The following is a 72,089-nucleotide window of genomic DNA, read 5'->3' on the forward strand; positions in this document are numbered from 1 at the left end:
ATCAGACACCTACCGCTAATGAGCTTCAGTGGTATTCCTGGCTAAAGCATCTGCTACTCTGTACCTGGCTATGAGCAAACAGCAGGCTTTGGGGAGGTCATTTAGCTGTGCCCTTTGTGTAGAGGCTTCCAAACAGATTTGAGTCAAAATGTGACTGAAAAGATCCACATCATCCATTTTAGAAGAAATACACCACCGTGGAAGCTGAGCTTTACAGCCGATAGATACCTCTAATAATCCAAGGGCCTTAACTAAAAGGTTAAGTGAGGGCTTGAGTTTTTGAAAGATCTTCTGCTTTATGAGAAAGCCCAACAGTGATTTGGTGGGGTTTTTTTGTTGTTGTTTTGAACAAACATGTCAGCAACAGCAACCAAATCCCTAAACAAAAAACCCACCCCAGAACAAAATAAAGAAACAAGCTTTTCTCAGAAGTACCTCCCAACTGGCTCGAATCAGAACTGCCAATGGATTTCATTTGACTAAAGGAAAAAAATGGTTTACAGAAGGGAAACAAAGTCCTTGAAACCAATTGGAAATTAAACGCAGCTGAAAGAATAAAATCAGAAAAGGCCATTTTAAGATAATTTAGATGGGAGTAGGTTATATTAAACTTCTGCAGAGACTGACAAATTACACAAAATGTTTTGCCTTTTTTTTTCCCCCTCCAATAAGAGTCAGTGTATAATCTATTCCACTGATTTATTTTTCCATCATGTTTCACTAAACACGCAGGGGAAAAAGCAACCAAAGCAGAGAGAGAAGTATACTGATTAAATTCAGAGAAAGACTACCAGCAGCAAACTCTGTGTTCGCTACGACAGATTAACATCAGGGTGAAAGCTATTGTTTCTGCTTTCATTTTCAACTTTTACTTCAGAATTCTATAACTAAATTTGTAGCACCAGCATAGCAAGGACAGCACGCATTCTGCCCTGGTTCTTCAGCGCTTCATACCCTGTGTAATGGATTACAAGTACACAACTGCACCCTGTAAGGACCTGAAGTATATCCCAGTCACACCACACAAGAACAACTCACTATGTGAAGCACAGAGAGATGACTAATTGGCTGCTGAGTCAGCAATATCCAAGGTATAAAACATGAAACCTGCACTTGTTGGTGATTTCACAGCTAACGGGAGGCAGAGCACTTGGATGTAGCTGTTCCCCAGCTCAGGGTATCACGGGCGCATGCCCCTGCCCAGCCCTGTTTCTGTCTCCCAGCAAGCATATAGCTGCTGCCATCTCAAGAGATGTGGCAGATCAGGTCTTTAATAATTCAAAAAAAGAGAAGACACTTCATAAACTGCAGGCTCTGGAGTGGATCGTGCCGTCTGTCAGTCACATCCTGACAGATACAGAGCAATTAAATTCCCACCCACGGGAGCAGAGCAGCCCCCGTAACAAGCACTGAGTGAGCAAGAGAGGCTTTAAGCTAACACATATTCAATATTTTTTATTTAACTGAACTCAGTGCTAATGAAGGAACATTCGGAGAATGAGCTAATTTAGATGTTTATTATGGCACCGAGCAGAGCAAAAAGCCTGGGATTAATCCCAGCAATGCACAAGTTGATTTGAAAGAACAGAACAGAACCCAAACAGATGTTTTGGAAGCAGGGTAAATCTAACCCTATGCCTGCTCTCCTGAATACTCATTAGCTTTTTCTTTCTTTAGTCAAGGAAAGCGTATATAAGCTTGCTTTCCTCCCCGACCTCCTATTTGGGAGCTCTGAAAAGGGAGTGGTCTCTCACCTGGAGAGAAAGCAGATCTGTGTGTTTAACTGTAAAACCTGACTGCTCTAAAATCCCTTGTACTTCCCCCACAAACCCCATTATGCTTTACCACCTATGCTGACACCCTAACTCACTAGGCAGCACCCATGATGTCTTGGGGATTCTAGCTGCTGGAAGCAAAGATCCAATTTGGGTTTTTTCATATAAATTCTGCATTCTTTATCTAAATATCTCTATAACCTACACTCCTAAAACTCCCCCCTTCTTCCAGAGTTCATCATTCTCACTCATGAATCGGTGATTACATTTTCCCTACTTTAAACTCTCCCTGTTCTCAGCGAGCACGGCCTCTTGCTTCCCCTACCAGTACCCTAAGGCAAAGCGGTTCATGCCCCATGACAACACCGCATACCAGAAGGAGCTTTTGGGTTGTTTTACATAGCCCAATGTGAAACACAAGGCTCTGTTAGTTTTACAGGAGGACATAAGCATTTACAAACTGTGGGCTCAAATAGTAAAATTCTCTACAACAGACTGAACCCACTCAGCAATGCTTATCAGGAAGCCCCTCTCCTTCCCATGTTGTACATGGCACATCAGTAGAGGAGGGCCAAGCTTGAGGTGAGAAATGGGCATCCCCAGCTGCTGTTCTGCATTTCAGGTTCAGACTTTCTGTTTACAGGAGATACCGCTGAAGCCTGAACTGAACAGAGGAGGTGTCCCATTTCCCTCTTCCATTACAGATTTGGCTTTGGCAGGCAATAGTAACCTCTAACGCTGGGTCAGTGGCCAATCTGACGCTGAAACTGAGAGAAAAGCTGTTCATCCCTCCTTCAGAAAGCTCTCTGTAACCTGCCAGTATGTGGTAGAACAGTGTGGGGACTCACCCAAACTCACCCTCAGTGAGAGGTTCTCTGTGAGGGGAGCCTCCTGTGTGAACAGCAGTAAGTGGAAAGCACCCTTTCACTTAACTCACACATAAACTGTGCGGCGTGTCTCCTCCTGTGGCTGAATAAACGCCTCACATACACGGCCTCGGTTAATCCCGTTGTCAGCCTACTACAGCAATACTAAAGAACAGCTTTCTGTGGCTTCCAGAAGAATGTTTTCATTATCTTCAGCTTGTACCTTTGAATTCCTTTTAGGCAGTTACTAAAAGATTGCAGCCAACTTCAGATTAGGTCCAAGCTTCCAAATCACTGCAAGTGATGTTGCAGCAGCTCCAGCGCTAGCAGCCCGTGACTATCTGCCTTCCTCCTCTGCACAACATTTCTTAGTCTTACAGGTAGAGGTGTCAAAGAATGGTATGTGCTTTGTGAAATGCATGTCCTGCTGTACAGCTAGCAAAGCTGTTTGAAAAACTGACATGGGCCACTAGCTCTTTTCTCACCGAAATGAGTTTGCTTGGATGTTTTTAAATAACTGTAAGGAAAAAAACCCTACCAAAACCCAAACCCAGACAAAAACCAGAAAATATGTCCCAGGCAAGGGGCATGCGGTAAGATTCCCTACCTGGGGGTACCTCTATGCTGGGCCCTGGCTCCCTCCCACTCCCTCTGTGCTCTGTGTATGGGCTCCATGCTGCTGTGCTTCACTCCCTCCACTCCCTGCAGCAGAATGAGATGCCCAACACACAATTATGCTCAAGTCAGACTTAACCCTTGTTTCTGTGGCTAATACAGATCACAAAACATATTTAATTATTGCAAACTAATGAGCTGTTTTCTTTGCTATGTCCAAATGTAGCAAAGGTCAATCCAAAGAGAAGACTGAAGACACGAGGAAGAGGGATGGGGGCAAAACAAGGCAAGAATAACAAAATTATACCTAGAGTAGTTCTTTGGGGAAAAAAAATAAAATAAAATAAAAAACCCTACAAGCTTATTTTAAAGTTTGCAAGCTAATACGTCCATAAAGTTAAATTAAACATGGGACTTGAACTAAAAACACACTTATTTGAGATTCATCTGCCAAATAATTAAAACCCAAGTACTCCCCCTCAAGGATAGAATATCCCAGAGTAAGTGGGTTATATAAACAGTTTCCTGCAAAACAAAACAAGTGTAACATATTCAGCAAAACTCCGGAAGAGATGCTGTAGGAGCTACATTCACAGGTTCCTGAATCTTCCCAAGGGGCTCCAGGATAGGGGTTAGGAAGCAAAAGCAGAATGATATATCATCCTAATGACTGCTGAAATCATATTACTATAGCACTAGGGAAACATCCTAGCTTACAGAGCTGAAACAGAGGCGCTGCTCACATTCTTGAATCACACACGAGCTTCGCAGATGTAGTTACCGCTAAATAAAATAACACTTTGCTGAAATAGTATTTGAGAGGAAAAGTTGAAGGAAAGGTCCAGAACAGAATAACTGAGAAAGGAATTTTGATATTACATGCATTGTTGAAAGCACGGAGCATAGGAGAATGTCAAAATCTCAAGGCAATGGAAGAGGCATGCCAACCCACTTTTTTTTTTTTTACTGTAGGCTGAAAGAACTGGGGCTCTTCAGCCTTGAGAAAAGAAGACTGAGAGGGGATCTGATCAATATTTATAAATATCTCAAGTGTGGGACACAAGGGGAAATAGCCTCTTTTCTATGGTTTGTGGAGACAGGATAAGTTGGAGCACAGGAAGTTGTGCACCAATATGCAGAACTTTCTCACAGTGAAGGTGACAGAGCCCTGGGACAGGCTGCCGAGGGTGGTGCGGAGTCTCCTTCTCTGGAGATATTCAAGTCCCATCTGGATGCCTCCTTGTGCGACCTGTCCTAGGGAACCTGCTTTGGCAGGGGGGTTGGACCTGATGATCTCTTGAGGTCCCTTCCAACCCCTAGTATTCTGTGATTAGCTCATCACACGCCCTCATGCAGACCTCACAACTACCACATGTACGTTTCGGTTCATTCTCAACATACCATCAATGGGTTACCCATAAAGGTGGACAAAGCTGCAACCAGGAACAGAAGGTACCCTGTATGCTCTTCTCCAGTGAGGCTGCTACCCTGATAGTGCCATTGAAGGACTGTAAGTCTGATAGAACTAATTATCTGTATCAGTACGCTGCTAATAAGACACCTGCTTTGAAAGACTGTCACTTGACTCTAGAACAGCACTGTTCATGGGGTTCAAGCCTGCCTACACATAGCTACGCATATAATAATAGATTTAATTGGTAGAACAGGCACATGTTGCTACCAGAAAGGCTTCAAAGTGGCAATCTTTCATAACAGGTATGTTTACTACGACTTAAAAACAGGCTTTCAGCATCAAAACTTTCAAGTCACAGTGTAACGAGCACAATCCTGAATTTTAAATGAAGTCTGGTAACGAGGCTACAAATTCTGATGACGGTCCTTGTTAGAGCTGCATATACATCCACCTGCTGAGATGCCTGGCAGTCTCTGTCAGTGTGGTTTTAGCCTGCCGGTATCTACATGCCCTTCCAGGGCTGCTTTTCAGGTGCCACGGCAAGCTTCAGGGGCTGCCTTCTGGCTACAAACTTTTCTGAAAGGGAAGTGATGGGGCAAGGACGGAATGGCACCAAACCAACAAAGCACCCCTCACTTAGGCTACTGGAAAGCTCATTCACTGGCCCTAAGCAGGGAAAAGTCCTTCTGATGGAGCTACAGCATCCCACCCTCTCAACAATTGCTTTTCTTTTTTGTGCCTCTACCATCTTTCCAGACAGCTTCATTCTCAAGCAGGCCCAGTGATGAGGTGTCAGCACTTCCCTGAAGCCATTTACATAGATAGCAGTTCTCACTATGAAGAAATTTCAATCTAAATTTTGTACCTGGCTTAATTTCATCCCGTTCCATTGATTGCCAGTACTTACCTCTATTCTGCTCAATCCTTGGAACACATTGATTCTTCCATTGGTCCCAATTTGTGTCAGACTCCATCCCATTTGCCAAACATCTTTGTCTTAATGGCATCTACAGTCCAATCCTCTGAATTACAAGGATTTATCAGTAGAAGAGTTTGTTCTCTGCTTAGTAATGATGTTCCCAGACTAGCCAGAATGGCTCCTGTGGCTGTTATGGGACACTGTAGCTGCCATCTGCTTGCTAGTGCCTGTAGCCGTAAGTAGCAATAGGGAAAATAAGCATGTTTGTACTTACACCTTTCTTGTAGGTGTTATGCAGTTTATTTGGTCTCCAGACACAGTGAGTGTTATGCACAGATGCATCACTCATTTACTGCTGCCACTTGATGTACAGATTGTGAAAATAATCCTGGAAAACTGATAGGCTGAGTGACCTGGAGCTGTTCAGCCTTGAGAGAAGAAGACTGAGAGGGGCCAATGGTTATGAATATCTCAAGTGTGGGACACGGGGAAATGGCCAGCCCCTTTTCAGTGGTCTGTGGGGACGGGACAAGGGGCAATGGCCTCAAGTTGGAGCACAGGAAGTTCCACACCAATATGGGGAAGAACTTTTTCCCAGTGAGGGTGACAGAGCCCTGGGACAGGCTGCCCAGGGGGGTGTGGAGTCTCCTCCTCTGGACATATTCAAGCCCTATCTGGACACCTCCCCTTGTGACCTATCCTAGAGACCCTGCTTTGGCAGGGGGGTTGGACTCTATGATCTCTGGAGGTCCCTTCCAGCCCCTACAACTCTGTGATTCTGCGAAAACAGTTCATGAAGCCAGCCAGTCCATTCCCCAGCTTCAGGGCATGACCAGCTGAAATTTCTCATTTCAGATGTATTCCAACATATTCTTAAAGCAAACTCCAGTCATGTAGAGCCCACAACCTTCCCCTGTCAATCACAGGTGACACAGTCTGTTGTCCATCGCACCTAACTGGGAGGACTCTCATGGCCTAACTAAAGGCAGAGCTGGTTTTCTGTTAAAAACAGAGTGAAATTTGCAGCCTATGACATGCAATTCCTAAGATGCATTATAGAAGAAGAGTTACAGAAAGCAATCTGTTCAATGGGCTTGTTTTAAGCCACAGCACTATGTTCCTTTCAAAGGCTGGCACCGGGAAGCAGAAAAAGTTGCTCTTTGCCCAGTCCTGGCTGATCTGTAGAGCCTCCAGAAGGAACTGAGGTTACACATCGGCTTTGGCAGCATCTGGGCAAGCACTGGAGGGAAAAGGTTTTAAGGACCAGCGTAGCATGGGCTGGGAAAGAGACTGGAATGCAGCCAGCAGCACAAGCAGAGCCTGGGAAACAAGAAAGCACATGCAGAGTAGGGGGTCCAAAGGAACACAGCGGAGCCAAAATGGGCCCTGTGGGGTTTGTCAGTAAAAATGGCTCCAACCGAATGCTGAAGGACTCAGGGTGTTCAGACATCAGGAAAACAGCATGACAACTCCTGCATTCTTCTGTTTCACCTGCCATAAAACTTTGTTCAAAAGGCAAAGAGTTCTAGTTTATATGCAAATATAAAGCCATCTAAAAGCCTCTTCTCAGCTCGCTCTCAGGATGGAAAAGCAAATCTACCCCAAAGGCTCGGGATGTCCTCACACATGCAGCCCTAGAACACAGCCCTGCACACAATCTCTGTGCCCAGCAACCAGAAGCAATTATCACCATACAGCAGGATGTGGCAGGTGAGAAAAGCTGTTTTCACTGCAGCATCCTGTAATTCACGAGGCTGCACTTCCACTTGAGAAGCAGACACACCTCCATTCCCTCCACTGGGTGTTCCACACAGATCCTCAGAGCCTTATGCTCCCTCTTCCAAAGGCTGAAGGAAAACTTCCAGCATTTTCCTTGTGTTCCCAAAATGGGCTGCAGCCCAGGATTTGAGTCAAAAGCCACTGCAGATAGTTACATAGGATATCATCTTCCAGTCCAGCTCTTATGTTCATCATACACAGAGCTAGTCTGAAGCTTATGTAATACATTCTGAATACCCCTGTGCAGAGCTAACCAGAGGACTCTGCCCTGCTGAGACTGCACCTGGAACACTGGGTTCCAGTTCAGGGTCTCTCAGGTCAAGAAGGACATAGAACTCCTTGAAAGAGTCCAGCGCAGGGACAACAAGGTGATGAAGGGAGTGGAGCACCTTCCTTATGAGGAGAGGCTGGGGGAGCTGGGCCTCTTCAGCTTGGAGGAGACTGAGGGGTGACCGTACTAATGTTTATAAGATATATAAAGGGTGAGAGTCAGGAGGATGGAGCCAGGCTCTTCTCAGTGATGGCCAGTGATAGGACAAGGGGCAAAGGTGCAAGCTGGAGCAGAGGAAGTTCCATGTGAATGTCAGGAGGAACTTTGTCACTGTGAGGGTGACGGAGCACTGGGACAGAGGGCAGTCCTTCCTTCTCTGGAGACATTCAAACCTCTCCTGGATGTGTTCCTGTGTGATTTAGTCTGGGTGATCCTGCTCTGGCAGGGGGTTGGGCTAGATAATCTTTTGTGCTTCCTACCAACTCTTAACATTCTGTGATTCTGTGACTAAAGGCCATTTAATCGCCAGCCACCACCTGCCCTGATCTCTACTCTGCTAGAGGAACAGCAAGACAGCACATTAAAGGATTTGTAGATCATGACAAAGTAACTGACAAGCCCCACACTGGCCCTACCAGGTAATTTCAGGCTAGTTTAAACCTTCACAGGCAAAGAAGAGAGAGTGATGCACAACATAAAGCCATGAAGGGATCTGCATTCTTGTTCTGGTTGCTCCCGGGCATGGAAACCTTTAAGATGACATCTTCATTACCATTACTGCTATGCAAGCTAAATGAAAATCATCAAAGATAGATGAATGTACCTGTCTTGTAGCCATGCCTTAGTATGGTGTCACTGGGTATAGCTTTAATGTCACATTTTAATTTCAAGTGGGAGAGCAATTGCACCTCTTACCAAGACATATTGGAGTTTAGATATGAAGTCAGACCCATAAATATATTTTGAGTGTCTGCATGTCATGTGGAGCTTGAATTTTTTAATATTTCCAAAGAGAGCAATACAACTCCAGTAGAGAGAAACTTCTTGCATTTCATCAAGTGTTAGACAAAGGCAGAGGTGTTTTGGATTACAAGTCCTTTGTCTTCAGTCTTATCAAATGCTGCATTCTATCTGCTCTGCAACAAAGCTCTGTTCTGAAGTACCCGTAAGAAGAGGAAAGACTGAGTGACATGGGGCTGTTCAGCCACGAGGAAAAGAAGACTGAGAGGGGTCAATGGTTATGAATATCTGAAGTGTGGGACACAGGGGGAAATGGCCAGCCCCTTTTCAGTGGTCTGTGGGGACAGAACAAGGGGCAATGGCCTCAAGTTGGAGCACAGGAAGTTTCATACCAACATGCGGAAGAACTTTTTCCCAGTGAGGGTGACAGAGCCCTGGGACAGGCTGCCCAGGGGGGTGTGGAGTCTCCTCCTCTGGACATATTCAAGCCCCGTCTGGACGTCTCCCTGTGTGACCTGTCCTAGGGAACCTGCTTTGACAGGGGGGTTGGACTCTATGATCTCTGGAGGTCCCTTCCAACCTCTGCAGTTCTGTGAATCTGTCCCCAGGTGCACAGAAGCCAGAGTCCTGTGCTGACAGACTATTAGGGAAATGTAAAACTACACTCTCAAAATATGTAACTCAGTAGGGAGTGATTGCTTTTATGTCCTTTAAAACAAAACCCAACCCCGTTTTATAAAGCCTTAATTTAGAACACTTTTAGAGTTCTTCTTTATAATACTGATTAAAGTGCATGTAATTAGCCCTTCAATTTCCAATCCCAGAACCAGGTTATTAAAAGCCAGCTTTGTGAATCCCTATTTGAGTTTTCCTCAGCTTTATGCTGTTTGTCTTAAAGTTCAGCAAATTCTTAGTAAACAACATGACAGCAACCAAATCCTTCCTTGTGGGCTAGCAATTCATACACCACAAGGAGAGACTTCATGGTTCTTAAATCTTAGTGCCATCAGAAAACTTAGAAACTGGGTTTTTTTGGGAGGGAGATTGATTTATTTTTGTCTTTAAACCAGTGCAAAACTGAAACACTGCTTTTTACCAAAGCAGTTTTGCTACATTATGCATCCTGGCAGATAATTAGAGCCAGAGGGGTAAGGCAAAAGCGTTGTTTACTATGCAAAATGTCTGCAACTTAAATCATACCCAGGAGAACAGCAATCTGCACAACGGTTAGGATTTTTGTCGTTGCTCTGACAGATGTTTTGGGGAAAACAGTTCAAAATATCTTGGAAAGGTGTTGAAGCAATAAAGCTGATGTGTATTTTTCCCACCTTATAATTGTTTCTTGAAGGAATAGGAATTTATATACCTGTTTGGCCTCTAATGCCACACCTTGCTGCCAGCGCCTTTAAAGAGTAATGGGTACCCTGAATATTCTCACCTTCAGACTTTCCACTAGGTTGATCTCTCAAGAACCCAAGTTCCATCCTAGTTTGCTAAATTTTATCCCTGGAATGTTTTCAATCAATCAATCAATCTCATCTTCACCACATTAGTGCCATTGGGAAAGGGATCTCAGCCAGGATATGATCTCCCAAAAAGATTGATTTATGAACATGTCTTGCTTTATGCAAGGATTGAAACAAAATTTAGGATTGTGGTGTTAAAAAAAAACCCTTCTCCAACCCTCTTAACCTGATGTTTCTCAAATCTTCAAATTAAATTGCTTTCTTAGTCCACTTCCTGAGAAGTTTAGTATACTCTTTTTCAAACTTTTTCAACTCAAGGTTGACTTGGTCATCTTGAAATTGATGAAGCCTGGCTGGTTTTAGATAATTCCAAGCATATCCAAACTCTTAAGGGTCAGAGATTCCCCAGAGACCTACAAAAAGCCAGCAATGAGAATGTAAAGTGCTAGAGAGGAGGATAGAGGGAGAAAAAATATAAAAGGGAGAACTGAATAGGACAAGGGGCAACAGGTGCAAGCTGGAACAGAGAAAGTTCCATGTGAATTTAAGGAGGAACTTTTTCACTGTGAGTGTGACGGAGCACTGGGACAGACTGCCCAGAGAGGTTGTGGAGTCTCCGTCTCTGGAGACATTCAAACCCTGCCTGGATGTGTTCCTGTGTGATTTAGTCTGGGTGATCCTGCTCTGGCACGGGGGGTGGACTAGATGATCTTTCGAGGTCCCTTCCACCTCCTAACGTTCCGTGATTCTGTGACAGTTCTCCTTCACAATAGGTCATTTCATCACTATCTGCCTGCACTACTTTCTCTAAGGTAGAGAGCATTATAGAACTGCTAGGCCTCTGTCGTACAATATAATAAATAATTTCTTGGTTATGAGTGCTTTCCTTCAAAGCTTTACTTGTTCTTGCTACCTTCAAATTCCCCCATTTCTCTACAACAGCCGCATTTCCCCACCCACTCAATCCCTGCAAGATTAAACAGAGATCATGCAGGCCAACACTGGAATAGTTTTGCAGCCAGGGTCTCCAAGGGCAAGGGGTTCGTTCATCTAGACAGGGCTAAAAGGGCATTGTGCCAGACCCCAGAGATTAACACGTGGCTAAACTCAGTCTTCTGAAGCCCACTCGCTCACTGAACACAGCATGCTAGTAGCACTTACCCTTTCACAAACCAGCAGTTCCGACCTACAGAACAGTGCAAATTCCAGGGGCTAATTATCAACAGTAGCATCATTCTCCTTTCCTTCCGTAGTGCTGGCAAACTGGTGGTCTTTGAGTATTCAATCACAGCATTCTAAGTCCCAGGAAATACCCTGTTTAACCAACAAAAAACAACTCCGCACATACAAATGTTCCAGCTACTAAGTAGTTCAGTACAGTCTCATTTTAAACCATATGAAAAAACAGAGGCCTGCCACGGATCTCAGAGTCTCTTCTCTTCATGTTAGAAAGGCACAGGATACTGCAAGAATGTAAAACAGCCAGAGGCTGTTGATGTCACAGTACTGCCACACCAGCTGGAATGACATTTTCAGCGAGCTAGCAAGTGTAACAGAATGCACCCTGCAGAAAATTGCTTTACTTCAACAAACAAGTTTCAGATCATCTTTCCTTCAAATTATGTGCCAGAATATAAATGCCAGGGAAACAAACAAAAAAAAAAAAAAACCCATGAGCATAAGCTTTTGCTGATTAACAACCAAGGAAACCCATACAATCAGTGGCAGGACCTTAATAAATGTTATTTTTCCACAAATTAAGACAGCTTCTACAGAAAACCTGGACAAGGGAGAGGAACAGAAGGGAAAGTTTGCACTTTTTACAGCAGATGTAAGGAAACAGAAAAAAAAAACCCTCACAAGCAGCTGCATTTTGCCTCTAGAGAAGGGAGTGATAAGACATAAGGAACTGTGCAAGCACCAAGGCCAGTGAAGGGGGGGGCGGAGACACCCCAGGTGCTGGAGAGAAAGATGCCCCTGCAGCCCATGGAAAAGGCTCAGACCCCACCTGCAGCCTGAGGAGAGGCCCCACACTGGAGCAGGTGGAGACATACAGAAGATGCTGTGACCCACGTTGGAGCAAGCCCCTGCCAGCACTTGCAGCCGGTGGAGAGAGACAGAGACACAGAGGTGAGTGAGGGAAAGAGTCACACCAGAGCAGGTTTGCTGGGGGGAGGCTGCTCACTGCACTATGAAGTGTCAGGTGTTCGCGTGACCAATTGCATTAAATCCCAATGATTCCCCAAGACCTCCTCTGTCCTCATCCTTTTATGCCCGTTCTATGCCAACCAGCCAACTGCAAAATAAATTGCCTACCTAACGTGAACCACCGTAACAGCTGCCCTTACACACAGCCCAAAAAAGCAGGAATTTATCTGGAATTTAACTTTGGATTATTCATTCCAACTCAGGCAGGAACTGCCAACCAACAGCATCGCCAACAAAAAGAGAACTGCGCATTGCATAACACCTACGGGAAAGAAAACCAGCGAGCAGCTATTTTGCAGCTACCCTATGAACTTGCTCAGCACAGGTTTAAAAGGACAGCTCAAGATATATTCTTTTAAAAAAAGAAACAAACAAAATCCCAACTCCCCCCTTCTCCAAATCCTGTTGGTAATCAGGTGTTTTGCAATTTCTCATTAGGGAACGGCGCCTGTCATTTCGAGCCATATGTTGGTTACTTCCCTTTATAGCTGCACCACGCAGATGAGCGCCCTGTCTTATGGATCTGCATCATTTGCGTTCAGTTTCATTACAGGAATCTGCATGGATTTGTGAGAAGTTATTTAATGAAACTCAAGTGGAGAAAATAAAATTAAACTGGCTGCCATTGTTCGCAATCTGCTTCGGATAAACACCACGCAGCGAGTCGTTGCGCTCTGTTCATGAGCAATGCTTGGCCTGTAGCCACTCAGGCAACACGAAGCAATGGAAACAACTGACTGACATTTCTGCATTTGACATCTTTGTTCACACAAAGGAAAACAAAAACCCAGTCAGACACTTTGATGTAGGGGTAAAAAAATAATATAGCTTTCCCCCTTCTTACAGTAAAAGCGTTTTCAGAACATACATTAAATTGTCACCACTATACTTCTCCCCACCATCTCCTACTGTGCCTTTATTACAATATTACTCATACCTTTATGTGGCATTCATAAAATTGTGAGAGCTAAGAAAGTCAAAGCAAAAAGTATGAAATACTTTTTCTTCCTCTAAGTAGTCGCAAACTCATATAGACAATCCTGATTTAGGTACCCATGCAGCAGCAGGGAGCAGACTGCAGAAAAGGGGTGGATTGAATGCTTTTTCTTTAGTGTTTTTTTCCTGTTTCACAATCCAAAGTGTTACACTTTTGCCAGAATTCATGCCAATTCCAAAAGCGTGGAGTCAAAAATGCCTTAAAAGACAACTCAAAGCTATCATTTAAAGTGACTTACATAAGGACTATTGCATCATAACCCAACACGAGGGGGCCAAGATGAGAGCAATACAGTAGGCAAACACAAGCACAAGACAGAATCATAGAATCGTTTAGGTTGGAAAAGACCTTTGAAGTCTAACTGTAAACCTAATACTGCCCGTTGCACCACTAAACCATGTCCCTAAGCACCACACCTATATCGGTTTTTAACACCTCCAAGGATGGTGATTTCTAAGTGATACCTTACAGACCTCATCCCTGTTTTACAGCTTCGTTTCCTTCTTATATTGTATGGATTTCTTTTTCCTTAATGAAATCTGCTTACTCATTTTTTAAAGCAAAACAGTTTTATTGCTTTGCTTTTCACTAGAAAAGGGCCTTTTTTCATGGTATTTGCTCACAGCCAGTGAAATGTTTTTACATTTTTATGTGTAATAGAGTAATAAAGAACCCAAAGTTAGTTTGCTCTCCTGCTCTTCAATTGTTTCTGCAAGTTTTACACAAGCACAAGCTGCAGCAAACTCACAGCAATAGCAGTTAAGCTCTGGAACAGCCTGTTCAGCAAAGCTGTAGGATATTCTTGGAGCTACCCAAAACTCAGCTGAGTAAGTCCCTGAACAACCTGTTCTAAATTTAAAGCCAGTCCTAGGTTGAACTATGCACCCTTCAAAGCTCCATTTCAACGTAAATCTAACGTGAGATCAAAGAACAGGCAAATACTGTAAGGTTTTATGCCTACAAGTCTTTGTAGATGCATACCCAGTAGTAGTTTTCAGGTTAGCCCTGGGAAAACGAGGCATAAACCATGCAATGCAATGTCATTCGTTAGCTTACTGTTCCTTGTCACCTTCTCACAAACTTCCAATGACTTTTGAAACAACTGAACCAATTTCAGATAGATTTGCTAGAGGTCTCGAAGTGAATCTCAAAGTTAATCTACAGATCAGATGGACATAGAAGGGGACATCTGGAAACTCCGCAGAGCAGAGATTTGCTGAGATCCAGCTGAAGAGAGATATGAAAAAAACAATGAATGAACTGCTGCATGAAGACAGAGCTGTGAGTAAGTAGGCAGAGCAAGAGGTTCTGTTTGAAATGGGAAGGTAACATGCCATCTCCTTGCCAATGTGCAGACAACAGCTGCAGCCACTACAAACCCCAGAGGCAGCTGACCGCATGCCAATCTGTGCCTTGAAATGTCACTGTGTGGAGCAGCAAAGCTGTGGCTCTGCCATGAAACCTTTCACAACATTCCCATCTCCCTGCCCAAGGGCTTCATCCTGCGTGAAGAAAACCACCTAAGAGGACTGGCAGAGCAGGGTGGCACCCAGGCAGGAGATAAGAGAACAGAGTGGACCTGAGAGGTGTCAAAGGAGACCAAGAGGAAAAAGTGGGCAGGAGAATGTGGATTTAGCCCATGCATAGGTGCTGTTTTGCCTCCTCACGTGTCAACCTCCTTAATGTCTTCCTATGTCTTGGGAAAGGCCTAATATTTTATAAAGGAGGAAAAAGCTTCAGAAGGAGTCTTGCTCAGCAGAATAAGAAAAAAAAAAGCGCTGCTATATACATACAATCTTCCAGCAGGACAAGTCCCTTGCCATTATCAGGAGAGTGACATCAGCACAAACAGTATGCTAGGGCTAGCATGAGGCTTTTGCTGATTTTTCTGTGTGGTCCATGTTGCAGGCAGAAATAGTATTTTAAAGGGGTCCCCAATCCAAATCACTGAAAAAATAATTGAAAAGCAGATCAGAAACAGGTCATATTAGGGAAAGAAGGAACACAGGCAAGAGACATTTACTGTCCCTTTCCTTTTAATGCTCCAAGAAATCCAAAGTGCTTCTGATGTGCCTGATAAGCAATATTTCACAGAATATACTGTCAAAATTCAAAAGCTCTAGAACACTGTTAGCCCCAGCTTGCCTGCAAGAAGCCATTTTCTGCTTCTACATACAGCTTTTCACCATAAACAAGTCAGTCTGGTCTCACTGCTGTTGAGAAGAAAGATGCTTTTGGGTTCAGACTTTACAAATACATTTGCACAGAGAAGCAGTTGACTAAAAGTTTTCCTCCTGCTGTGCAAAATTTTAAAGGTCATATAAATACGAAATCTTCTTTAAAACGGGGGATTTGTCTGGTTTGCATGAAGCTGTGACTTGGGTCCCTGCTTGGAAGAGAGGGTTCCAAGTTACGTGCTTCAATCTTTCCTCTGAAAGTCACCAGGCTCCAGCACAAATTCAGGGGCCAAAGACTCAACACTACAAATTTAAATGGACTCTTCTCTGGGATTCCCTACCACTAGTTAGCCAGTTCCTGCTGAGCGTGCTGTCAGCTGAAGATCACGTACTGACCATCCCCACACATAGATGCACAGGAGTCTTGCAGATTTGAATACCATCCTCATCATTTGGGTTTCCTTGTGTACTTAGCTCAAACTCATCAGATCCATTCAGTGAATCAATAGATTTCCCTGTTTAATGCAGGAACTCATCCTTCATGCATAGCAACGGCACAGCGACAAACCTCTCTGTCAAGTAAGACTTCAGATGTACCCAGATGTGTTGTTACGGTGACTACTCCGCACCGCACAATGTCACTGAGGTACCCTGCAAGGAGCAGAGCTCTTGAGTGCCAATTAACTCCAAATCAGCCTGCCTTCAAGTGACAAGACATGACTCAAGCAATTTCACATGCATTTTCTCTTAGCTTCCCCATTTAATTATTCCATTTTCAGGCTGGATTCTTAAGTTTCAGTCCTGTGAATCATCTGGCATTCAGTAACTCCGCTAAAGATCATGAAGTCATTCTGCATTTATGCCATTACTGCAAGCAGGTTTTTACTGTGCCGAATCATTGCTTCAAGTGCTCTCTCACAGAGGTCGTGAGCTGACTCTTCACTAAATGATAATAATTAATTAACTCTGCATAAGCTTCCTATAAAATCAGGCCAAGAAATCTAAGAATCGTCTGTTCAGATACACCAAGTGACTAATTCACCAGTCAAATTCTGGCTTGAGTACTTTGAGACAGCAATGAACGTTTCTCAGCCTTTTGGTTTTATTTTCATGAGACTTTCATCTGCTTCATCTAAACTCTGGAAAAAAAAAAAAACCAACATCCTCCCTGTCCCCCAATTTTTTTTTAAAGAAACATAAGACAGAGTAACAAATTGCAAGGAAAAAATAATAATTTCCCAAAGCTTTGTGTACAGGAGAAATTAAATAGCCCAAGGGTACCATGTTCTGCCCCTTCTTTTTTCTCTACATTATTAAAGACAATTTCAGCCCCTGATTTCCAAGGGCTTTCCTAATCTATGCTGTATTAATTTGTGTGAACTAATAATAAAATCTAATTTAATCTTGTTTATTATCCATTACACCAGCATGCTAGCTTTTAATCTTGTTTGCTTTTATATAACAACCCAGAAAATGCAATACCTCCTAACATTTTTTTAACACTTTTCACTGAAACAGAGCCACATTTCCTTAATCTCCACTGAAGCCTCCCTTGCATTTTTCTCTGTACTTATTTAGTGAGCTGAGTTCCACTGAGCAACTAAATATCTGTCACCCAGTAAATTATTGCTTTTCCAAAGTTCCAGAAGGTTGTAAGCTAAAGCATATGAGTCTTTGCTGGTACCATCATACCACCTCATTTATTTCACTGGAACTCACAGAGATTACTAGAGGGGAAAACACATTAAAATTGACCAAACAAAAAAGGCAATTTTGATTCCTTCTTCAACCACATTTTTTCAGACCACTACGTAAATGAAAGCATGATAATCTTTTTCTACCATCTGCCCAGAAAAGTTTTCACCTCCCCTCTCAAAATAAAGCAGCTGTCTTGTGCAGTGCTGGCACTGGAAATATGTTTTGAGAGTGAGAGTACCTTAAAGTAATATGGGATTGTCGCAGTCCTTCCTGGCTTGCTTCCTCCCTCTGCTTTTGGAAGACTGAGTTCTTCCTTTAAAGTTTCCTCCTCCCAGCTACTCCATCACCTGTCGAAGGTGAAGCCGCCACCTTTCTTGCTTAGTTCCCTCTGCTACATAAACCGAGTGAGAGATGGGTGCGTGCATCCTTCTCACAAAGGTCAGATTTACCAGCACCAGGTCCTGACGGTGCGTACTCCGCTCCTTGCAGCCGTTTTGGGACATGCTACAGGGTATCATTCTGTGCTTGTACCTCATTTTTGCAGCTTCAGGATATAGCTGTCAGGCTGATTAACCTGGAGACACCTGACAACAGGGCAGTCACACTCCCTCCGATGATACTCTTCAAAACATGGCTGCCAACTTGATACAAAAGTTAGCATGTTCCAGGTCTCCTCTTTCATTGTTTTCGTGACTCCCTATCTCATTTCCTTCCCTTTCTTCTCTGCAGGTCCTGGAAACAGTCATATATTTGAAGAAGAACATGGTGTTAAGAGCCTAAAAATCTCTTTAAAATATAAATTGCTACTGCCTATTAGAAGTCATAAAGAAGAAATTTAATTCAGCCATCAGCCAAGGAAAGGCCTTATTGATTATCTACATTTATCTTTTCAAGAAAAGCCACTTTTGCATTTCATGTGATTATTTAAATATGAATTAGCCTGAGGGACCCCAATCATAGTGAAGCCATGAGGAACTGCAGCTGCTGCAGGCTAAATTTCTGCTCTCAGTTACTGTGAGGAAGTCACTGTTATAGACAGGCATCAAAATACTGGAGATCATTTTGTCTGGCTGATCAGTGCTCTAATCCCAATAACTGCATGAAGCAAAAAGTACTGTCCCTGAATTTGCAATAAGTGAAGAAGAACACAGGGTGCAATTTTGGGCAAAGAGGAAGGTCCCAAGTAACTCTACAGCCTAGAAAATTGTCAGAGACGAGGTGGCTCTCTATGTGGGAAGGACAAGGCTGGTGAGTTCACTGCAGTGACAAGCCCGCAACGCTGAAGGAGGAAGCCAAGAGGTAGCCCCACTGCAGGCCTGACGAGGGGCACTGGTGGGGCTGGTAGCCCCAAAGCACCCTCACCCACTGCAGCCAGGGGTGCCATGGAGCCCCAAAGTAGCAGGCACTGAGGCCCAGCTCCTCCAGCCCAAAGGGAGTGGAAGAAAAGCACCAGGTAGATTTAATTTTATAACAAAGCTGCTGCCCAAATGGTAACGGTATCTAAGGCAAGAGTAATTCTAAGCCTGCAAGAAGAGCTTACTGCAATGGCCCCTTCAAGCAGGTTAGAGTCCAAGGTCTCCGTAATCTCCATGCCCTCGAAAGGCTGCATCACCTTGTTTGATGTGGCCTAGCGCAGCCCACACCTGAGAACGTACCTGCACAACACAGTATCTGTACAGCCCATATGGCGCTCTTAGGATCTGACTTCTAGCTATCAACATGCTACCCAAAGCAGTAAGGTACTCTGGTGAGTTCTGAAGCCTGAATAACTTCAGCTCCATGACCCCTTCTTGCAGCACCTCCCTGTCTGTCTTCACGCCTTCAGAGGTCACCACCAATATCAAAACCAACAACTTTTATCCTCTGTGGGCAGCAATATCCACTGCAGCAGTGCAGGTCCCTGCCAGAGGCCAATAAAGGAAGCTCTCCTCTGGCTCTGAGCTATTTCACCACATTCAGAACATAGTGACTTCTACCAATCGGGAATTTTCTAAGGAAACTCTGTCCTGATGCCAGTGCCCATTTTCAATACACACACACCCACACACCCCCACTGCTGGAAAAACCACAACAAAAGATAAACTTTTATAGAATTTGCTGTTGGGGGGGATTTAAGTGTTTATTCACCACTTAGCTAAGATTGCTCTCCAGTTGTACACAGCACAGATCCATAAAGCGGAGTATCCACTGAGTTTTATCAAGTTCTATAAGTGTATTACACAGAAGGAACTAAATTACATATGATAAAGCCAGATGAACCGATATCAAATTGAGTCAACCACTGAATAAGGCTTCATGTATAGAAAGTATCAGTTCAGTATATTTCCCAGCTCCATAGCTTTTCTCTCATCTCTGCATAACAGCATCACCATTAAAATGATGGGTATGATGACAAAGCTTTACATCTTCCATGCTTCCAGAGATCCCATGTGATGTACAACCATTAGCAAGTGACACAAAATATTGCCACCCCAATTAACATTTCTGTAGCGTTCTGAGCATTTGGGGATCTAACAACCGCGATGCTGGAAAGGGGGAAGCCATTGCTGACTTGCCCTGTTAAACTTGGACAAGATACTTTGGCCTTTGCTTCTATCGTTGCAACCACAAAAAGAACAAAATTCAATTTTCCTCTGCAAAAGGCTGTCTCATGGGTCACTCAGGGGGGTAAAGAAACATCGAAGCATCTTTGTTGCAAATTCCGTTTGGGTTTCAGCAGGAGAACTGGCTTCAGCTATGACAGGAATGGTGCCTTTCTAGGCACATCCCAGAGAAGACATTAAGCACTGAAACAGCTTCATTGTAGATTTTTCAGCGTTTACCTTTTTTTCTGTACTCACCTTAGAATGACTGACATTTTCTGAATTTGACTATCTGTAACCTAAAGGTTGTCTTCACCTTGTGAAGTTGGCAGTGCAACTTTAAAGCAATTACAACTACAGATATTTAACTAAAGTTCTGTTAATTATACACAAAGGTGTGAATAAACTGATCTTTGTCTTTGTTCCTCCTTTAAAGCACACCTGGCCAAACAATCGTTTCTTCTTAGGAAACACAATCAATGCCCAACCCCAGCTAGCAACAGAGAAAGCACAGATTTGGGGAAAAGGATGAAGCTGCAGGTAGCCTCTCCTTCAGAAGGAAATGCAGAAGATTGTCCTTTCATCTCACACATACATCAGTTTACTGCAGGATAATGGCAGAGATTAGCAGTGGATTTGCCACCAATAAACTCAGGAGTGTATCAGCACAGGATCAGGCTGCTATTCAAGCATGCAATTATTACCCTCTCAAGCCTACCGAGATCCCAGTCACTCCATTAATTCTTAACATCATTGCCTGCTTGGATGTAGGAGTCAAAAGTTAGCCTGAGGTTTAGACATGATCATCCCTCATTCTTCTAATTCTAAAATTCTAAAAGTCAGAATTTTTACACAAAACATCCTCCAGACTTTTAGCACCAACCCCCTTGTCCAGTCTTTTTAGCTTCTGAAACAGCAAGATCATCGGACAGCCAGAGAACCCTGGCCAGAGCAAAGAAAAACCCCACGGATTGCACCTATACTGCTCAGGCTACCTACGGGCTCTTACTGCAAAAGGCTGCACTTGGTTTTGTCCTGTAAGTACTGAGCCACAACATTACAGATTCATGAAGTTGTAAGGGTTGGAAGGGACCTCCAGAGATCACCAGGTCCAACCCCCCAGGTCACAGAGGGAGGTGTCCAGACACCTGGGCTTGAATATCTCCAGAGAAGGAGACTCCACACCCCCCCGGGGCAGCCTGTCCCAGGGCTCTGTCACCCTCACTGGGAAAAAGTTCTTCTGTATATATCACATTAGTTATGTCCTGAACGATTGACAATTTGAAATGGGTGTTACTTGTCCCTGTTCCCCGCCCTGAGTTTCTATAACATACCCTCCAATAGTGTAACTTTTACTAGAAAAAGGTGAGAAAAAAAGTGAGCTCCCTCAGTCTGGTACCAAAAGCAATTGTTTCAGGCTAGCCATGGTGTTCTGCAAGGTTTTCATTATCTGAGGATCAAGCGGGAATGAAAAGCAATCAAAAACTGCTCAAGTGCCATAAACTCTCGATTTGTTCCCATCACCCTATTCTCAAGGAACTTGCCCACATCGCAGCTTTTAGTGGTTGTGACTTGACACAATTTAACCCTTAGCAGGTCTCTCTCCCTGCAACCACTTTGCCACACTGCAGGAATCAAACACAGGATTCTGTGTTTACAGAATCAAAAAGCATCTCTCCTCATCCACCCCAGCTTCTGTGCTGGCCAGCAACAAATGATCACATCACATCAGAGCAAAGAGACATCAGAGAAGTAATGTCACCCAATCAGTGTTTCCCAAGGTAACTTCAGGGTAGCAGAACATCCTGAACATCCAGATTGCTCTGATACAAAGCCAAAGTCAAACCAAACCTCTGGAATTTAGAGGGGGATAATCATTTGCAGCACATTGCTCTGCTTATTCAACTTCTCACTAAAAATGGACCAAGTATTGCAACTGACACTCCAGGAACTTTTCACAGAATTGTAGGCGTTGGAAGGGACCTCCAGGGATCATTTTGGGTGAAAGAGGTGCACAGTTAAGCAAGCGGAAAGTCCTTTTATGAACAAAGGCTAATTTTCATTGCAGACAAGGTTTACTTGGGCTTTGTTGTTATCAGAGGAACAAAGCCCAAAAGAACTTCCAAACAGCTAATTAGCAAACCACGTATTTTTAAGCTTGGCTCTTCGAGTGCTACTGTAAAAGGCAGCTACACCTGTACTCAGGGAGCATAGAGCTTACAGCTCTCATGAGAAAAAGCTTCTAGGCCTTTTCAAATGGAATAAATGTAACAATTACAGCCCAGGGAGTCTCTCTCTGTACAGGCTGTCAGTCAATTCGAGTTGCACTCAACCTTGGAGTCCTCAGAGCCTCTGTACCAGAGGGCTCCGAACAAAGTTCAAACATTTTAACCCAGTGTCTTTCATGGATGTTGCAGCTTAACTACTCTTTCCAACAAGGGACTCTCTGACAGGGTGTCTTAAAGCTTAAATCACAATTGACTGTTCCAATGTTGTTCTTGTGTGCTTAAATCCACAAAGACCACAAGTTGGACAGTCTAAGTGCACATTTTGTGAACGTTTCTGAAGCGCTGCAATCAACATGCACAAAGATACTTCAAGGTATCTGATCCAAGCCCATGCACTCCCCTCCCTGGCCAGGCAGTGCCAAGTAGCCACTCAGCCAGTCAATCTCTTCCTGCCTCTTCCTTGCTGGGACTGCCAGGCAGCTATTAGCCAGAGTCTGTGGGGAACTGCCCTTTGAAAAGATTGGTTTCATAGAATCATAGAATCACAGAATGGTCTGGGTTGGAAGGGACCCCAAGGATCACAGAGTTCCAACCCCCCTGCCACAGGCAGGGCCACCAACCTCCAAGCCTGGATCTACACAAGGTTGCCCAGGGCCCCATCCAACCTGGCCTTGAACACCCCCAGGGATAGGGCATCCACCACCTCTCTGGGCAGCCTGTTCCAGCACCTCACCACTCTGAAGAACTTTCCTCCTTTAGCTTCAATCCATCCCCCCTTGTCCTGCCATTGTCTACCCTTCTAAAAAGCTGATTCCCCTCCTGTTTCTCTGCTCCCTTCAGGCACTGGAAGGTTGCAGTGAGGTCCTCCTGCAGCCTTCTCCTCTCTAGGCTGAAGAAGCCCAGCTCCCTCAGCTTCTCTTGGTAGGGGAGGTGCTCCAGCCTTCTAATCACTCTCATAGCCTCCTCTGAACCTTTTCCCATGGGCAGCTCTAAGCAGAATTTCATCCACTGGTTTATCCCCCAGTGCATTTGTTACAGGCCAGCCCATCAGATGCTGGGCAGGCTCAGTGTCCTGCACTGCAGCTGTGGGCAGCCTGAAATGCTGCTAAACAAGAGAGAGACAGACTAGTTTCTGCCAGTGTCAGATCTTTACTGTCCATCCATAGCTGACATCACTCCAGACAAGCCCAAGCCCTGGATGAGAGTGCAGCGGGGTGGGATACCTCTCTTCATATGTTGCTTCCAAGACTAGAAACTGGCAGAAGTCTGCTTAAAGCAAAACTTCAGAACAGAGGTGTTTCCTCCTGTATCCAGAAAGCAAGTAACAGAGAAGGCATTGCTTCTTTCAGTATAGTTGGGAAAAAACTGGTAGTGAAACAACAATCGGTGCCTTTTGTGAACAGTATGAAAACCGCAACGCTGCACTCAGTGCTGCCAGGGAGCCGGGGGAAAGATGGGTGAGGGGTTAAGAGCGCGTGGCAAAACACTGTAGAGATTGACACATGCACATCACCACCACCACCTTCACACTGCAAAGGATGCACCCCTGGGTTTTTGTTGTCCCTCTTCACACCACATAAGAGGCAGGCCCCTCGAGTAGTCAGTGTTATTTCACGGGTATCAGAATTCAGCCTGACAAATCATTGCAAAAACTTGATGGAACAGTCTCATTCATCTACACACACATATACCAACATGCAAACTAATAAAATAGGAGGGGAGAGAAAGAGATGCATGTTCAAAGCTTTCATTCACTGATTATTTACTTTTCACCAAATAGGTTTAGATGAATCTTCAATTAAAATAGGCTGAGAAACACTGCCCTGTTTTCTCCCTTCCTGAAGGCAGGGCCAGCCACATCCACACCACTCCTGATAGATGCCTTCACCGAATCACTTTGGCTTATCTAGACATTCATCAAGGTCAGTCCCAAGAGGCCATTAATTAACCACCTCCTGACAAATGCAGCCCTTTGTGTAGAGAAAGTTTTACAGGAATATTTTGCTCTTTTTACACTTGACTTTGCATGCAGCCACGGGGAAGATAAACTGCTAGTCAAAGAGCTAAGGAGGGGGAAAAATAAAACCTGGCACCTGGGTCAGAGGATAGGCTATTTAATCCAGTAACTGGTTGCCCCCAGTGACAGTCATGAAAGAGCATCAGAAAAAGAACAAGTACAGGGCTTCCTGCTACCTTCCAGAAAAAGCAGCTGGGAACAGCGTGAGCTACACACTGTATCTGGTTCAGAACATACCAATGGACCTATCTGCACAAACTTGTCTTTTTATAAGCATTGTTTATAGCCATGGTCTCCATAGTACCATGTAACAGCAAGTTCTGTAATTTAATCATGTTGTGTATTTTTTTCCCTTCATTTTCTTTCTAAACTTACTACCTGGCAATGCTGCTGGTGGCCGCTGGCTCCTCTAGTAAAAGAATGGTAAATAACGACTCCTCCTCTTCTCCTGGCCATTTATCAGTTTGTAGTCTTCTCTCATCCCTCCTCCCCAACAGTAATTTTTCTTCTCAACAGCAGTTCCTGCATGCTTTTGGTCTCTAAGCAGCATATGGAGCTTATAGGCCATGAAAACACCAAGGCTCCACCTGCAAATGGACTGCAGCAAACTGTGACAAGCTATCTTTTGTTTAAATGCAGTGTTATCTCGAACCACATATGCTGGAGAGTTGCTTGAATTCTACTCTGCAACATAAAGAGCCTAGTAAGATAGGTCAGAGACAGACTCCAAATAAATACAGAAAAAGATACATCAGCATTAAGTGATGGTGACACAGTGGGTTCTGAGCCAAGGCAAAACATTATGTAAACAGATTAAATAATTAAGCAATAATACTGACTGGCTTTTGTTTCCTCTAGCCAGAAGATGTCTTTCATGGATGTCTGTGTATTTTTACTCACTGTAAATGGCATTACAAGGTGGCTGCTATATTTTAACCTCAAGGTTAACAGATGTTTTATGCCCAGCTGTATGGTGAATCAGTGCATATGCTCTTCAGGAAACGGCAGTTTAGGATTACCTGCAGATAACAGGATCCATAAAATGCTTTAAAATCTTGGCATAAAGCAGGAGGGGAAAAAAGGGGGTGGGTGGGTGGGGAAAAAAAAAAGTCTAATTCTTCACAAATCACATTAACTATGTCTATATCATTGTCTAAGGAAAATTTTGTCCATGTCTAGTAAGGTACAACCCTAGAGACACTGTTTGAAGTCTGCATAGAATGCGAGCAGCGCTATTGAGAGGGCTAGCACAATAAAAGCGTAAGTGGTGATTAAACACTAGCTGACTGAGCTTATTTGTGAGCAGCAGTGGATGACAACACTGTAAAGTCAGTTCTACTTCTAAGCTGCTTTTGCTGAAACACACTAAAAATTTACACGTAGCTTTTTTAGTATGCATATTCACTTTGTGGTGCCAGCATAGTCAGGATCTATAAACTCATAATTTTCTGGTTTTTGAAAATAAACAAAATGCCAGTAGAGCAAGCACAGGTAAAAGGGTAGAGTTCTTAATAAAGCTTCAGAGGCATCCACAGAGTAACTTCACTGATTTACTATTTCCGCACATAAAGACAAAGCAGTCAGTGTGAAATAACATAAGATGGGAAGAATACTTGGCAACTAATATGGAACAAGACTTCTAATGACATTTTCACTAGACTTCAGAGACACTATTGTGCCTTTTAGACCTCATTACATGCAGCCTGTAGCCTGTTATTTCTGCAGGAGCCTTTGAGAACAGGAAGGCTAAGAGGAAAAGTACATTTACTGCAAGGCATGTAACCATCTACCAAGCTGGCTTTTTTTCTTCCTTCAGGTTACCTTACTGTCATGACACGTCATACATGTGTGTAACAGAATGACCAATACCTGGCCCTCTTGTTCTACAATACAGCTACCTATTGAAATTAAGGCTAGAAGTAGCCAAAAAGGTAAAACAATTAGGGAATGAAATTCTATTAGCACATGCTCTAGATCCAGGATGATTTAGGAGTCCATTTCCCATAGATATCAATGGAAGATAAGTGCTAAATACTGTTGTTGTGGGCCTTAGCTGGAACTTTGGCATATCCAGAATATTACAGTATTTAACTCCTTGAATCTAGATCTTCACTAAGAAACTGCAGAATAACCTGAGGAGATGTTCTCCTTCCCTGCATCCAAAACTCTCCAGAAGTTATGCTCAGGCACAGATCAGCAGCTCTGATCTAACACATTAGGACCTAAATCTGACAGAAAGGAAAATAATCTAAAAAATTCAGGCATAAAATTACTCAGACAATAAAAGCCTGTACAAAAAAATGGCCAAAGCTTGCTTGCAGTAGTAGGCTAGACTAGTCCATATCTTAGAGCACCATCCTTTTTCCCGTTCTGATAGCTTGTCATCACATTGTACAATTGCTATCTGTATTGCAACAACTGGTTGAAATGTAAAAAAAAGGCAAAGCTTTATCTTTCCACTCATTTCTGCTCCCTAAGAGTAATAAGTTTTCCCTGCTAAGTACAGAGTTACTTTCCAAAATACCTGTCAATGTCTCTCAACTTCTCTGGACAGTGCAGGGCAGTTACACCGGTGCTGGAGAGATATGAAAGAATGCCAAAAGCTTACTAAAACATTGTAGTAATTTAGGGACTGGAGTTAGAAATACCTGTATATAAAATAACATCACACAGCAAAACCTGTTCCACTAAACTCACAAGTTGTAAATGCATGAGTTGAACAAAAATGTCTTTTCTAACTTCCCATAACCGTGGCTGGGGAGGAGCAGTGGATACTGGGTATGTTTGGAGGGTAAGCCTTCAACATGAAGAAAGATATCATGTGCATAAACCCAGCTTCTATTTCTAATAAAGCATGGGGAATAATGAACAATACACATCAGCATTCTCTCATTTTATAAAGAAAAAAACCCACTAAAGGATTCTGAAAGTACAACAAAAATTAATTTGTCTCAACCATTCTTTAGGTTGAGGAGACCAAAGAAAGTAATCTGGAAAAACTACAAATCCAAATGTCAAGCAAGTAAAAGAGAAGACGACAATCTTGAGCTACACCATCGTCCGCACGAGCTTTCTTGGAACAACAGCACCATCCACTGTCCACACGGCGAATCACAGAATCACAAGGTTTAAGATCGTCGAGTCCAACCGTCTCCGTCCTATGCTAAACCATATCCTTAAGTACCTCATCCACCTGTCTTTTAAACACATCCATGGTCAGTGACTCAACGCTCCTTCCCCCGCCCCCCCCCCCCCCCCCCCCCCCGGCAGCCTGTTCCAGGCCCTGACAACTCTTTCAGTGAAGAACTTTTTCCTAACATCTAATCTGACCCTGCCCTGGTACAGCTTTGTGTCATTTCCCCTTGACCTATCTCCTGTCACCTGGCTGAAGAAACCATCACCCACCTCCCTACACCCTCCTGTCAGGTTAGTGTAGGCAGTGATAAGGTGTCCCCTGCAGTGTCCTCTTCTCCAGGCTAAACACCCCCAGGTTCCTCAGCCACTCCTCGTATGATCTGCCCTCCAGCCCCCTCAACAGCCTGGTTGCCTTCTCTGGACTCGCTCGAGGACCTCAATGTCCTTCTTTTGGTGAGGAGCCCAGAACTCGACACAGCACTCGAGGTGCAGCCTCACCAATGCTGAGTACAGGGGCACAGTCACCTCCCCAGACCTGCTGGCCACACTATTTTTGATACAAGCCAGGATGCCATTGGCTTTCCTGGCTGCACTGCTGGCTCATTCAGTTGGCAGTCACCCAACACCCCCAGGTCATTCTCAGCTTGACAGCTCTCCAGCCAGTCTTCCCCAAGCCTGCAGTGCTGCACAGGGTTGTTATGTTCCAATGGACATATGGCACAGGCAGCATTCAGGGAACACGCAGCTCCTGTCCCTGAGAAAAACCTGATGTGGTTTATCTGCCTTTTGAAGGAGGTAAGTGCATTGCCAGGCTGTGAGGGTATTCCCACTGGATAGACAGGGAGGAGGCTAGGGGTGCCCTCCTTCAGGTGCCCGGAACAGCTGAGAGGGGAACGCCTGCAGGTGCTGCACCCCAGCAAGAACATCTTAATCATTAATGCTTAGGATTCAACTTGGGCCTCACATTTTAAAAATTAAGTAGTGAATTGAAAACCGCGCAGAGAGAACAAGTCTGCCCACACAGCAGCCCTCACGCAGCACCACCAGACCTGTCCCCATACGCATGCCACTTCAGCAGGCACTGGCTCAGTCCTCACCATCTATCTCCTACTAGCACAGAGATGGGCTGCAGATCACTATGCACAGGTAGTGGTTGGAAGGCTCACAGCACCCCTAACAGCAAGGTGATCACCAGCCCACAGACCCCTTTTCCTGATGCTTCAACCTTTCTGTAGATGCTTGGAGGAACAAGGAGAAAAGTAACCATATCAATAGAAAAAAAATGTAACCATATAAATAGAAGTTTTACTGAGTCAAAGAGATAAAGTCTTTCATTTACAAGCCAGAAATGCAATGTGTGTAGTAATGAACTACAGATAACTTGACAGGTATGTTACCTCCAACATGGTTTTTAGTCACATTCCACACAACTCTTGCAGGCTCTGGATTCTTTTCAACATCATCATCGTAACATACTCCTTTACATGGGTTTTTTTTTCCCCCCTTTAAAACTTGAAAGACACAGAAAGGATTCATTTCCAAGAGGAAAGTCACTATTTCTGATGAAAGTAATCCAGAGCAGCTGCATGTTTTGCACCAGCCACTTCAGCTCTCCTTGAATGTCGAATGGAAGAAGAGTCTGACTGTTGTAGGCACTGGAGCAGGGATTTTACATGAGGAGTAATTCATTTCTTTAAAGAACAGACAAATATACCTGTGGTCACTGCAACAAAATGGAGGGAGAAACTAACTGAGCTCTGAAAAGGTTGCATTTCTAATGCACTTCATTATACTTCTGACAAGACAGAAATTCTCCTCAAAGCTGTTGTCTTTATTAACAGTTTCAGCAGAGAAACCAGCATCTGAATTAGTTAAGGACTGATCTAATCTCATTTCTCTATACTCAGTCACTCTCTAACAAGCCTGAAATGAAGAAGTTTGTACCTTGTCTCTGGTCCAGCAGCTCCAACCTCCCCAGCCCATTCTTCTTTCAGTGGGTCAGGAGAAGACACCACCAGCGTAGAACACTAGCAAGCTGCAATTCCTAAAGGATGCCAAAAACACCTACACAGACTACAAAGGCTTCAGCATAATGACTCACCAATACACTGGACATGCTTTGCTGACCTGTGACTTTAAGATACATTGCACACTAAACGGAAAAGGAGAAAAATTAGGTTATTATATCACTTAGACTTTCCACTCGCAGCACTGCCTTATTCATAAATTACTGCCTTCAAGACAGATTTGAGTCAATAAATGCCTACAGCAATTACAGTTGTCAGAGTAGCAATGGGATAAAGAAATAATACCAATAGTGTGACATTGGGTAATACAGTAATATGCATCCACAAAATCCTGTTTATTTCTTAAAATTAACTATGCTTCAGCACAAGCCTCACCCCACACAGCCATCTTCATAGCTTCTCACTGGCACTTATTTTGTGCATGATTTTACCTTGATAAATACTAACTCAGTAAAAATAATTAAAACAAAACAAGCAAGAAAAACCACTAAAACTTTGTCATCACAAGGTACTTCCAGGCAGTGGCCATGCTAAGCTTGCAGTGTATGTAGCTGGCCAAGTTATTCAAGGATGTCTAACAGCTCATTAACACTCCTTGCTAACACATCCTGTAAAGGCTTGACAAAAAATAAAACTGAAAATTAACCCCAGGAAAGGAGAGGAACACAAAATCTGAACACATATTATAGTGGTTTTTTCTTCTGCCAAACACCTAAAAATCTAAATAAAAATATTACTGCCTGAAAACGATTACCGTTATATCATGTTCTTTAGAAAGCATCTGAATCCTATTGCAAAACATGATACTGTACCACTCTGACAAGCTGGTGAACAGAATAGAGACACAAGGTTTGTAGCTGGTACAGCAGCAAACCATACAAACAGCTTAGATACACCTAGACTGACTAAGTAAGTCTTTATGCATAAACGGTTTAATTTTTAAGTAGTTTCTCTGCATCTGGATTCTGCCTCAGTCTCCCTTCACAGGCAGATAAAAGTGGAAGAGGCTACATCATGATTAAGGCACAGGCATGAGATTCATGCAATCTGATTTCAAGCCCTACCTTTGACTTAATAATCAACCTAAATTCCTTCATTTGGGTCTGTCCCTGTAGAAAGCAATTTGAAGAATCTCTGCAAATATTGTGAGGCTCTTGTAATGCCAGTGCAATTTGTGTCAGCAGACACTGACCCGGAGCAATCCAGCTTGAGCCCATCACCATTTAGAGCAGTTTAAAGCATGGTGGAGCTCCAAACCACAGCCTTCCATACATACAGCAATGACACAAAGTATTCAGTAAACTGTCCAGGAAAAGGAGAGAAAAGCATTTAGCTGGTGAAAAGAAACGCAACGCACAACACAGCTGAGCTGGTTTTAAGTCTACATGTCTTCTACTTGGACAACCAGAAGCAGGGAAAGAAAGAGTACATGAGCTGGAAAGAGTGGTTGTGTGTAAAAATGGAAAAAAATCAGGTTTTGGAGTGGATTAGACTTCAGTTAACATATTTACTTAGAAAAAGAGCCTTCGTATTTTACATTGGAAATCAAGTAATTATTAGCAAGAGATCATGACAGATCAATTCAGAATTACAATAAAAAATTTTAACTTTACATTTCTTTTATATGAAAGTTTTAAAGCTCTTAATCTGTGAAGAATCAGTTTCAGCGGGACTATTAAAATGTGCAGTTTCTACAGCTGATGTATGCAACTAAGCAATACGCTAAATTTAGAACCATGGTGTTTAAACCTTAATGCATGAAGCAGAAGGCTCTTTATTCTCCTTCACACACATCAATTTAATTTTCAGACCTAGTCATAAATGAACTAAAACAGTGAATTTAAGGCAGCCTCTATAATAGACTGATACTTCTCTCACGCTGTGTTTTGCTCCTTGCTGACCTGATGAGATTGCTGCTGCAACCACCCTCTCTTCACCCAAGATCACTGTCTTCCTACCTCTTCTTTACTTGTTTCCATCCCAAATGTCTTCAATTGGTTCTACAAGTGCAGCATATCTGCTCTACTTTGGCACCGTGAAAAGAGCTCCTTCCTTTCTCCAGCTTTGGAGGAGAAAAAGACAAAGCAGCACGAAATGAGATGACAATGCCCAGCAAGTACCAATGACTTGCTATTTCAGCTATACTGAACAGCAGGATCACCACAACACCTATATACTAGACATCAAGACATACAGCTGCAGTAGGAAAAATACACCAACAGTTTAAAACACTGGAATCATATGAATGGGAAAAACTGATCTTTGTCCATTAAAAACCACGTACAACTGTGCTGAGAGGGAAAACGATTTATTGGTCCTTTAGATTTCCAATGATTGCTTGTATTATGTTCAGCAAATTCATTCAAATATTACATACAAAGGATATCTTCATTTGCAGTGTTAGAGCTAGCTTAACGTTCAGTGGAAATGTAAGGAATAAAAGCCAAAAACAAGCAGGATGACTTTCAGAATATTAGTGAAATACATGATTATTTTGTTTTTCCTATTTCAGCACAACGCTTGCAAAGAACTGGGTTCTGTGTTCAGTACCCATCTTCCATGAAGGCAGTTCTCTTATACTCACAGAAGGCACTTGAAATTCCTGGAAGTTGGGGTGTCAGGAAGAGGAGGGATCAGCTATCACTTGGATAACAATACGCTCATTTTTAATAAGTGCAATACTAGTATAAATTCCAACAGCCACAAAGCAGTAAGATACAAAAATTTAGCTGGACATGCTAACTAAAGGGCTGCAAAGCTGGGATACAACAAATCTTCCGTGTCACTGTCACCATTAGTCATCATCTCCACCACAAAGGAGCAGGAGTGCTTTCCTGTAGTCCCCAGACGTATCTTTCTGTTAATATAACAGACCAGTCACCATGAGTCACAACCACAGAAATATGAAGAAAAGCTGCAGCCAAGGACAACTCCAACAGATTAGACATTTTTCCCACCCACAGGAAATCCACTTGGATGACTCTCCACTCAGGAATGACGCAAGGAAATTCTGTGTCTCTTATGTTAGAGCTCTATTTACAGAGAAACTTTCAGAAACACAAAGAGCTTCCAAAAGCTTTTCTAGAACTGAGTTACCCACTGCATATTAGAAAGCATTCATCTGCAAGCAAGAAAGTCCAAGCAAAGGAGAAGCCTGAATCAGCACCAAAAGCAAAGCACACCTCCCATCACTTACACCCCAGCCCTGCTCCCTGTAATCAAGCAGCTCTACTCCTAATTCTGCAGAGATTAGTATGGGCCTGACTCTGACTGTGTCAAAAGCAACTCCACCCATCCTACTTAAGAGCTCAGAACACTAGGAATGATAACAGAAGAAAGTAAAAAGCAGTATTAAAATACTGAAATTAAAAAAATTACTAGGGGAAAAAAAAGTAGCACTTGGCTTCATCTCTTCAGCAACAGCTGGCTCTGTGTTTCTTGCTGGCTCTAGGTTTCTTGCTGGCTCTTTCCTATCCACCCAGATGAGATTATGATTCAGACTAATTCCACAGTGAAATGCTTTCCACTTTGAAACACTGCAAAAGGTTCCACACCACAATCCAAGACTGAAACTTCAACCTCGTGACATTTGGGACTCCTAACTCCAGTATTATTTCTCTGAAGCCAGCACCCTCTCTGAAGCACTGAAAACCAGAAGGAGCCCAGCCCAGAAAGAGGAAATAAAGCCCTAGCTAAAAAAGGTGTACAAGTAATTGCCATTTCAGAAACCCATGTCTGCTGTCCTAGTGAAGAGCCGAAAGAAGCCTTTAGCTTTCCATAGGAAGTGTCCCCCACTTCAGTGATGCTACATGGTGCTTCACAAAACTGCAGACCAGCCACTGCTGCTCCAAGGGCAGTGTTGTCCAACTTCACTCACATCTGCCCCCTCCCATAACAATAAACAGCAGAAACAATGACATCTCAATCACCCCCATTTTCCCTGACAACGGAGCAGTAGTTTTACCTGAATCATTTGATACAACGACTTTGCAAAATTCTTTCTCAATTCTTTTCTAATATCCAGCAGATCAATTTCACTTCTTGAAACCATGACTCTGATCAGGGTATCATCATCAGTGCCAGCCCCCTAAAGAGAAAAGTTTAAATAATATTAAAATAGGAGTTTGTTCTGGACAGATGTTGTAGCAAAACAACCAATACAACCAACCAGAGTACAACATGAAAGCACCAAGTGCAACAAGTGATGTCTCAAAACACCCCATCACTACATTTATACTCCAGAACGGAGGATATTTGGGACAGCATCACAAGACATTCACACTGCCATGTGGAGAATAGAGGACTGAGGATACAAGGTGATCTGATCCCTGGATTTCTGTGAAGTGACATTTGGTCAGACCTCTTATGCCACGTTCCATCTCACAGGCTCGTATCGTGAATACCCATATCAATTTAAAATAACCCAGTCCCACAGTTACACAGCAGGACATCTCACCACCACGATCAGAATCTCATGCAAATCACCCTTTCAGTGTGGTCTGAGACTGCCAAAGTGTGTACATAAATCCTACCACTGACCAATAGAAAGCATGTAACGTCATACAGCGAGGCACAGGCAGAGCAACTCCTTCCACAAGTTATTCAGCTGTTTAGTGTGAAAGCAGCTTCATAAACCTTCTCCAACCCCACAAACATGCTCCACTCTTTATTGCTTTCAACATTTGAAGTCCCTGCGCTGGCAAGCTGTGCCAGGCTGACACCCTGACCCCTCCTGCTCAGACAAGTCAGACTCCACGCAAGCTGAAGCAATACAAATGTTCACATGCTGACCTGCTAATGCACCTCAAGGAAGGACTTGGCAGAGCCCCCACGATCATCTTCAGCCTAATGTCCATGGTCACTCAATCCTTCGACTGGGTGTAATATTCTTGGATTACACCTAAAAATGCCCTAAAGCTGCTCAAAAGTTATGCCGTGAGTCCGGTGGGTTCCAAGTAGGATTTGACGTTAGGATCTGGTAATTCTCTGCCCCATCTAACAATGAAAGCAAATTCTGCACACTGTAGAACTTTGCCATGCCAAACTGATTAATTACAAGTACAAACTCTTCTGCCAGAGTAATAAATTATGAACTTTCTTACCTGAAATGCTTAATGATTTTTATTATTTAAAAAAATTAATTGGGAATCGCACCAGCAGATGTTAAGCAGGCCCCTCCGAATAGAAAAGTCAAAGATTCTAAAATCTACAGGAAAAGGTTTTCTATTGCAGACTTCAGAAAATAAAAATTAATAAATGGCTAAAAATATTCCTCCTACTACAGAATACTTGTAGTATATTTTGAACTTTATTTTACACCCGTGTCTATAAACGTGGTAAAGCAGCTTTTAAAGATTAGGCTATCACTGAACCTCTCTTCACTAATTCTCATGGTGACACCTCATCAACACAACCATCTGGTGCGAAACTTACTTCAGCACTTTTCAGCAAGAGGAAGGGAGGAATTCTTCAGTGAAGCCAATAACTTTCCTGAAAACAATAGGCTACCTACCTTGGTTTTAATTAATATTAGCCACTGTGAGTTAAAAATACAGTGTTCCCTACTTATCTCTTCCCATCCAAGGGGAGGCGATGCCAACAGTAACACAGCTGTGCCACTGATGGGACTCCTCCCCAGAATCTTTTGTAGCTTTTTAAGCCTCTGTCCTCTTTCTCTGACAAGTTTCTCTGCCTTCTCAAAAAGGGATGGATAGTCAGCAAAATGTGTTTCAGAGTTAACTACACCTTCAGGCTATAAACACTCCTCTCCAAAACAAAGAGAGCTAAAGCTGCACAATCTGCAATTCAGTTTTTGGTCATCTTTACTTCCTCAATACAACCAACGCCTAAAGACACTGCAGTCTGTATTTAGCTGAAGGTGCCCAGTGGATCCAGTCATCTATTTTCCAACATAACAAGGCCAAGTCCAAAAACAACTGATGAGACCAATGTTTCCCATAAAAGATTTACAGTCTGACAAACTTACAGTGAACTCAAAGTAAAGTTTACAAATCATTTGTATCCTCACCCAGATCTGCATTCCCCAAACCTTTTGCAGATGCTTAGTGACAGAGTATCCCATTGGTATTTGCAGTGAAAGAGGAAATGAAGAACAAGTGAAAGGGAAAGGAATTGTTGCTGGGGGAGATGGAAAGTGGCACATGGAAAACATGTACATACCTTCATGGAATAATACAGTGTCTCAGCAAAATAGGCAGGCACGCTTCGGATGCATTTCACTGCAAACAGGCAAAGGATTAAATTACTGTTTGTTATTCAATACAGAACAAGCTTTCACTGTCAAGACAAGGTGTGTGTTACTGGATCACTCTCTCCAGTGGGGACAATCAAGTATATAAAGCTGCAAGCTAATCTGTTCCTCTGCTTCAACTGTTTGGGTTCCACAAGTTAGAATACACCATGTAGAGACCTAGTCAAATTCTACTGCCAGTTATAGATCTACTGTGACGTTTTCCTAAATGAGATACCAGGAATACAAACATGGATGTTTGGCTCACTTTGACAGAGGTGCACATGAAAAAACAGAATGCAGTTCACCTCTGCGGCTCTCTGCTCCACCACACCCTCTCCTCCACCTTCTACTAAAGGAAGAATAAAGGCCTGTTCTCTAAACACAGAAATAGATTCCAGGTGATTGACTTTAAAAAAGAACCATGTTTTCATGACACTTCCTATAACGATTACGTTTAAGGAGACTTGGGAGTAAAATAAGGGCAGCTCTACATCCAGTAAGACTTAATTACCAACTGCCAAAAGCAGCTTCTCCAAATCACCAGAGGTTTCACGGTCAATGGTCTCTTCAATTTGAAAGCCAGAAATAGTCATGTACTTGTCAAACACTGCAAAAGAGAAAGCATGCTTAGTCATGTGTCTAGCCACATTTCTCCCAGTATCTCCCCATCAACACTTCAAATGTGATCATTCATTCAGTCTTCCCTCTCTCCAATTTTAAATACTCATTTCCTACCAGATTGCTTCTATGCAACGCATTCCTGTACCTGTACCTCCTACACTAGGACGTGCTGGGAGTCAACCAGCTGGAAAACAGCTTCGCAGACAGGACTTGGAGGGGTCCTAGTGGACACCAAGTTATCGAGTCCTTGGAGATGCACAAGAGCCATCTGGACATGGCCCTGGGCACCCTGCTCTATGTAGCCCTGCTCAAGCAGGGTTGGATGAGATCATCTCCAGAGGTTCCATCCAACCTCAACCATTCTGTGAGCATATCCAGTGAAAGGGAGAGGAAGGAAAGGGAAAGAAGGGAATTTTTTAGGAAATAAGTGTTTTTCCCAGGGTGCAGCTATCATCTAGCCTGAATCTACCATCTTGTCTACACTGGGCTACTACATCGTATTAACTTCACCCAAACAAACTGACCTTTCGGCTGTCTACTCAAGACTGTATTGATGAACAGTCTATGAAATCTTGTTACTATTATGCTAAGTAAGCATTGGGTGCATCAAAACTTTAGGATTATTTTAATGCAAATAACAGTAAAAAATTAAACTAAAACCACACATCAAATTATCTTTGAAAACCCAAATAAATTCACAGATTGGAAAAGGAAAAAGAAAAAGACAGACTGGTGAACTAAAGCAAAGCTTACTGATCAATATTTCAAATGGCCTAAATAGCCTGGTAAAAAGACTTATGAATGGGTAAGGAGCAGGGGAAAAAAAATGTCTCTTTATTAACAGCTAGTAAAGTATGAACCTATAAAAGGGTTGATTTTTTTCAGGGCTGATCTCCATCAGATTATGATGACTCACAATCGACTGTCGGCATCATTTCTACTGCCATGACCTCTCTTTCAAAAGGGAAAAGGAGGAAAAAAAGCATCCAGAAAGCAACACCCCAGCTGTGTCTCAGATATATTGCACCATTCCTTCAAGTAGAACACCACTGCTAAGGGCAAACTGAATTACAGGAAGCAGAACTGAATGTATTAAGTAGAGGGAAAAGACAGTTAAAGATTTCTGGGCTTGACAACTGCAGCACCAGAAAACCTTTCTACCATTCCTACCACCACTCATGTAACACTGAGACATTAGGAAGAAGACTTTAAGCACATGAACCACTCCACCTACCCCTCCTTAAATGGGAAACACTTCGGGTTCCCAAGATGGTGATGAACTTTTCTTCATCTGTTCCCCATTTCAGCTCCCCAGCTCTAAACAAAACCTGTTGTAAATTCAAGACATCAAAACAACAGCATTTGTTATGTGTCCACCCTGTTGTAAAGCTCTATTTGTCTCACTCTAAGGAGCATTAAATTTACTAACAAGTTAGAGCTGGAGGGAAAAAAAAAATGTCAAGCACTGACTTGACTTTAGAAAGAAATAAGTGATAAATTCTGCAATCAACCATGAAAACATTTACATGAGTAATACTGCTATAGGCCCTAAAATTGAATGTGAGCACAGTCCCTTTCACAAGCCTGAAGTTTTCTGAAACTTGGATAATACAGGATATAAAATCCATTCCCAATGCTGCTTTTTTCATTGTAGGATCGGCTTTACTTTATTTTGGTTTTCCTTCCCCTTTCTTAAATCAGACTAGCAAAGCTTTATTACACAATGACTCACACTCATGAGAGCGCCATGCTAACTCGCCTAGGAGGAAGTTTTCCAAGGAGTGGAAGACGGATTTAGAAGCTCTCAGAAGCAGGATTTGTGGGCTGTTACATTCTTAGCCATACGAAATCAGATCGGTAACAGATTTTAATCGTTCTAGCACATTTACCTCTCTTCAGGCAAGTCTCTTTGCAATGCAGAAAAGGACCAGGCAATTAGCAGGATTTAATAAAGCACTTCTAAAAGTTGGAATAGGCAATGGAAGGGCGAAAGTAAGAGGAAAAAAGAAACAAGTTCTTTTTCCCAACACTCAGGAGCTTTTTTCCAAATTGTGTGCTAACCACCACATAATCATAGAACGGTCTGGGTTGGAAGGGATCCCAAGGATCATAATGTTCCAACCCCCCTGCCACAGGCAGGGCCACCAAACTCCAGGCCTGGATAAACACAAGGTTGCCCAGGGCCCCATCCAACCTCACCTTGAAACCCCCCCCAGGGACAGGGCATCCACCACCTCTCTGAGCAGCCTGTTCCAGCGCCTCACCACTCTCTCTGTAAAGAACTTCCCCCTAATATCTGATCTAAACCTTCCTTCCTTTAGTTTTGATCCATTCTCCCTTGTCTTGCCAATGTGTACCCTTTTAAAAATTGATTCCCCTCCTGTTTCTCTGCTCCCTTTGAGGACTGGAAGGCTGCAATGAGATCTCCCCGCAGCCGCCTCCTCTCCAGGCTGAACAAGCCCAGCTCTTTCAGCCTCTCTTGGTAGGGAAAGTGCTCCAGCCCTCTAATCACCTTCGTGGCTCCTCTGAACCCTCTCCAACAGTTAAAGGAGAAAGTTTTGAACGTACATAGATAAGGAGAAAAGTTTGAACATACAGTAACATAGGGTGATTTTTCCTCTCCTCAGTGAGCAGAGGACAGGCAAAGAGGTTAGTACCTATATTCGGGCAATCTGGTATTTAAGAGAAATCCTGACAAATAAATCTGCCACATAACAATGCTGTTGGCCACCTGTCATGGCCATACTGTGAAACAGAACAGGATGTTACAAACTTCCTATTTATGTCTGTCCCATAATCCTGTTCTAAATATGTTTGTGACTGCTGCACGGTCTTTTAGTATTAATGGCATAGAGTGCAAAAGGGTTGGGTAAAAAAAAAAGCTATTAATGCATTGCAAGAACTGACTGCCAACTGAACATGAGCCAGCAGCGTGCCTGGGCGGCCAGCAAGGCCAATGGCATCCTGGCTTGTGTCAGAAACAGCGTGGCCAGCAGGTCCAGGGCAGTGACCATGCCCCTGTACTCGGCATTGGTGAGGCCACACCTCGAGTGCTGTGTCCGGTTCTGGGCTCCTCACCATAAGAAGGACATTGAGGTCCTTGAGAAAGTCCAGAGAAGGGCAACCAGGCTGGGGAAGGGGCTGGAGGGCAAACTTTATAAGGAGGAGCGGTTGAGGGAGCTGGGGGTTCTAAGCCTGAAAAAGAGAAGGCTGAGGGGAGACCTTATCACCACCTACAACTACATGAAGGGAAGTTGTAGAGAGGTGGGTGATAAGTCTCTTCACCCAGGTAACAGGAGACAGGACAAGGGGAAACGGCACAAAGCTGCACTAGGGCAGGGTCAGATCAGATGTTAGGAAAAAGTTCTCCACTGAAAGAGTTGTCAGGGTCTGAAAAGGCTGCCCAGGGAGGGGGTTGAGTCACCATCCCTGGATGTGTTTTAAAAAAGGGTAGATGAGGTACTTAGGGATATGGTTTAGCATAGGATAGGAACGGTTGGACTCCATCTTAAAGGTCTTTTCCAACCCTATGATTCTGTGATATTTAGTTCAAGTAACAGATGCTGAGCTCCTCAAATGAATAGCAGCACTCTCGGTCTGGTAGCAAACGTGAAGGCTGAATACCGCGTTCAGGAATGCACTTCTTTAGAGATACTGCATGTTATGCACGGCACTTTCATGAGCTCTTTTACCTGCCTCTCTGCTCTGCAACACCTGAAGTGTGCTTCAATTGCATACCTTTTTTTTTTTGAAGTGATAGTCACAAAATCTCTTCCAATAAGATAAACTGCCTGAAAAAGAAAGTCTCTGAAAAGTTCCCTGCATATTCATACTATGGTGTAACATAAATGCCCATTCCCCCACCGCTCTGAGTTAATGTTTAGCAATCATAGGCCTCAAAATTAAAAAAACCACCACGGAGCAAAAACATTGCTTTCTAATGTATTAAATCCTTCTCAAAATATCATATCAATCAAGAGAAACATTAGGAAGCCAGAAATAGTCTTACAATACATTTGCACAATCATGTAACTTCAATGCTGACCATCTGTACCTAGCAATAACTACTAGAAAATTCTCTGAATCTGTTCCAGCTGTGTTAGATGCTGAACACAAACGTATCAATAAAGAGAACGCTTCTCTGTTTGCGTCCCACCTCAAGCCAAATGTCCATTAAAAACCCCACAGCGAGCATTTAGAAAGCCAAGACTTCTCCTATATCTAGCTACAGAGGCTCCTAAATTTACACACTCATTTAAACTCAATTAAAGAGGTCAAAAAGAGTCTGCCTACCTACAAAGGCCTGTGGTTCATTGGTTTTCTTAATTATGGAAGCCCAGCTAAAGGCAAGACTGACACAATTTCAAGAAACAATCAATAGAATTTAAATCAGTTCATCATTTAAACATTTGCCTTGCTACTTTTCAAGCTCAAATTTCCAAGGAATTAATTTTAATAGCAGGAGAACAATGCTTTCTGAATTTACATAACAAAGAATAGGCCTAAGCCAGTAAAATCTGGTTTGCTTCTCTGTCTCTCCATCTTGCCTCACTATCATCAGGAGAATGTTTTATTGATGTGGTATTCAGCTTTTCCTCCTGGAACAATCCATATATTTTCTTTCAGCTCAACTGAAAATTTAGGAGATGAAAACATCTAGTGCAGAGTCATTTGAAATAACTGAGAAGAAACATGCATTAAATGAGTTCTGTAATTAAACTGTTGAAACATCGACAAGATGATCCAGCAAGAGACTGCACCAAGGACACCAATTAACTGCTGGTTTTCCTTTTCCTGTCTAGAGCACAGGTTTAGGCTCCATCAGAAGAGGGGTGCCCAGCAGGGACAGGCAGGTGATTGTCCCTCTCTACTCTGCCCTCGTGAGGTCCCAGCTGGAGTACTGTGTCCAGGTCTAGGGTCTCCAGTACAAGAAAGATCTGGAACTGTTGGAGAGGGTTCAGAGGAGGCTATGATGATGATTAGAGGGCTGGAGCACCTTCCCTACCAAGAGAGGCTGGGGGAGCTGGTCTTATTCAGCCTGGAGAAGAGAAGGCTGAAGGGGAGGACCTCATCGCAGCCTTCCAGTCCCTGAAGGGAGCAGAGAAACAGGAGGGGAATCAACTTTTTAAAAGGGTAGGTAATGGCAGGACAAGGGGGAATGGATTAAAACTAAAGAAAGGAAGGTTTAGATCAGATATTAGGGGGAAGTTTTTTACAGAGAGTGTGGTGAGGTGCTGGAACAGGCTGCCCAGAGAGGTGGTGGATGCCCCATCCCTGGAGGTGTTCAAGGCCAGGTTGGATGGGGCCCTGGGCAACCTTGTGTTTATCCAGGCCTGGAGGTTGGTGGCCCTGCCTATGGCAGGGGGGTTGGAACTTTGTGATCCTTGGGGTCCCTTCCAACCCAGACCATTCTATGATTCTATGATTCAGCGCTCAGCGATGACATCCTGGACAACACTTGCAGAGGGCAATACGTGCGTCCCTTAAAGGCAATTCTTAGGCTGTCATCTGGTTTCAGTAAAGCAGAATATTGGGTACATTTTCTCTCTTTAGTATTTTATCCTCTATGGAAGCATCAGTCCTTAAAGGCCATTAACATTTCACCGTGGCATGCATATGACATGTTATATGTAAGGACTGAATTCAGAGTGATGTTCAAGTCAGGAATGAACCGTTAACGTCCCTGAGTTCTCCAGCAGCGGCTGTCACAGCACCAAATTCTCAGCAAACATGTTTCTTCTAGTGATTTAATCGCTGTTCCGTTCACACACATCGTTAAATAATAAGCAAAAGGAGACATGCTTTACCCTGAAACATGGAAGTGCCAAAGCTCTTGATCCCAACATTTCAGGCTGAGACTTTTGTCCAGAATGTATAAAAGCACAGGAAAATGTATTGAGAAACACAGAACCTTAACAATTTCTCTCTCACATCCGAATTCTAGCTGTATATTCTCTTAGCAAGGTAACTTATAGAAATACCCCAAAACCCCAAGACATTCACCCACCTGAGCATCCTGCTCCACAAGACCCTCATCAACTCTGCCATCAGGATCTCTATTTGCCTAAAGAGAGTTTTAAAAAGTTGTTAAACTGTAGAATCAAAAGTTGAATCAAAACACAACTTTTCTGTTACATTGAGCCTGCAAGAAGTCAAACCCTAGTTTTTCTCCAAAATCCCCTTATTTTTCTTCGCCCTCCCACTTGTATGTATCATCATGAAATAAGTGTTCTGTTTTCCTACTACCTTCAAAACCCCACATAGCAGCCATCCTGCTATACCCATGACTATCACAGAAGTTTTTCAATTAGTGATGTGGAAAATGGCCCATAACAGACCTCCAGATTGACCCTGCAAGTCACGAGAAGCAACTCAGTTTCAGAACTGATCCTGATTATCACTAGGTCTATCTAGAATCCCAGCTTGGTAAGCAGAAGGTGACAAGTGTATATCAGACAGGAAGAGAGATGTGAAAAACACCCGTGAGTGCCCGCACCCAGAGACACTGACCTGCAGAAGGACCACTAGCAGTCTCTGAAAATAGCCTGATGTTTCTCCTGTAATCTTATCCTCCAAGTTGGCCTCATACTCTGCAAAAGAGCAATACCCATTCACCACCTTACAGATTTCCTCACTACTTTGAGAAAGCATGAAAAAGCAAAGAGTTAATTGGACTCACAGCTTGTAGAATCATTTATCAGAAACAGCTTTAAAAAGTAAGAAATACTTAGCTTTCACTTATAACTATTTAAAAAGAGAGGTAAAAAGCACCTAGCATCAGGAACAGATTACTCAAAAGTATTTTGAAAGACAAGGTGATGTGCAGAGATCCAGCTCTTTAAGGAGCTAAGAGCATACAGATCTGGAGTTATGCTAAAATACGTCAGTGTCACAACTCTCCAACTGTGAGCCCAGAAAATTCTTGTGGTAATAAATTTTGCCCTTGGAGACTAAGTTTTGCTTGAACTTTAAGATATGAGAATTTCTTGCATGGCAGGAATCTCCATGGAAGTAGAAGAAATCTGTTGAATTAGACACTGCCTTAAAAAACCCCACAACCCAGCACTCAGGGTAAGAAGCACATCCTCCTGTAGACAACCATAAAGCTGCACCTGCTTTAATGCAAATGCATTTGAACAGAGCAGTGAGCAAGAGGCAAAAGATCACTTCCATTTCTTTATGTCATACTAGTTTTCTTCCGTCCAATCCCCTTTAAGTCACAGGGATGGAAACTGGATGAAAGAATGGGTGAAAGAAATGCATCTGAATCAATTCTAAGCATAAATCACAAAGCACCATAACCTGCAGTCATAGCCCTCATATAAAAGCTATTTTAGTTTACAATCAAAACTCTAGTTTCCTTCAAAACCAAGTTTTGCAACACAGTAGAATGAAATCCCACTTATTGGACACATTCAGCAGTTTACAGATCGACCTTATTGAAAGATGAGCCAAAAAATTCATATTAAGAGAACTGAACAGAGACCCTAGAACTTTATTTTATGCAGAACTTTACCTTGCATATAAACCTGCTTAATGTTCTGCACTTCTGCAGGTGTTCTGGAGGCAAGAATTTCCGTCAGCACTTTCTCATTGGTTCCTGCTCCCTGCAGGGGTGCAAGTACAAATCAGTTGATGGAATAACAATAAGAAAACAAGAATTCCCTTCATAAGCATCAGCTTATACGCTTGGACCAAATAAAGAAACATTCATTTCTTCTTTCTTGTATATTGTGGGGGGTTTGGAAAGAATTTCTTCCAGTTCCAGCATGATTGTTTTTAAAACCAACCCAACACTCACCAAAGGCTCACTGCTGCAGGATTCAGATGAGCCCTTCCATGCCCAAGCACACCCAGATATACCCCAGTTGTTCTTCACTATTAGTCAGTAGCATCAAGGTAAGTGTAACAGTTTCCACCTTCACTCTAGTTCGCATACTTTCATCAAGTAGTAGACAGATAAACACAGAGCCACCCAGCAATGATCTTTACCCTTGTGTGAACTGTGCTGTGTTAAACCCATTCTCCCTTTCACTGCAAATAAACACGTTTTACAAGAGAATTGCTAGCCCAGATAATTTAAACTGCTGCACCGTGATTACAGCGAGCACAACAGACGCTCTTCACTTCACAAGGGTAAAATTTACAGAAAGCCAAGCCACTGTCTTGTTTCTGCAAGCCTGAGTCTTTCTCCATAAGAATAAGCAATTCCTCTTTACACTTCCAAAGGAGTCATTTCACAAAAGCAACACTGAAATACAATACTATGTAATTTTGCTTCAGCATGTCATTGACATGCTTTCCCGTAAGGAAACCACAAATACTAACTGCATACAGAGATATCCAAAGTACCAACCTGCCAGCTTACCCACAATAATCTTCAAAACATTGATTGTTTCAAGAGCAGGCAGTAACATTAGTTATATTAGTTCTAATTCAGCAGAGGCACAACACTTTTAGCGGAGTTGTTACGTTGCACCGAAGTCTCTGCTATCACACTGTTACTGTTGTTATCCCCCTTAGCGGAACCACAGCTCGTATCACCATCTTTTCCTGTGCTGACACATCCTCTGAAATTCTGTTATCTCGTGTTTAGTATCAGTTTTTGTAAGTGACAATAAGAAAAGCACTCTTGTTTCGCTATCTCTATTTTGTCTCCCACACGTCTGTTCTGTCATTTCCCTGTCAGTCATTGACTCCTGAGTCAACAAGAGGAGCACAGGAAGACATTTTTGTCCTTTTAGCCAACAAGACCTTTATCAGTTTCTCTGTCAGGTGCCATCTCTCCTTCCACCACTGCATAAAAAGACATTACAGAAAACATGCAGGATTAAAGTTTCTGTTGTCTGAGATACTATTTGCTGGGTCATGGGTTCACTAGATTGCACAGTTGACTAAAGACTACACATTAACCAGTTGGTCATCACGGATCTTGGGAGCTTACATGTCAGTGTCGCCCCACCAAGCACTACCTGACAATAGTCAAGTTCAATGTCCTATACTTTAATCAATGGGTTCTGTGAATAATCCATGGACACCAAATTCCTGAAATTCCACAGGCTGTTGGTATCAGACAGGTATGACAATTAAAAAAAAATGTCCTGAAGGAAGAAAACACACTACAATATCTACACAGGGATGGTGAACTGCTTGTTTACCTGGCCTTCCCAGAAAGGCACCAAATGCTTCCAGCTACAGAGAAGTGTTAGACACGTAACTCTGACGGGGCTAACAATAGTGTCCTCAGTAATAGTGGAGACAGCTTTCAGAACACATTCAATAGCACAGATAATACCCACTCATGATTTTGGTGGACACCAGTCTACATAAGTACACTAGCCCATCAATTTTGGGGTTGCGCTGTAATCCATCAGGGGCAAAACACTCTCTAGCTTAAGCAACAGTATAGAAGAGACATACAAATATCATCACACTTGAATAAAATGCCTTGAACTAATTTGCAGCCCGTGCATCCAGCTGTCTAGCTGTAAAACTGAGGCTGCTCGCAGCAGAAAAAAATCTTGTGCCCACTGGACTTCAGCAGCAAAATGAATATAAAAGCAACATACACATCTAGTCATTGTATTTAAATCAAAAGGAACAAGTCTTATGCCATGTAGATTTTAATCTGCATCTATAGTGACACTGTGCTCTGAAGATTACAAGCTTCTCAGGAAAATAATTTCACATCAAATATTATACAGACCAGATTTGTAAAGTACCTAGCTCTAAAGTGAGTTAATAGAACAAGATTCCAGGCAAAACCACAGCAGATGTTAGCATAACATTGCTAATTCTACTAGTATCCTCCTTACCAACCAGAAGTTCATTCCTTAAAAACAACAAAAGAGAAACAAATATTTCATGTAATGTATTTATTCCCCTCCCTCACTCCGCTTACCTTGATGGCATGCTTCAGTGCATGAGCGTCAAAAATGTATGTTGGTCTCATCAAAGATACCATCAAGGTTTCAAATTTGCCAGTGAGTTCTGATTTCAGGTCATCTACAAGATCCTAATGCAGAACAAACAGCACTGTAATGAGCAAGGACCAAGTCACTTTAAATGGATGCATGTGTGTCTGCAAGCTAGAAGATTCTGGAGACACGTCATAAAGCGCACAGGACAGGGTTTTTTTTGTTTCAATTGACAGCAGAACTGACTCAGACAAATAAGGCAGAGGAAAATGACACAAGGGCATTTGGAAATCCTAAACATAATTGTGGTATTTTATTTTTCAGTATAGAAATCCTTCAAGCCCCAGTCGTTCACTGCATTTTGCTGGTTGAAACAAAGGTTACCCAGCCTGCACGTTAAAGGATCCAACAATGCTGGAAGAAAGAAACGAGCTGTCCTTGCTTTGAACTCACTGACAGCTTTTTCTACCAATCTATTTGGTTTTGTTCTCTCTGATGGTATTAGGCTGCTTTGGGGTGGGTTTTTTTTTGTCACATTTTCTAGCTCTAAAAAAATTCTTTTCCCGCTATCACAAATATTTTGATGCAAGGATTGCAGTGTAACTCCTTCCATACCAAGAGCAAGGTCAGTACTAGACGCATACTAGCAGGAAACTATAGGAGCTCTCACACAAAATCCCATTTAAAGACATATTGAGGCAAAGTACAAAAAAGAAAATAACTTATTTGTTCTAACCTAGCCAGCAATTAAGGGAACGTCAGGAGAGACAGAGGGAGGGACAGGAGCAAAACTAGATTTTCTTCGAAGGAACTTTTTACAGGGAGTGTAATGAATGTGTCTCACAGTTTTAAGTAATCATAGGCCACATTTAACTCAATTCTAGAGGCTTTTTCTTCTCACCCTGCCAAATAAGGTTTTAAAGGCAGATGCAATTTCTTGACGCTGAGCATTGTTTCTGCTGGTGAGGATCTTCAGAACAGTCTCTTCATCAGTCCCTGAAGTTGGAAAGAACAGAGTTACAAACACACTCTAAAAAAACAAACAGCAGTGGCACAAATTCAAAAGGCAATGAAAGGTGCTTTGAAAATAACAGTCTACTGATGAATAGCAGAAGCATTTAAATAACAAATGTCACCATACCGCAGGCTGAGCAGCCAGGTTTGGTGTTCTACTACTATGTCTGGAGGACTTATTTGTTGTTTCTTCTCCATCAGTGCTCTGTTCCAGAATCTGCTCCCAGCACCCCAGGCATCAGCTATAACATTTAATCACCCTCTGTATTCTGCAGAGGAGCCTTGTCTTTGGGCTCACCAAGGGATTTATGTTAGAATAAACAACCTGACTCCCAGCAAAACTCAGTCCAGTAATCCCAAACACCCCAGAGCTGTTATCTATTTTATATATGATAGCTGGCAAGGCAGCCCAAACAGCATCTTAGCAGACCAACTAAAGTTGTCAGTAGGGCAAGGCACTTCACATTTTCCTTCTTTCCTTCCTTCTGCTTCCTGCAGGCAGCTTCAAACAAAGTAGCAAATTAGGATTTGTTCTCACAGGGAAGTTTTGGGGCACAAAGCTACAGCATAAGTTTACAGACCACTTCTTCACCTACATTCGTGCTACGTGTTTGTATTTGTTTATCTCAGTAACTGTAACACGTTCACCCACCTTCCAGACCGAGGGGGACTGTTGTACATTTTCCAGGCACAGAACTTCTACTGTAGTGTCCTAACTCTCCTTAGCTGCCTACCATACATTCATAGTCCAGCATACTGTGTAGTGTAAGCCTGTGCAGAGAAGCCTGGGGAGCATCAGTTTTTAATGGGGAATGTGCAAAACCACCTAACTTTTCTTTTTCTCTTACACTAACCTAAACATCCTTGAGAGCAGCAGGATCAAACTAGGTCACACCCAGACTCCTGCAGTCCTGGGGTTGTCATTCCATGGCATGTAGGCACATGCCTTACCCTTAACTGCTAATATTGAAAAAAAATTAATTCAGAAAGGATGTTTTCAAACGAGACAGTGCCCTTTCCTTTTTGTAAAATAAATTGTTCTTACCCATTCCCTTCATGGCCTTACGAAGAGCTTCTGCATCAGCTCTGGCATCAAAAGGAGAGAAGGCTGTCACAGTGCCTCTTGTGTACTAGAGGTGGGAGAGAAAGGGAAAACAAATATGAAACACAAGACAGCACCTTTCAGTTCTCCATACATGAGCTCAGACTAAGTTTGAATCCACAATCCAAAAGACAATAGCACTTTTCCTGCAGTTGTCTGACTAAATAGCACTCTGGGTATTTAAACACAGCTCACTCAGAAGATACTACCACTGCTTTACTCAGCAGTACCCCAGCTAAGTCCAGGTGTATTTGCATAAGGGTAGTTTGCAGGATGGGTGTTTACACCACTGGTTACTAAGGAATTTTATTAAGGGAAGTTACTATGAAATTATCACTTGTTGAAGTATTTTAAGAAATTAATTGTACAAATCATGTAGGCTAGAAAAACTGCACAAGATCCAAAACATGCTTAGAAATAAGAAAATCTCAACCAGTGCTCAACCAGTACCACGCTGATTTTTTTCCATCACATTGCAATCGAGACCTACTAAACTCTGCAATGGCTTTCAATTTTTTCAGCATGTTTCCTTGGCATAAACAAGTTTTTACTCAAGTGATTCAGCTATATTTCTCATAGTAGTTTACAGCTAAAAGGAAATAACAGTTTAAACATAAGGATAAAAGATCAGCCCATCCGAACACAAAAATCACTGTACTAGGTTTCCATGGAACATAGCTCTTCAGAGACTTTCCCTCTGGGTCAAACACAAAAGGGTATTTATCACCCTTATAGAAAACTCTTGCCTTCATTTCAACATGACAGTTCAAGAACCTCTATGTACACAGCACAGTAGTTAACTTATAAACTAGAAGAATCAAGCAGGGGCCAAAAGGGGAAACAGTTGGAGTTTGGGAACAGGGAGTTTTTACTAGAAGCCGAAGGAGGGAAATCTCTTGTAAGCATTACTATACAAAAGTAGTAATGATCACAGGCAGGGCATTTTTCCACTCAAGAAAGATCATGAAAGGTAGCGCCAAGACACCTACTGAGACTGGCACCAGCTTATTTCACAGGCAGCACAGCCATCTGGCCCCTGTGATACAGCCTTTCCCTCTAAGTTAGCAATTTCAGCCACACAGTGCCTGGAGTTCAAGCCAATGTACCCATCCCAGTCAGGTCAGCCAGAGGAGCACAGTGAGAAAAGAGCAGGCAAACACTAACCAGGAACTGCCCTGAAGCACTGTTGGCTCTCAGGCCACCTGTTAATGCCACCAGAGACTCCCTACCCCTTCCTCCCATTGCAAAATCAGTAATGAGCTGGGTTTACCTCCACTATAATTCAGCAAATTGGAACATGAAGTATCATGGTGTTTGATAGCAACAACAAACTTCTTTCTGGCAGATGCCTTCCAATATACAGAATACTTCAGAGGAACAGCAATTCCCCTGAAGCATTCTGCTTTGCTCATTACAAGCAAGTTTTCAGGCAGCAATTCAAATTTATGCACAGTGGTATGTACTTACTGTTCTCTTCCTAGCTAATTCCAAAGCCTATTATGAAAAAGAAAAGCCTCGATGACTTGAGACTCAATTTTATAAATTGATTTTAATTTGGTGAAACAGATAAAGATGGAAAAGCCTCTGCATTCCTCCCCCTCCCTTATTACCACACCAGCCAGTATGGTCTTACTGAAAAGTGTATTTCCTGCCGGTTTGTTTCATGTCACACTGTTTGTTTTCATATCACAGAACTACCTCAGTTCTACTTTGGAAATGCCCAATGGTCAACACGTCTCAGAGGAAACAGTTATTGATCTTTAAGTTAAAGTTTTCCTTTGCTTATCTTGCTATAAGCAAGTGGAATTCCCCTTCACAATTCCTAAGTCTTGTGATAACAGCCCAGCATTCCTCTGTGGCTACTTTAGACAGCATATGTGCAAACAGCAAACGCTAGATTAAATCTGTCTCTGCATCATCCCTCTCACTTTTGTTAATTAGGAAGAATCCTTCCATAACCATCTTTTCCCAAGCACAGTGTGGAAAGCCTCAACATACACTAAGCTTGAAATTCTGCTGCAGCCTGAAAGAGTTTTCTTGATGCCTGGGCACTACTCGCATTCCAGGCACTCCCTTCTGACAGACAGCCTTTACTGGATTTTGGCTAACTGCCTTTGACTACCCCAGCCTGCAAACCAGAAACATTGCTGCAGCTCTGCCATCCAGTCTAATAAAAACCCACGTCGCCTGGGTACCACAGACACAGCAGCTGTAACAGCAGCATCTCCAGCTACAACTGCTGCCCTTAGTGCTGGATGCTGGTGCCAACAGGGCACCAACACAGCAGGGGTGTGAGTGTAAGACAAGCTGGGATACAGCTTTGTGCGCCTGAGGCCAAACTACAGCCCCACTTCCTTCAGAAGCCACACATGGGCAGATGTGATGCTGACAAGAGTTGGCCCATCGCTGGGAAAGTGTTGGGCCATCCCTAACTTTGAGGTCAGAAACCTACTAACATAGCTTTTTAGGAGACTGTAGTGAGGCCTGGCAATCAGGGGACAGCAGGAAACGCTCCAGCACACCATCTCTAACAATGACAAACGCATCTAAAACACCCCGCTGTCCAGGAACACACTTCTTAGTTATTCCATCCCAATTTCTCCTCTGCAGAATCAACAGACAATGGCAAAAAACTCTGCAGTCATGACAAAGCCAGTCCCTGGAGGGAAGAGCTGTTTCCTCCTCCCAAAAATGGCAATTTTGGCCAGAGAGAGGGCAAGCACCTCTTCTAACCCACCATCACCGCCTGAATCACTTGAGTCAACTTTCACTCACAGAGAATCTGAAATAGGACCTATGAACCAGACATTTCTAACCAAGTAAGAGATCGACACAGAAGAGTTTCTGACAAAACCCAGACAACCCAGCTACAGCTTCAACATCAGGTAGAGTTTAAACTTTATAGAAAAAACCCTGCTTTGTGCAGATGGATCACAGCACCTTACACTGTCCTGACCTAATATGAAAAACAGTGACCTGAAAGACAACTATTTACCATTTATTTACAAACTTGCAACTTTTTATAGAGTAATTTTTAGTAGCTCTAAGAATGTTCCCTTTCATTTACACAAACAAATACACAATAAACCTCACAGGCTAGATTTATTTTTGTTAATAAGTTTTCCACCCAGTAGAACCCACAGCTCATCAATGGAAAGGAGAACACAAATAGTATTTGATATAAAATCCTTTTGTAATCTAGAGTGATCCCTTACTAAACAGCAACACCCAAGACTGGGCAATAAAATACAAAGAGAAAGACAACACCCAAGACCTCAGCAGGAAAAAATATCACAAGATTATAACACCTAAAACCTATCCACCTTCTTCTCTTCCTTCATTCCCCCAGACACTGTTGTAAAACAATCATGTGCAGCGCAATTTGAGATTACACACTGCTTCCATTTTGTCTAGACACCTACCATTGAGGTCAATGAAGCCCACAGATAAACAAAATTAGCATGAGTAGCAAAGAAAAAAAGGGGGAAAAATACTTCAGAGCAAGAGATTATCTTGCTTTAGAATTTATGCCCTTCCAAATGAAGAAATTCACAATCTCCATTATTGTTGTTTATTCCGCTCTAGAAGTTTGCAGGAGGGAAAGAAAATTCAGTCTCATCAGGCAAGATGTTTCTAACTACCACCTTCGAGCTACATTAACTTCTCCCAAGAAAGGACTTCAGCTTTGCAATTTAATGTCATGTGGCCACATATCCTGGCAACAGCATTATCTGTAACATAAACAACAGCCACTTAAGGAGGTTCCTTTTACATTTTCCCACTGAGCACAAAAAAATTCCCACCCACAAGATCCCATGTTTAGCCACTGTTAAAGACAAAGCATTTGTTACCAGCAAACAAAAGACCATGCTTGAACTGATTCAGACTTCTTCCTGGCTACCCCTGCTCTCTACCCACTCAGGCAAGTTCCTACCAGTCAGATTTCCCACAGATGTTGAGCTACCCCCTGCCATGATGCTGCTCTTCAACAGAAGTAGGGTCTCATCAATTTGCCACTGGAAAGCCCAGTGTCTCATGCAGAAAAGGTGGCATGTGACTTTTTTTTTAAGCAGCCATCTATTTACAGGATGACACAGGAAAAGCATGGAGTGGTAAGAACCAAAAGGGAGAATGCTTTCTAGGGTACAGGTAGGCAAAAAGAGAAGGCATGCTATTTTCAGAAGACAGAAGAAAGCCCTGACGGTCATGTGCTAGAATAAATCAAAGGCTGCCTTAAGATTTCTTATACAAGAACAAACATCCTACAGATAAAGCATGAACACAGTGTTGGGTGATAAATCAAAAGCCCTTATGGCCATGGAAGGCCCCACTAAGATCCCAGCTCAAGCTGTCCTTCAAAAGTAGCCTCATGTAAGAAGTATGGAATTATTTCATTATATCCCTACCAAAATTTCCAAGTCAGTAGGATATAAATCACATTGTGAGTGGGTGAATAGTCTCACAGAACCAATAAAAGTGCATAACTACAAAGCACCCAAGTTTAATAATGCTTCAGATCGTCCATTGAAATGGAAGGGGTAAGCTCTGGTCAGCAGACTATACTCACATTTGCCCCACTAAATTTAAACTCTTAACAAGAAACAGAATTACACAACATCTGTGTTGAACTCTGAGTCAGTACATCACAAAGACAGCAAAGACAGGGAGAAGAGAAAGTGTATTAAAAAACAGAGGAGGTGGGAGAGAAGGAGAAGAGCAAACAACAGTAATACAAGAAAGAATTTGCAGGGACCTTTGCAAAAACAGTCAAAGACCTCACTCTCATGAGTAACCTCAACAAACTCAAAGAGCTGTTTAGGACTTAATTCTGAAAAAGTGTTTTGAATGTGAGACATAATCCTCTGAAGCACCACTGGAGTTGGTGATACTATTCCTGTGCTCCAAGTCACACGTGCACATTTGCAGAAGAGGAACTCCGGATACAGCTCACAGCAGCCGCGCCTTCACCAGCAGCAAGCGATCCTTTCCTGGCAGTTTACAAATGGCTACACACAATGCTCCCAACTTCATGGTCAGGGAAGAGCTTGGAAGTAGGAGACCAAAAGGGACCAGTCCACAACATGCAAGCAGAAAATATTCTTGTTGCTTTCTTTCCAGATTTCTGAATTGACAAACATGGGGCAACGTTTCCAAGTCCATCAAGCAGATCATACCACATGCATCTACTCATTAACAAAGACCACTACACATACAGAGTCTGTGGGAGAACACACCTTGTTAGGACAGCAGTGTTCCTCCAAAGCAAGCAGGTAAACACAAGCATGGAGAGACCAGTCTACACAGCATATTATGACATGCTGTAGCTTTCCCACAAAATGAATGAACCTTTTTGTCCTGCACATGGAACACACAAAGTCCCTTGGGTCTTAAAAAAAACACAAACCCAAAACCCAACCCAAACCACAACTGCCTATAATTAGCAGAACAAATACCTCTGTGCCCAAGACTCCAAAGATAACTCACATTGCTGAAGAATAAAAACATTGGTTGAAGTATCTAGACTGAATTGGACTTCAATACACTGTGCCGTACAGCCTTTCTGAACTCTGAACCTTTAGTTGTACATATAAGTAACCAACCACTATCAATGGACAGTCAACATTTCATGACCAATAGCCATTTTTATTTCTTACCATTGCTTCAGGCACAGCAAAATTTAGAACAGACACCTGCCATGAGTGATAGAGCTTCTTCTTTTTTTATTATTATTTTTATAAAAAGAATCAAATGCTGCAAAGCTTTAACACTTCCAGTCTTTCACAGCTACATGATCACACAGGCAAATACTACTACTCCAGTGGAAAGCAGCCCTCTGAATGTGGAAATTGAAAGACAAGGCCTACCCAGTACAAGACCTCATCATTCCAACAGCTTCAACCTACTTCCAACCACCACAGTTAGTAACCTAGACTCAAGTGTTACCTCAAGCAATAGAAAAATTTACTATGTGAAGACAAGAGTAACTGGCTTGCACTAGTGAAGAATGAAACATTTTTTTTTACAAAGATCAACAATTAATGTTTGTGTGCCTGTGGACAAGAGAATTGCCAGTTTCCATCCTTTTACTAAGAAGTAGTTATCCTCAAGACTACGAGCAATGCTACGTGTACATTAATAAAACGCTGTCCAAGTAGTTCTGCCTGGTCAGATCCCTCACACCGGCATGCAGAGTGGTCCCTGTCTTCCTAAGATGCATCCTACAAACCAGACTTGATGTTTAAAGAAAGAAAAATGCCATCATTTTCCCCTCAAATAAAAACAAAACAAAAAAAACCCCACAGCAACAAAAAACCACCCAAAGCTTTTAAGTACTTAGTATTCCACTATTACAATTAAGTGAAAAAGTGTTACTTTACTTTCCAGAGCATATCAGTTTGATGCAGCTATAAAACCTAACACCAGAATCCATTACATTTTTCAAGCCTTCATCCAGGCTCAAACATAACAGCAGGCAACACACGAGGGCCGCAAAGGAAAAATAAAAACCAAAGCACAGTGCAATACCGCAAGGCTTCCAGAAAAGTTAAGCTAGCTGAGAGAAAGCTGGGGACTGCAGAGTACTGAGCCTGAGCCCCCACTGCGCACAGCCACAGCCGTATTTTTTTCCTCCTTCCTCCTCCAGTGGAAGGAGCCTCCACCCAGGCACAATATAAACACACAGTACAGAAAACTTGGCCAAATTAGTGGAAACTGACAGGGAAAAAACCCAAACTTGTGGCTGACGTTTGCCTCACATGATTAGCTGCCTTACCCGTCCCCCTCCCCTCCGCGCTTCCCCAGACTTGGGGATGGGATAGCTTAAGGAAGACTGAAAATACATCAGCGATGAGTAAAAGTACGGAGAGACATTTAACGACGAAGGATGTCCCGGGACGGGACAGGCAGAGGCGAGCCCGTCGAGGGACGCCGGTTGGCCGTCAGCCCGTCCCGACGGCCCTGTGCGAGCCGTCTCCCGCCTCACCTTCGCCATCTCTGGAATCCGCCGGGCCGAGTCCGAGTCTGCAAAGAGAGATGCGACAGTGAGCGCCCAGCCTGCCCCATCACCCTCGCCTTATTCGCCGCTCCTCGCCTCCCCTCCCGGCGCCCTTCGCTGCGGGGCAGCGCCCTCACCGCAAGTCGGTCCGCCGAGCAGCCACCGCCCAGAGCTACCGAGAGCACTGAGTAAGGCAGGAAGGAGAAACGGGGCCCCGCCGCTGCTTGCCTCACCCAGGGGCCGGGCCAGGCCCCACCCCGGACTGGCGGAGAGCCACGGCCGCCTCCCCCGGGCGGCCTGGAGGCGGTTTCACCCCGCCAGGCCCCGGGTCTTCGAGGCGCACTTCATCCCCCCAGCCTCCGCGGCTGGGCCGGAAAAGGGGCACGCTGCGGGCCGGAGCGCCTCCGGGACCCTACGAGCAGAAGAAAAAGCTCGGAAGGAGCAGAGAAACCCTTCCCCTTGAGCCGCTGCACCATCCCCTTCAGACGTGTGCTTTTTCCTCCACCTCTGTCATGCCAACGGGTACGGTTACTGCTTTGTTTCTTAGTAAGCCTTTAGAAAGGATAAATACGTCTGCAGATAGGGAGCCTGCGACAGGCACCCCAGCCCCCTCCTGATGGAAGCGGTAAAAAAAAAAGAAGTCAGGTTCCATTAATCTGGAGAGGCTCACAGCCCATCACTAAAGGGACATCCGTGCTGAATCTTAAAGTAGGTGTTTTAGGAGCTGACCTTCCCTATCAAGATAAGCACAGCATTGGAACCAAACGTAAGGGCTGTAGTTCCAGACTATCAGTAAGCATTTGGGCTGGTGACACGCTTTAGTTCTCAGCAGGGCCATTTCAGTGACCCAGGTACAGAGAAGATATATCCAGTTCAGAGCAGCAAGGACACAGTCTGCATGGCTATTCAGCAAGAAGACTTGCTCCCTCACCCGTACAAATACAATCCAGCTGCACGTTAGATGAAAGGAAAAAAAGACTGCAACACAAATGGAATTCAGTGTCTTTGCCAGAACAAGACATGACCCTAATCTCTCCGCATGAACATTTTAATGTGTAACAGTCACTCCTGCCTTAAAGTCAGTCATGTTTGCCTCAGAACGCAGATCGTGATGTAAATTTAAATATTTTGTCCACCATTTGTTGCTGCCCCAGAAGTGCACATGCAATTCAGGAATACCATGAGACCCACCAAGCTGGCTTCCTTTGCAGGACTGAGGAGCAAATGGTTTGCTAACGCAGACTGATTTACTTATTAAAGCCTAATCAATCTAATCCATTGAAATGGCATTCCATACATGCTCAAAGGTGCATGAAGGGAATAGTGAGCTGCTCGTAAATGTGCACATGGAAACACACATATGGATTAGCCATAGAATAATGATCATGAAGGTATTGTGGGTTATGAAATGGTTTAAACAAAGAGCAGCTGATGCTCACATGGGTTGATTGCAGTTTTAGCACAACCTTGCTTACAGATACCCACCTCTTCTTGCAAAAGTCTTTTTCTCCTTACGCATTATATCCAGGGCAGATACAAGCCATGCTGTGACTATGTTTCAGGCTTTGCCACCCTAGAAAGTGCACACAGGAGCACACAAAGAAATGAAGTGGGAGCTAAATCCACCCCCTCTTCAACACACTCCAAAATTCTGTTGATCTCATTGAGGCACATAAACACAGCAGTAACTGCTCACAGACCGCCAAATGGCATGGGTGTGAGCACAGCCAAACAGGATTCAAATCTTGCTAGTGACTCAGATGTGTGATAAGGAAAAGTTATTGGGTAACATGAAAGTTAAAGGATCAATCAGTATAATGGGAATGATTAATAAGTTGTCCAGAAACTACTAATGCTGTAGTCCTTTGAAAGATACTGCTAGAATCTCTCTACTATAGCAAATGGCCCACACAAAGATCAGTACGTTACCGTTACTGATACAAATGTACCTATTAAACTTCCCAAATAAAACAAACCCTTGAATAATTTGGAAGAAAAAAAAAAAAAGGTGTATATTTGTCTAAAATTATTTAGCAGTTAGCATCTGACCACCTGCACTGCCTCCAAGACCGCACTCCTCCCTCTCCTCCCCTCCTCACCCCACCAGCAAGGACCTCCTGGCTCCCAGCCTGCAAGACACACTTGGAATTCTTGGCTTCCTATGATGCCAAGTGTAGCTTAAGCTTGCAGAAACTCTGTCATGTTCCCTGAATAACAATGTTGCAAGTGTGCCCTATATAATAACAACACATTAAGAGGCCAGGAGGAAAACCTTGTTTTCTCCCATCTTCTCATACCTTCTCATTTATGATGATGGATTTTTCTGGATTATATGATTTTTGTTTCCTACACTTTATTTAGCATTCTTTGTAATTTTCAACAACTAAATTCAAGGAAATTATGAAACAGATGTCTTAAATTCCATTTTTCCTTTTAAACTTTGACTCCGAATCCACAGCCTTCAACACAAATTAATGTGAGCTTTTTGCTCTGCAGTACATGTCTCTATGCACACTCTGTGTCTCATTTCTAGTGGAGACAGCTACCTTCTTTCCAGGCGTTTGAAGTGGTTCCCCCTTCTACCTTTGACCAGCTGTTATTCTTATCTATGTGTACAGTCATCTATTACCTCAGCCAAATATGAGGTAATATTCAGTCAATTGAAGGTATCCTCTGGATTTCTAGGCAGTGAAAGACAGGGAAAAGAATCCTGGATGCAAGAATGCACAGTATTTCCCTGATCTGAAGGGGATCTGAAATACATGATCAATATGAACTGCAACAGTAAGAAAATGTTAACCAGAGGAGATGAGAATGATCATCTTTGCCAACAGATGGAAGTTAGGATGAAAAATGTACTCGAGTCAATCTAAAATGTCATCAATATTTGTTTAAGCAAACAAATATTTGCATAACTTCATGGAGCAAGGAGGCCTGGGGGGAAACGTTAGAGTAACACCTTGTGAAAGATCTGCCAGTCCGTTTGGCAAGAGCAGATGTTTGGAGAAAATAAAAATAAAAAAATCTTACAGTCATTAGAGAATTTCAGTCTTTGCATTGACTTGATTGCAAAGGGAAGAGGCAAAAATACCTATACCAGCAAATCCAGAATGAACCTGAACAAGCCAACATATGACTGGAGGGAAACACATACTGCACTGACTGCAATTCAAGTGAGGTCACAAATGGCGATTTGTAAGCATTAGCTGCGGGGCCTTTACGCTCACCAGGGCTAAGTATTTAACCTAACAGCAGCTCTAGTATTCAACAGCGTTCACACACAAGCCTTCTAGATTTAGTATAATTAATTTTTGTCTTTTTTAATTAAGCCAAATTTTCACACAAGGCAACAAAAAACCCCAAACCCCACATTAGGCAGCCTTTCCCCCGCTCTTTGCGTTTTCAAACACTAACAGAATCATACCAGGGTGTAATGGTCTACTTCCCAGTGCTGCTGCCGGCACAGTGCACTTCCAATCCTCCCTCAGCACAGAGCTGAAAACACCTGCAACAATAAAAAGCAATAAAATACAATGAGAAGCAGAGTAGCAATGCCATGATGATGTATTTAGCTCAGACACACATTCAGGACTCTTGAAAGGGCTCTGTCAGTTCCCAGTACACTTTAAGGCATAGATCTTGTACATCAGAGTGAAATTCAGGGGTTGGTTTCCAAGTCACACTTTCAGGGGGAGGAGGGAAGCCAAAATACCATACGAAGGCTGAATGTGCCTTAATTTAATCAACCATGAAGCATTCAGCAGCCAAAAAGCCAAGATAACCTCAGAAACCCTACTTTGCTGGGCTTTACAGCATCTTCCTGCAGAAAAGGTGACAGGATAGAAGAAAGGAAGACTACTGTCATACAGCCCATCTTCATTTGTCAAACACTTCTCTGCTTTGGGAAGGACACAGGGTTTGTTGCTTTACAAAGTGCTTCCTAATCCACCTTTTCTTCTTCAGAGTTCTTTCTCTATATATAGTTTCCCTTAACCACCCAAAACCTGAGTATAACCTGCACCTCTTGGCCTAGGTTCAGGAGCCTGCAGGCAACATTGAATGTTACATAGGACAAACCTGGTATGCACATGCTGCCCAGAGCAGCGTGATCTCAGCAAACCTTCTCACTTCTGTATGAAACTCAGATACACAAATGTCACAGAATCACAGAATTGCAGGGGTTGGAAGGGACCTCCAGAGATCACCTGCCAAAGCAGGTTCCCTAGGACAGGTCACACTGGGAGGCACACAGATGGGGCTTGAGTATCTCCAGAGAAGGAGACTCCACAACTCCCTTGGGCAGCCTGTCCCAGGGCTCTGTCACCCTCACTGTGAAAAAGTTCTTCCACATGTTGGTGCGGAACTTCCTGTGCTGTAACTTACAGCCATTGCCCCTCGTCCTCTCTCCACAAATCACTGAGAAGAGGCTGGCCATTTCCCCCTGTGTCCCACACTTCAGATATTTATAAACATTGATCAGATTCCCTTTCAGTCTTCTTTCCTTAAGGCTGAACAGCCCCAGCTCATTCAGTCTTTCCTCAGAGGGGAGATGCTCCAGGCCTTTAATCATCTTTGTAGCCCTTCTCTGGACTCTCTCCAGGAGATCCCTGTCCTTTTTATACCAGGGAGCCCAGAACTGGACACAATATTCCAGGTGGGGCCTGACCAGGGCAGAGTAGAGGGAGAGGATCACCTCCTTTGACCTGCTGGCCACACTCCTCCTGACGCACCCCAGGATCCCATTGGCTCTCTTAGCCACCAGGGCACACTGCTGGCTCATGGCCAACCTGTCATCTACCAGGACCCCCAGGTCCTTCTCCACTGAGCTCTTCTCCAGCAGGTCATCCCCCAGCCTGTACTGATACAAGCAGTTATTCCTTCCCAGGTGCAAGACTCTACACTTGCTTTTGTTGAAACTCATCCGGTTTCTCCCTGCCCAGCTCTCCAGCCTGTCCAGGTCTCACTGGATGGCAGCACAGTGTTCCTGCGTGTCAGCCACTCCTCCCAGCTTTGTATCAGCGGGGACTTGCTGAGGGTGGATGCTATTCCCTCACTGAGGTCATTGATGAAGATGTTAAACAAGACCAGACCAAGTATATGTTGCACTAAAATGTATCTGCATGTTCTCCCAGAAAACAATAGAGAGGAGGAAAAGTTATCCCAAAAGCAGTTCATTTCACAAGCACGCTCCCTTGCATTTGCTGTCAAGAGCAGGCTGCCAGATCACAGGAATACTAATAACTTCAATGTTTTAAAAATAAGTAAATAAAAAGATGGATGGTTTGCTCTATGAAGACAGCCTTCTAGTGGGTGTCCTCATCTCCTGCCCCAAAGCACTATACATCATTTTGCTACCAATAATACTTCTGAACAATTACATGACACTACACAGCAGCCTTTAAGTGCACCACAGAAGACAGAAAGAGCAAGGCACATATTAAAGTTTGCTTCTGCTGTATATCTGATGGCTGCTGAAAAGGGAAAGGTCCTTCAATTTATCTAACAGCTGGAGCACAGCAATCACATTAGAGCCCTTTTCACATGCTATAGAAAGGCCAAGGACTGTTAGTGTCCTAATTAAAGCATTTTCTCTTAAAAAAACCCAACACACAACATCACAAAAGTTTTTTAAAAGCCTATTGAAGAGGCACTGAAGTGCAATAGGCTTACCAAGGGAGATTTCCAGGCTTGAAAAATTTCATGAAGCAGGTCTTATGAAATTATAACTGGAGAACAATCTGAAATACTTTTCCACACATTAATGTCTCTTTGGAAGTGACAAGTCAAAACTGCTTGATGAACCACAACTCAGAAGCAAAGGTGAGGGAGGGGAAAAAAAAAAAAAAAAAAAAAAGAAAGGTAATTTCAAGTTCATGCTTTGATTAATTCTGACAGAGAAGAAACCCGTTCTGTTCCAGTCTGGGTGCCAGCGATGGCAATTTCTCAGTGCCTCTGCTCTCACACAGGGACAGCAAACAGTTCAGCTCTTAGCAGAAGTGGAGAGCTTTGTGCTGCACTCTAGCACCTTGGGTGGAAGGTATGAGATGAACACCAAGCAGTAGCTATTAAAATAACAGGGAGGGTGGGGAAGGTGGGTGTAATAGTGGTTTACAGGCAATGTAACAAGTTCAGATTTTAATGCTGACAGAAAAGGTCTAAGTCTTTCCACGCTGCATGTGCCCACATTGAGGGATTGCTGAAGACCAGGCTAAGAGTTCAAAGCAGAAGATGGATTTCCTTTTTTTAAAAGCACTTAAAGACTTGCTTTGGAGACAAAAAACCATCTTATACTCAAGCAAAGACAACTTCCTCTAAGTGATTCATTACTTCTAATCCACAACCCATTACAGCATTGGTCTGTCAGATTCTAGATCTCTCTCAGGACACCAGTACAATGTGAAAAGGTTAATAGGAGCTAAGAGCATTCATACCAGTTACAGCATCAGGCAGCTGAGTTCATCTTACTGGAAAAAATGCTTCCTTTTAGTCAGAGGAGGTGCAGGTTTCTATGAAATCGTCTTTAGGGTAAAACACATAAGTATGTCATCAACGCAATAATTTCAATTCAAGCAAAGATAATCACTGGAGCCAGATTCCATTCCTTATTTCAGGTCCTGGATGCTTATCTTGATTACCAGGACAGCTTTGCAGGCACTACTACACTAAGGTAGGGCTTGGTTTTAGGCTGCTTAGTTCTTCCTGAGAAACAGACCTTCCACCCCTGATGACTAGTGATATGCATTCCTCCCCTGGGGCAAAGGGAGAGAAAGGAGCCAGGCACTGAGGTTCTGCTTCTGTATTTCCAGGTGTTCTGCACTACAGTTTATTTCGAGCACACCCCTTGGGCTTTGTGCTCTACACACTTCCACACAGTGAGGGTGTACAAGGGGACAGCCTATCAATACAAGCAGAACACTTGTTTTATCCTGCTTCCAGGATCCTGAAGCACTGGATGAACTATTTAAGAGCCACCATCAACTTTTGATTTAGCACTAAATAACTATCACAAGCAACCAACACAAGTTCAGGAAGGTATTTCCCTTAACCAGTTAGGTCATTAGTTTGACTTAGGAAAGAGGGGAAGAGAGAGGGGAAAAAAAAACAATCAGTTCTGTTAGGTTAATGGAAATTTGAAAAAAATCTGAGGGAAGAAAATAAACATCATCCATGAGAGGCTGTCTCTGTGAGGAGAGGAAATAAGAATCAATTTAGCCGAAATGAACTGGTATAATACTAGTAAACAAATTCAGCCTTTGCATTTATTCTTCCCAAATACTTCTAACCAAGGTCCTGTGACAAGACCTCTTTCTCATCAAGGGACCTACCATTAGCATCCCCACGAGATGCTTGAGATGCAGGAACACCATTATCTTCATTTTCAAACAGGGAATAAAGGTAAGCTGAGGCTCAGTGATTTCCCCAAGGTCACAGCCGGTACCTGGTAACTGAACCCAGGTTTCAAGTCACAAGCTACTGACTTTGCACGGCTCTGTTCTTTCTTTACTTTGCTGGAGGGGATCGGTGTCACTGAAAGCTGCCTCCTTGGTTTACATATTCACTGATGAAGAAAAGAATCCATCAGTTATTGTAAAGGAGCCAGGATAAGAAGCACCCACCCACGTTTTGCAGCCTGCACAGCTGCTCTCAAAAAGCATGGGGCTTGACTCCCATAAGAGCAGAATCAGGCCCAGAAAATCTTAGTTTGATTATGATGAAATATGTCCAGAAGTAAAACCAAAAAAACCCTACACAGACTTGTTTTCTCTTCAGCTTTTCATTTTCTAAAACAAGTTGATCTCAACCTTCCAAGCCATGATTCATCAATACCCTGAACTACAGAGTGCTCCAATTGCAGACTCTGCAGCCAACACCACCACCCAGATAACACAAAAGCTTTATCAGGAGGAACTACTGTCTAACAGTGCTTTAATAATTTTTCTGAAACTTCCATTCTTTCTTTCCATATATTCCCCTAACATGGAACATTTCACAGAATCACAGATCATCAGGAGTTGGAAGGGACCTCGAAAGATCATCTAGTCCAACCCCCCCGCCAGAGCAGGATCACCCAGACTAAATCACACAGGAACGCATCCAGGCAGGGTTTGAATGTCTCCAGAGAAGGAGACTCCACAACCCCTCTGGGCAGCCTGTCCCAGTGCTCAGTCACCCTCACAGTGACAAAGTTCCTCCTTATATTCACATGGAACTTCCTCTGCTCCAGCTTGCACCCATTGACCCTTGTCCTATCACTGGCCATCCCTGAGAAGAGCCTGACTCCATCCTCCTGATTCTCACCCTTTACATATTTACAAACTTAATAAGGTCACTCCTCAATCTCCCCTTCTCCAAGCTGAAGAGGCCCAGCTGCCTCAGCCTCTCCTCATAAGGAAGGTGTTCCACTCTCCCTGCACTGAGCTCTTTCAAGGAGTTCCGTGCCCTTCTTGACCTGAGGGGCCCAGAACTGGGCACACTATTTCAGATGTGATCTCACCAGGGCACCTACTAACCACCCCCCTCCTAATACACCCCAGGATGCTATTGGCCTTCTTAGCAAGGAGGGCGCATTGCTGGCTCATGGTCATCCTGCTGTCCCCCAGGACCCTCTCACCCATGCTGCTCTCCAACAGGCCAGCCCCCAACCTATACTGGTACCTAGATGCAAGGTCCTACACTTGCCCTTGTTAAATCCCATTTACATTTAGTGCTTCTGTAACCACAAGAAACATTTTTACATGCTCAAGACCTCTAAAACCCCATTCCTAGTTTCTACAACCTGTTTTGGCACCTGAACTAGGACTAATCTACCTAAACTTATAGCATATAAGTAAAGTTTCTTTTAATTGCTCCTGACAACTCATTGTTAATCTACACCCAGACACAGAACCTCTAGATTAATAAAGTTCCACTTCTTAAGTCTGAAGCTTTAAAAGGCAAGCCAGTCCCTCAAGGGCCGGTCAAACCACAGAAACACGAGACTGTGTGCAGACCAGTACAGGACAAAATTCCATAAACCTTCTCTTGCCTGCTCTCATACAAGGTTGAAGGGGCTGCTGCACTCTAAATCCCAACCCTCACCTCAAGAAAAAACATCAGACACACATCTACAGGGCATTTCATAGTGTTTTTCTGTTCCCACCTTCATAGTTGCCACACACAAGGGTTGGTTCCTCACCACTGTCCCCCATGTGGAGATGACTAGCTCTACTGTTCAAAAATAGGGCTAGGGTTTTTTATGCATTTCTTGAATAATCCTTCTCTACAGCAACAAATCCTGGGGATTGTGTGTGTGTGTGTGTGTGTGATCTGTTTTAATAAGATGTGAGACTTCCAGGTGATAATATGATCCAAGGAACCCAGGTTTTAGCAAAGCAAGGCAGCAAATATCATGAGCATCTGATAAATTTGTACGCATAGCCCACATTGTAGGAAGCTTAAACTTCTTACTTCTCTCATGTTTTTAAGAACTGAACATTTCTGTTCTTGCTCAACTAGTTGTTTGCCTGAAAAATAAACTATTAGTTTGGGAGAAATGTCTATGGTAACATTCCTCAGAAAAGCTTCAGTGCCTCTGCATCTCAGAGACTTTTTGTGGGGTTTTTGTTAACTTAATTTGTGCTTTCAAGCATTAAGCAATTAAGACATCACAAACAATAACTTCCAGTAGCAGTAATCACAGCAGAGCTTTAGGTAAAGTAGTGACAGGTTAGGGTCTGGGAACACAGCAACAAATTACATCCTGACGCAAACTGCAGTTCTTTACTTAAAGGAGTTCCCCCACAGTCCCCAGGAAGAACATATATTTAGCTATTAGTCACATAATAAGTATTCTTAAGGGCAAACATGGTCTTCCTGATCATACTGACAGCTCTTCGTAATGACAGTTTTTCCAGAGTAAGTCAGGGGCTGTGAGTCCTTTCCAGGACCTGCTATTAGACTCAGTGAAACCCCAACTATCTCTTTCCAGGAGCGATATTCTTACAACAATATTTCATCTTCATAACAGCACCTTGGTGCCACACAAGAACCACAACCATTACATCCTAAACTATAGATTAGCATTGGTTTCCCAGCACACATGGGGCCACTGCCACGTATACTGATCCATTACTAGACCAAAAACCAGGCTGGTTTTTGGCATAAGGATGCAGCAGGATGAGCTCATTTGCAACGGGAACCACAGTTCAATGCCAATCCCTGCCTCCTTCTCGTATATCTCGAGCTCTTAATTTTGTTGCATCCAGTTCTTATCAGTGGTTTGAATTACTTTTTGTGGGTTGCTGGCAATACTGCTTGCCTGTCCACGTCCCAGATAATCAAAACCTCTTCAAATAAAATTGCTGTTACATTTCAGGTCTGGAGGTCATTGATCAAAAGAGCAAGCACCCAGATACATGTGTGGAGCTTAGAAGGAATGAGGTAACACAACTGAGCAAGCCAAATCATCTTCACAGCACGAGGAAAAAAGAAATACCCAGATGATCTGGCAGATCAGTGAAACTAAGGTTAGAGAGCACTGAAGTTCTGATGCACAGCTTTTCTAAACATGGAAAATCTTGCTTCTATGTAGCTATGAGCCTCTCGGCAATGGACTGGTGAGACTGAAGGGGAGAAATTCCTGCCCTGATTCTTCCAACACTCTTTTAAAACTGTCAGGCTTTGTAGTGCCACTGGCAGAGACAGGATCTGCAGCAGCAGGCTGTAAGATGTGGGAGAAAGTTGTGCGATCACGCCTGTGCAATGGCTCTGAGCAAATCAGCGCATTTAAGTGTCACAGCCAAAGGACCAACCATGAGCAGATGCATTTTATTATATACCTAGCTTATTTGCTTCCTGGTGTTCTATTATTTGCTGAAGACAGCTGCAGACACAAATTAGCTTTTACTCTTTCAGCCAAATAAATATTCATGGCTAGTTAGGAATTCCCTTTCTCTGTTGTGAGTGTTCACCTGGCTGAATGGGGGCAATAGGAGGCAATGCAGCAAGGCTAAGCCAAGCAAGATGAGTACTTGTATGTCCCAGAAACAGGTAGCAGCCCCTGTGCCTCTGACCACAGGAGGAAACCGGTAAACACACAAACTTCATAGCAACACTAGCCCCCATCTACGGTCATTAAGGGCAAGCAACACCTCTTGGAAGCTGCAACAAGAATTGCAAGTTTATAGCATGGTTCTGGGGGTCAGAACTGCAGAGAGCACTTCAGCACCTGCTACAAGGAGTCTCAGTACAAACTTCCAGGGGGGTAGAGCAAAAGGATCATGGAACAGTCCTTTAGGATCTAGAAGCCCAAAACTCACACTGGTCATGCCCAGTTAGTTTTGGAGCCCTAGTGCATGTAGTCTGCATGAAGGCAGTGGTGAATGTCCCTACTGAACATGCACTGGTGGCATTCCACGGTGTAAATCATGTACTGCTGCACAGAGGCACAAGCCCCCTGCTCAGGCCCATACACAGATGCAACACAGAGCACAATTCATGCATAGCTTTGCCTCAAAATTATTTTTAAATCAAAGGAACTTGCAAAAAAAGTACTTTATGCCAAATACTTCCCACTGTTAGTAGCTACAGAGCCAAAGGCTTTGGACAAGGGTTTCATTAAGATGTATATCCCAGGATAGCAGCACTGCTATATGGCAATTTAAAAGCAAGTTATCCCAAATTATTCCGCTGAAGAGTGGCAGAGAAGGATGCCTGTATTTTGTCACACTCACATTGCCCATCTCAGCGGCTGCAGGAATTCCAGTTAAGCCGCTCTTCACAGCAAATTCTTCAAAAATAGCTGCGGTAATAGTCAAAGGGGAAGTGAACACATCAATAATGTAAACGCTGACTTGTTGAAATATCTTCCCGTATTTCAAGCACAAAATGCCACCCGCGATTTTGAGAGCAGCACCAAACCCTATGGGAAACGGGACATCTAGTGGCACCGCCCGGGAATTGCGGCACGGAGAAGGGCCGGTGCCTCCTCAAACCCTCTGCCACGACGGCAGGAACAAAGTAGAGGAGCAGCAGTGACAGCGCGGAAGTCTTCCCAAACCCTCACACCGGGTAAAATTTTATTCCAGGAGTTCACGCAACAATCTGCCTACAACTACCTGACAGGAGGGTGTAGAGAGGTGGGCGACTGTCTCTTCAGCCAGGAGATAGGACAAGGGGAAATGGCCTCAAGCTGTGCCAGGGCAGGGTCAGATTAGATGTTAGTGAAAAGTTCTTCACTGAAAGAGCTGTCGGGATGTGGAACAGGCTGCCCAGGGAGGGGGTGGAGTCACCATCCCTGGATGTTTTTAAAAGACGGGTAGATGAGGTACTTAGGGATATGGTTTAGTATAGGACAGGAATGGTTGGACTTGGTCTTAAAGGTCTTTTCTAACCTTGTGATTCTGTGATCTCCCTTTCTAAATAATTTAAATAAATAACACCAAGCAATCAGGCTTGATGGGCATTTATCACACACCTGCTCTTGGCTTCCCTTTCTCCCCCACAACAGTCAAAAGGTTTACAGGATGCCATCCCACTACATCTGAATTAGGGATTCACACTTCGAAAGACCCCAGTTTTCACATTAGTTATAAGAAGTTAGAGAACTCTGGTGTTAGGGAAGAGGAAAGGCATTGTTTATTTACAATACCCCCTACGCATCCTAGTATTTGATCCCAGAATACCTTGGCTTGCTCAGCATTCCCAGCAGCTTCAGGCAGGTCCGCTGCTAGTGCTGCTCTCTCCAGTATGAGACAGTGAGCAGGTTTCCACAAGTAAAATGCTCCGCACTGACTGATAATCTCGTGCCAGGAGTTTGTCTTTAACACAGGAAAGCTGATTTCTGAGCTGGAAATAGGCCTGATACAGATGCAGTTGGGCCAATAGAAGGGAAAACCAAAAAAAGGACCTGAAGGTTTTATTTTTTAATCAGTCCTTAATAAGACTTTGCAGCATGGCTTCCACATTGAGGAAAGATTTCAGGCCTGAGAAGCTGCACACTAGCAAATCCTACAGCAGTGGTGAACAGATAAGGAGAAAACAGCAAAGCCTGTAGCTGAGTCAGGTTACTTTGGTACAGACTACAAGCAAACCCATCACAATTCATAAGAGTATATCATTTCTCCCTCTGCACTAGCACCAAGTGGAGTTTCAGTGCTTTTCAGCACCCAAATAACTCCCTTCAAAGGGAAGCTGAAAAGGGAATAGCTTTCACAACAGTGAGCTGCCTGTACAGCCACGGCAGATTTTGGTCAGGCAAGCCTTTTTTTAATTTGATGTTCACAGAAGATAACAGGCAGACAGCTTTCAAATGGTGAATGAGAAATCCAGTCATTCACTGACTACGGTCAAAGGACTCAACTAAACTGGAGATACTAGAATAATAATTAAAAAAATACTACTTTTAATTCAATATCTCTTTAAATTAACAGTGCACAGCTCCAGGATTATACCTTCACCTTAAAAGTTCAAGTATTTCTACAAAAGCTCCCAGATAATATTTCATTTTGCAGCACTACAGGCTGAGCCAAGCAAACAGTAAGTTCCTATCTTCTCACATCAAAGACTCTGCTCTGTCACAAGCATTTGTTGATGCTCGAGGTCTTTTACTTTCTAAAATATCCTCATCTCTGGGTGTCCTGGTTTTGGTCAGGATGGAGTTAATTTCATTTGTAACAGCAGATGAATGCTGTGTTTGAGAGTAAGATGGGAGTAGTGCTGATAACACCCTGATGTTTCTAGTTGCTGTCAGACAGTCAAGGACTTTCTCAGCTCTTCATGAGAAAGGAGGGGCGAAGCCAGGACAGGTGGCCCAACTGGCCAAAGAGAGTATTCCACGCCAGTTACGTCCTGCCCAGGATATTGGGGGCTGAGGGGAGGAAGGCCTGGGGCGGCTCCGGGACGCGCGGTTCTTGGGGGACGGTCGGGTTCTGGGACAGCTCTGGGTGGCACGGCCTGAGTTGTATGGTTTGGTGAGAAACTGCATTGTGTATCAGCAGCTTCATATATTTTGCTTTGAAGTCCTGTTAGTATTGTTACATTGTATCTTTCTGTTATCTTAGTAAACTATCCTTATCCCAACCCACGGGCCTCTTAATTTCTTGATTTTGGGGTTATTTGCCCTTTTCTCTTCCTTTTCCCTTCCCTTACTTCTCACCCCCCCCCCTCCCCTTTCCTTTAACCTGCTCTTTTCCTTAAAGGAGCAGGCAGCTGCGTGGATCTTGGCCCTCAGCCGGGTGAAACCACGACAGTCTTTTTGGCGCCCAACGTGGGGCACGAAAGGTTGGGATAACGGTAGACCCTGACTGGATTGTAATTAAGTCAAAGTTGTGATAAGTACTTTGATTTAAGCAGTCTCTGGTCACCATGCTCTGGTATTTACTTACAAGGCTGAGCTCACAGCTGTGGCAGCAAAAGCACCGTCTGTTGTATGCAATCCTAGCAGGATCCTTTAACATCCTGGGGCTGCAGCTCCTGTTTTCGTTCCCGTACCTCATTTTGGTGTATTTTATGAAAACAGTTTATGATACAGTGATATCGATGGTCGTGAACTTGTTCTGGTACTTGTATGAGATTTTGCTGCCCTGTCCATTCTTTGGACAGGGAGGAGTTAATAATGGCAGCTGGTATGGTGGGAGTACAGAAAGAAATATCTATGCTGTTTTCTCTTCCTTTGGGCTAAATACAACAGCTCTGGTAACAGTTTTTGAAAATTTCCAATATCCCTGGAATATTCAAACTAGCATTTTGCTGTTGTTATGTTTGGTGAATGTGGTTCTGCTTTTGTTAAATATGAAGCAAAGGTTTATGAATACCACTCAAGAGTGTTCTGCGAGGCCAGATAATCACGAGTGGCAGGGTACGTGGCAGAGTATGGGCAACTACCTAGGCACTTTCTCACGTCCGATGTTTTGGAGTTTCACTCCCGAACAGTTACAGGACCCTGATAAAGTGGCTGCATATCTGAAAAGAAATTGCCGTAAGTTTCCCAGAGATGCACAGCTTACTGCACTGTGCTGGGCCCTGGCCACTATTTACCAAACACTGCTTGATAGCAGTCAGCAGTGTCAGAGGGAAAGGAAGGAAAACAGACCAGCAGAAACTGCAGCTACTGTAACCACTGGGACTAACACTGAGGCCACTGTAACTTCTATGACTAGAACTGTGGCTACTGCAACCTGCCCAACTGATGCTGCAGCTACTGCTGCCCCTACAGCAGATACTGCCGGTAAAACAAAAAATCAACCCACATCAGTGTCCGTTGCTCCCGTACGAAAGAGGAAATACACAAAGAAAGTTGTTCCTGTAGTGAAGGATGAGGATGAGGATGAAATTGAATCAGGGCCACCTGATGAAGGTCAGGATAAAGCAGGGTCATCTGATGAATCTCAGGATAAGGCAGGGCCATCCAAACCATCTCAGGATAAGGCAAAGCCATCTCAACCATCCCGGGATAAGGTTGTTCCATCTCAACCATCTCAGGATGAGGTTGTTGTTACACGATCCCTGTCCCTGAGCGAGCTGCGTGAAATTCGAAAAGATTTCAGCCGCCGCCCAGGTGAGCACATCATCACTTGGTTGCTCCGATGCTGGGATCACGGGGCCAGTAGTCTGGAATTAGATGGCAGGGAGGCCAAGCAGTTGGCATCCCTAGCTAGAGAAGCAGGCATTGATAAGGCAATTGGGGAAAAGCCTGAAATCCTCAGCCTATGGAGGCGACTACTGTCAAGTGTGAGGGAAAGGTATCCCATAAAGGAATACATTACATGTCAAACACCCAAGTGTAACAACCTAGAGGCAGTTATCCAGCACCTGAGAGAATTAGCTGTACGGGAGGTAATTTATTATGATCTGGACAACCCACAGCTTCCCTCTGATCCTGATGACGTCCTATGCACTCCAGCTATGTGGCGTAAGGTTGTACAAAGTGCCCCAGCAGGGCACACCAATTCATTGGCAACAATGGACTGGAGTGATACGTATCCACCAACCGTATCTGAGGTGTCCGGCCACCTTCGGAGATATCAGGACAATGTTTCTCTCTCTGTGATCGCAGCAGTAGAGAAACTGGTCAAGCAACTTGACGAAAATGTGTCCATCTCCCAACCCGTATGCAGCCATGTTGCAGCTATTGGGAGAAAGCGTCCATCATCCCAGAAGGGAGGATACAGTAGGTACACACCGCGAGAGACGCTGTGGTTTTACCTGCGTGACCATGGTGAGGACATGAGTAAGTGGGGTATGCAGCCCACCTCAGCCCTTCAAGCACGAGTAAATGAGCTGCGAGGTAAAAGAATCGCACAACGCGGTTCTGCCAGGAAGAACGCTGCACCAGTGAACAGCCAACACAGTCAGCAACAATAGAGGTGCCCTGCCTCCAGCCAGGTGGAGGAGAGGGATAACCGTGTTTATTGGACTGTGTGGATCCGATGGCCTGGCACGTCAGACCCACAAGAGTACAAGGCTCTGATGGATACTGGTGCCCAGTGTACGATAATGCCATCGAATCATGTTGGGACTGAACCTGTTAGCATTTTTGGAGTGACAGGGGGATCCCAACAATTGACTGTGTTAGAGGCTGAAGTGAGCTTAACTGGGAAGGACTGGGAGAAACACCCAATTGTGACTGGCCCAGAAGCTCCGTGCATTTTAGGTATGGATTATCTCCGTAGAGGTTATTTTAAAGACCCAAAAGGATACCGATGGGCTTTTGGAATAGCTGCTTTGGAGACAGAAGAAATTGAACAATTGCGTGCCTTGCCTGGACTCTCAGACAATCCTTCTGTTGTGGGGTTGTTGAAAGTTGAAGAACAGCAAGTGCCAATTGCTACGACAACAGTGCACAGAAGACAATACCGTACTAATCGAGATTCCCTGATCCCCATCCATAAGCTGATTCGTCAACTGGAGAGTCAAGGAGTGATCAGTCGAACCCGCTCACCCTTTAACAGTCCCATATGGCCAGTGCGGAAGTCTGACGGAGAGTGGAGGCTGACAGTGGATTATCGTGGCCTAAATGAAGTCACTCCAGGTATGAGCGCTGCTGTACCGGACATGCTGGAACTGCAGTATGAACT

General features: G+C 43.5%; 1 protein-coding gene across 1 annotated transcript; it reads right to left on the bottom strand.

The window, feature by feature from the left end:
* Positions 1 to 31,426: 31,426 nt before the first annotated feature.
* On the bottom strand, positions 31,427 to 55,210 carry ANXA5 (annexin A5). The gene is made up of 13 exons (XM_084262847.1): positions 55,173 to 55,210; positions 55,024 to 55,061; positions 47,985 to 48,069; positions 46,827 to 46,921; positions 45,910 to 46,023; positions 43,525 to 43,615; positions 42,519 to 42,598; positions 42,016 to 42,072; positions 37,243 to 37,336; positions 35,899 to 35,994; positions 35,315 to 35,373; positions 33,099 to 33,221; positions 31,427 to 31,991 (listed from the first exon to the last, which is right to left on the bottom strand). The coding sequence occupies exons 2-13, from the start codon at positions 55,030 to 55,032 to the stop codon at positions 31,929 to 31,931; spliced, it is 966 nt and encodes a 321-aa protein (XP_084118973.1). The 5' UTR covers positions 55,033 to 55,061; positions 55,173 to 55,210; the 3' UTR covers positions 31,427 to 31,928.
* Between the last annotated feature and the right edge of the window lie 16,879 nt (positions 55,211 to 72,089).

The sequence above is a fragment of the Gallinula chloropus genome (genome assembly GCF_964237585.1).
Source record: "Gallinula chloropus genome assembly, chromosome: 4".
NCBI lineage: Eukaryota > Metazoa > Chordata > Aves > Gruiformes > Rallidae > Gallinula > Gallinula chloropus.

What these genes read in the sequence shown, in the direction of transcription:
- ANXA5 (XM_084262847.1), bottom strand. An exon ending in TTGTGGAGCAGGATGCTCAG is followed by an intron (nt 37,337 to 42,015) that starts GTGGGTGAATGT and finishes AATTTACAACAG; the next exon opens with GTTTTGTTTAGAGCTGGGGA. An exon ending in GAAGCTGCTTTTGGCAGTTG is followed by an intron (nt 35,374 to 35,898) that starts GTAATTAAGTCT and finishes GCCTGTTTGCAG; the next exon opens with TGAAATGCATCCGAAGCGTG.